Below are 72,089 nucleotides of genomic sequence, written 5' to 3' on the forward strand. Positions count from 1 at the left end.
TTCGAACGGCTCTCGTTGGTCTAACAAAAAATGTTTTATTGACTCCTAGTAAAATTAAGGAGATAATGAATATTTTACGGTTTTCAATGGTAGAACTACAAAGGTTTCTGGAATCTTATTGGATTCTAGAACAATGAAGGAAATAATCAGTTTGGAACGGCTCTCATTGGTCTAACAAAAAAGGTTGTATTGACTCCTAGTAAAATTAAGGAAATTGTGAATATTTTACGGTTTTCAATGGTGGAACTACAAATTTCTCTTAAATCTTATTGGCATCTAGAATAATGAAGGAAATAATCAGATTGGAACGGCTCTCATTGGTCGAACCAGAAAGGTTCCTTAAGTTTTTGGGCTCCTAGTAAAATGAAGAAAATAATCAGTTTGGAATGCCTCTCGGTGGTCGAACAAGAACGGTTTCTTTAATTTTATTGACTCCTAGTAAAATGAAGAAAATAATGAATATTTTACGGCTTTCAACGGTGTAACTACAAAGGTTCCTTGAATCTTATGGGCTCCTAGTGGAATGAAGGAAATAGTCAGTTTGGAACGGCTCTCATTGGTCTAACAAAAAAGGTTTTATTAACTCCTAGTAAAATGAAGGAAATAATGAATATTTTTCGGCTTTCAATGGTGGAACTACAAAGGTTTTTTGAATCTTATTAGCTTCTAGAACAATGAAGGAAAGAAACAGTTTCGAACGGCTCTCGTTGGTCTAACAAAAAAGGTTTTTGTAATGTACGGGTGTGCAGATTTTAAGAATTTCACGTAAAATAACATCTAAAACAACTTTATTGTTGAAATAAAATAACAAAAGGGAGGAAAGAATAAGTTAGACCACACTGGCCGTGCAAAGATCAATAATAATCCCAAAAAACAAGTTAGGTTAGGTATAAAACGCAATGTCTCTTTTCGCGAGCAGCGCGTTCCGAAATAAAAACGACACACACAGAAGCGTTCCGTATTTAGCACTATAAAAAGTAGATCTGTTCGCAACATATGCCGCCGGCCTTGAAAACCTACGGGTTTCAAGAGGTTAAATATTAAAATAGAAAATGTATGCCGCGCACTCATCCTGTCCTGATTGGGCATCGGTAAAACACAAACTTTTACCACTGGTCGTTTGATGTAACTTCCTGAAGTTCGAATAGTAACAGACCGAACTATGTTGTCGCTCCCTGGGTGAATTTCAGTAATTCTGCCTAGTTTCCACTTGAGAGGTGGCAAGCCGTCCTCTTTCACTATCACCAGTGCACCAGGATGTAACAGTTGTGGATGAGTTTCCTTCCACTTCACTCTTTGTTGAAGATGGGAAATATATTCCTTGGTCCATCTGGCCCAAAAGTGCTGCAGTAATTGTTGCAGTCGCTGAAATCTACTTAGATAGTTCTCCTTGACCAAAAGCAGGTTGGGTTCTGGTATTGTGGTGAGAGGTTCTCCAATCAACATGTGGCCAGGGGTCAAAGGAGTCAAAGGAGTGGATAAAGTGGTCTGGAGTTAAGACAAGCCTCGATTTGGCAAAGCACAGTATAAAAATCTTCAAAAGTAAGTGCGGCATTACCGATTACACGTTTAAGGTGAAATTTCACTGATTTGACGCCTGACTCCCAGAGCCCGCCAAAATGAGGAGCGCGTGGTACTATAAAATTCCATTTTATGCCGTCGTTAGAGAGGTTTTCAGAGATAGTCTTGTCATTACTTGAAATAAAGCGTTTAATTTCATTATCTGCGCCGACAAAGGTGGTTCCGTTGTCAGAAAATATTTCTGAACACTTGCCACGTCTGGACATAAAACGCCGCAAAGCCGCTAAGAAACATTCAGTGGTGAGTTCGCTGACAATTTCAATGTGAACTGCCTTGGTAGTAAAACACACAAAAAGCGCAATATAAGCCTTTGTGGTTTGATATTTTCGGGTTTTCCTATCTCGCAATAAAAAAGGTCCAGCGTAATCCACACCGGCTATTAAAAAAGGTCGACAGGGCATGACTCGAGAAGAAGGAAGGTCACCCATTTTGTGCTGTTGTAGGATAGGGTTTGCTCGAAAACATTTGACACAATTATGAACCACCCTTCGAACTAACATTCGTCCAGAAAGAGGCCAAAATCCTTCTCTGATGGAAGCTAAAAGCGCCTGAGGACCAGCATGCATCAAGCGTGAATGTTCCTGTTGTACAATTAATTGAGTAAGGTGATGTTTGGGTGGTAGGATGATTGGAAACTTTTTCTGAAAATCGTATGTAGAGTGTCGTAAGCGTCCTCCTTCCCTTATCAGATCATTTTCCTTATCAAAAAAAGGACTAAGAGAAAGTAATCTGCTTCGTTTGCTAACAGTCAAATTGTTGCTTAAAGATGAATATTCTTCAGGAAAACACTCAATTTGTACAATTTTGATAAGGTGAAAAAAAGCACATGACAATTCCTGAGTTGTTAAAGGACCGTATTGCCGAAATTCCTTGGCCTTAGAAGAATTGTTTTTAAATCGAAAAATGTAACCAAGTACTCTTTTTAATTTAGACAATGACGAATATTTGGAAATGTCAAAATGTACTACTTGGTCAATGTGAAATACTTGATGTTTGATGTTTAGTTCGGGAATGTCAGTTAGATTAAGCTGTTTGATCTTGATGTCATGAGGAGCCCAAAAGGTTTCAAGTTTAGTGAGCCAATCAGGTCCATAAACCCATAACTTGGAGTTCATTATTTCTGTCGGAGTCAAACCACGGGATACGAGATCAGCAGGATTTTCGTCTGTCTTAACGTAGTGCCAATTGTTAGGTTGGGTAAAAGATTGAATCTGTGACACACGGTTGGCGACAAAAGTCTTTAGAAGGTGGGGAGAAGTATTTATCCAAGACAAGGTAATAGTGGAATCACTCCACAATGAAATGGTGTCAAAGTCTATTCCACAAATTGAAAGTATTTTGCTGACAAGTTCAGCCAGTAAAAGAGCACCACATAACTCTAATCTTGGAATTGAAACCACTTTCAATGGTGCAACACGAGTCTTAGAACAAAGTAGATTTGACGATATTAAACCAGATGAATCAATACAACGAATGTAGATACAGGCGCCATAAGCTGCCCGTGAGGCATCACAAAATCCGTGAAGCTGTATGTTAGATGGATTTTTGGACAATACATGCCTAGAAAATTTAATATCATTTAATTTTGTTAATTGAAATTTGTAAGTGGACCAGACTGTGTGCAGATTTGCAGGTACAGACTCATCCCAAGAGAGTTTTAACTTCCACAGCTCCTGCATGATAATTTTTGAAGTAATCGTGACAGGTGAAAGTAATCCTAACGGATCGAAAATCTGGGAAGTATATGAAAGAATTTGCCGTTTAGTAATTCGAGTTGGTGATAAAGGCATATTTACTGAATATTGCAGAGTATCAGTGTGGCGGTTCCACAAAAGACCCAATGTTTTACTTTGTACATCAGCTGCAAATTCAAAATAACTGGTGTCGTTATCAGACACAGTAGGACAATTCGAAGACCACTTTCGCAAAGTAAAACCGTACCTTTGCAAAAGCTCAGTAATAGAGGACTTAATTTCGTTTAATTGCGCAATAGCATTGCAACCAGTCAATAAGTCGTCTACATAAAAATCGTCAAGTATTATGGAAGCTAATTTAGGGCAATCATTTACATGAAGATAAGCTACTTCATGTAAAGCCCGAGTGGCCAAAAAGGAGGCACAAGCTGTACCATAAGTAACAGTGTTAAGGTTATAAACAGATATTTTATCCTTCGGACTAAAACGCCAAAGAATTCTTTGTAATTGTCTCTGATTTTCCTTAATATAGACTTGCCGATACATTTTTGCAATGTCAGCACTTAATACATAGTTATGTTTCCTGAAACGAATTAAAATGGAAAATAAGTCGTGTTGAATGTTCGATCCAACCATCATGATATCATTGACTGAATATCCTGTGGAAGACTTGACTGAGCCATCAAACACTACTCTAAGTTTGGTGGTTGTCGAAGAGTCTTTAAGTACACAGTGATGTGGTAGGTAGAAAGTAGGTTCATTGTCAAGATCAGTATCAACCAGAGACATGTGACCCAGGTCTAAGTATTCTTGCAAAAAGTCATGGTATTGTTTCTGTAGATCAGTGTTATTCTATAGTTTCTTCTCAGTATTCAGAAGTCGTTTAATAGCCGTCTGTTTAGATTCACCCAAAACAGATGGAGAGTGCTTTAGAGGTAATGAAACAGTAAAATGTCCATTTTCACCAAGAAAGGTATTTTGTTTAAAATGTTCCTCGCAGAAATTCTCCTCTTGCGATAGAAACTTAGTTTTAGGACAGTCCTCTAGTTTCCAGAACTTTGAAAGTTGACGTAGTAAGGCGGTTTCAGTAGAGAAATGACACTGAGAAAAGTTACAATATGAATTGATAGGAATGGGGCCAGAAATAATCCATCCTAGTTTAGTTTTCTGCAAGATAGGATAAGATGTACCAAGTTGAATTTGACCGATGCATAAAAGGTCCCAAAATATATCTGCACCTATTAGAAGATCTACTGAAGCAGGTTGATCAAAATCTGGATCTGCTAGATGTATATTTCTAGGTATTAGTAACGAAGATCTACTGACAGGTAAGGAAGGAATTTGTCCAGTTATTTTTGGAACAATTAAGCAAACTAACTTATGTTGAAAGTTATTTACAAAAGACTTGAAGGTTATATTTGCAAGTGAATTAATGCTGTTTGTCATTCCAGTTACACCAGAAATAATGAGAGTTGTACTGTGTCTGTCTAGATGTAACCTGTTAGCAAACTGCTCTGTGATAAAGTTAGATTGACTACCACTATCTAGTAAGACCCGACAAGGATGATATGACCCATGCTTGTCCAAAACTTGGACTAATGCAGTGGAAAGTAAAGCTTGACAGCTTGTCTGATTTTCCAAACCAGTATTTATATGGCCTACTAGATTTGTAGGCTGTTCAAGAGGTGCACTCTTGTTTTGTTGTCAGTTGAACGATCTGAAGTTTCAAAATGTAATAAAGTGTGATGAATTTTACCACAACGTCTACAACCAGAAGATCTGCAACTTTTTGTGTTATGAGTGTTAGATAAGCAGTTATTGCACAAGCGAAGACGCTTTGCTGTGTTTAATCTATCAAAAGAACTTAATTTTAGAAAATCAGTGCAAGTATAAATACTGTGAGCCTTTTGACAATGAAGGCATTTAATGTCATTAGTAGAAACTAGAAATGTTTTAGGTTTATTAGCATGTTGAAAAGGCTTACTTGGTTGTCTTGTAGGTGGTGTGTCACTTGAAGTCATAGTTTCCAAAATTCTGCAACGTTCTTTCAAAAAGTCAAGTAAGTCATCCATAGTGTGTAGTGTGTTTGAACAGTTGCGTGACTCCCAGGCGCGTCTAGTAGTGTTGTCAAATTTATTAGATATTAAATAAACAACTAAGTCGGCCCAGTGCTCTGTTGGACATCCAAGTATATTTAAAGATCTAAGATGACGTTGACAGCCATCTAAAAGTTGGCGTAAACTGTCTTTAGACTCTTTTGTAATTGTAGGTAATGAAAAAAGTTCCTTTATGTGGTTGTGAACAAGCAAAGGCTTGTTTTCAAATCGTTCAGTAAGTAATTGCGAAGCAACATTGTAATTGTCAGCTGAAGTTTGTAAAGATTTAATCATTTCAGCAGCAGAACCCTCAAGAGACAAACGCAAATAATAAAACTTTTGGATGTCAGGAAGCTTGGTGTTTTCATGTATAATAGAAACAAAACTATCTCTAAAAAATAACCACTGATCAAATGATCCATTAAAGGTTGGTAAATTAAGTGGTGGTAATTGAACTTGAACTGAACTTGAGTTAAGAGAGTCAGCATTTTCAGCTGGTTTAACACCTTGTGTGCTGTTAGTTTCACAACCTTGAATGACAGTTTTATTGTCAAGAAATTGCTTAACATCAGATGTTATTTTAAAGTATTGATCTTCAAATAACTGTCTCTCATGGCTGTGGATAGTTTCATAATTTTCCTCAAGGTTCAGGTCAGCAATTTCGATCAGTGATTGAGCTTCCTCAAAAGTTTTAAATAACTCTTCAGCTTTTTCTAACCTAGAGTGTAAATCCAACAAGTTTATGTTTTCCTGGGTTTTAATGTTATTAAAATAGTTGGCAAATCTAGTCAAACCACTTTTTGCAGCAGTTCTTTTAGCTTTGTTGGGGTCAGACATCGTTCAGTATGTTTTATGTTTGCAAAATTAAGTAAATCAAAAATGTACAGAAAATACAGTAAAATAATGTGTGCAAACAGTAACAATGTAATTATGAAGGTAGTTGATCAGTCAGTACTGATGTTAGTGTGCAAAATGTTAGACAAAATTTGTATCGAGCAGTAAAAGCAACAAAATGTGGTAAAGTCTGTGTAGATAGTGCTTTACTCATCAAATGTGGCAATATTAGTAACAGAAGCAAAGAAATAACATAAAGGCTTGTTTCCTTGTGGATAAAATAAAGGAAAACTGGAAAGGACTGACCTGTTGTTTGTAGTATTTTGTCTCCAGATGTAGTATTTCTCCAAAAAGATGTTACAAGGCCTCAGTAGAGTGCAGCTTCAATCACAGAAGCACCTGTAGCTGCTCGTAAAACCAAAAAACCCTTGGTTAGATTGTAATTGTGTTGTTCCCTCCAAAACCAATGCACATGTCTTGATGGATAATTGTATTTAGTAGCGTAGTTTTAGCTGGAAAAATCCGTGTCGAAGGACCATGTAATGTACGGGTGTGTAGATTTTAAGAATTTCACGTAAAATAACATCTGAAACAACTTTATTGTTGAAAAAAAATAACAAAAGGGAGGAAAGAATAAGTTAGACCACACTGGCCGTGCAAAGATCAATAATAACCCCAAAAAACAAGTTAGGTTAGGTAAAAAATGCAATGTCTCTTTTCGCGAGCAGCGCGTTCCGAAATAAAAACGACACATACAGGAGCGTTCCGTATTTAGCATTATAAAAAACAGATCTGTTCGCAACAGTAACAGAAATAAAGCTTAATGTATTTACATAAATATTTACACGTTAAAAAAAATGTTTTACATAAAAAAGGTTAAAATTAACAGTTTCCGTTTTTGTCCGTTTTTTAGGTAAAATGCTCCAACAGAGTATATTGGGGAAAGGCGTAGCGAGATTGTCTAGTTGGTCTTGTGAGGGAGAGGGGGTTTATTATTGTCCAGTTGTGGGGAGTGCCTTTCCATTTTGCCTCTAGTTTCGTTAATCGTTCTGTTATTTTTGTCATTTGTGTCCGTTTGTAGAGTAATTCGTAATGTAGTCATGTTTGCATATGTAGTTTTTATCAAGTAGATTGTGGTTGTATATGTCATGGCAGTAGATATTGTAGAGGAAGTGTGATAAAGGCGACCCTTGTGGTAGTCCTTGTGTAACAATAGAGTTTGCTTGATAGAAAATACTATCTGAAAAATTTTATTTTACAAAAACAAGATTGGGTGGTCACGGGACCTCTTCAAGCCACTCGGTGAATGCCCCAGGCTAACTACTCACGGAGAGTGGTGTAGGTTAACAAGCTAAATTTCAATGGCGCCACCCACTTTGCACCGTCGTGTAGGGCTTGAGCAGTAAACGAACGCTAAAGCGGGAAATCCCCAAACGCTAGACCAAATATCAGTAATGCAAAATACAAATCCCAAATAATACTACCAAGTACCCCGTTTTATGGCAAAGACCTCTTCTTTAATTAAAAACAAAATTAACGACTGTCAAAAATCAAAAGTATACGGAAATTGACGTTAATGTACAGAACCTAACCTTAAAATGTCAAGTTTAAAAGCACAGCAATATGTACTATGTGTATGATATTTATAATCATATCATTTTACAAAAGGGGAGGGTAAGTGGTTATTTTAATGATGGGCTCAAAGTTGGGTTTTTGGGAATACGGAACCTTAACTACGGTACGAGTCTGGATGAGGTGAGTGTTAAATTGTGTCCACAGAAGGTTGGCAAAAAAAAGGTAACCTTCAATCAAATATTTTAGATCAAATTAGACAAACTTGTGCTTTCAAGCAGCACTGGACCCCAACTAAATGCGTTTAGTGTGCGCTTACATACCCAAAAATCTTAGTAAGCACACTCTCACTGGTAAGGGAAGATGTCAAAGTTCCATATTACTACTATATATCGATGGCTTGGGCTCGATGGTGAATCAGAGACCAGGAAACTGTATTTGCAGCCTGCAGATCTGCTTATGACTAGACTGACCTTATATCAAGATTGCTAATACTCCCTGGACACTTCAGTTAATGCTGCACAGGCAGGCCTAATGTGTCAATTAATCAGAGGGCGTATTCTTGAAGCGAGGAAAACAAATAATCAAGAGAAAGACCTGTAGAATGTGACAGAAACCCGCCATTGTCAGCTACTTTTGTCACATTCTACCAACAATTCTCTTGACAATTCTGTTCCCTGCTTTCAAGAATTGGGTCCCTGGACTCTCAGCAAGGGCTGATTGCAAGTGTATGTGCTGGTGTTGGTTGAGTTGGTGATCGATTGTTGTAATTGTGTCAAGTGCTGATTTCCTTGTGGAGCACCGGAGGTAAAAGTGGGAAAGAAAAAGCCTAGAAAACATGTTCTAGTTACAATGACTGTCAAGCACGCTAGGATTGACAATAGCAACCTACATTAAGTGAGCACTTATAAGCACAATTGCAACTTAAACGTACCCGAGTTGTTGATGGGCTTTTCCTGGCAATACAAAATAGGAATTTACCAAAGTCTTTTCTTTAAATCCCCAAGAAGGTATTTTAGAAACTTAATTCTATAATATTTTAAAGACTGACGAACCTATTTTGATTTGAAAAAAACCATCACGTCAATGTCAAACCAGAGAATGTTTACATGTATTTATTTATTGAAATTAAAGTTGTATGTTATTACTATCTTTAATGTTAGATTACCTTAGAAGAAGTGAAACATTTTGCTTACTTGCTCAGATAGTGTGTGAATTAGTTAAAAAAAGGTAATTTGTGACAACCGGCCTACTGTAAATTACAGTAGAATAGCAAAATGTAAGTACCCCCCCAAAATCAAAGAAAACAAACCTTTTGCCAAAAAAAAAACCGTAACACACCTCCCTTTCCTCAAAATACAAGTTTTCCTAAAACCTAGAGTGTATAGAACATTAAAAAAAAAACTATTCCAGAGACATAATAGCCTCTTTATCGAGTGCATCCGGTGGATGGAGCTTCAAGTCCTTAGCATACCAAATGCCGTGGACACGACCTTTGTGATCGGACAGCTGATATGTCCAAGGCGACATTACCTTAGAAATGACAAACGGGCCAACAAACTTAGGGGCAAACTTAGAAGTAAACTTTTCTGCCGCGTTGGACAAAACGTAGTTCTTATGCCACACTTCCTGGTTTATCTCAAACTTGTCACCACGTCGCCGAAGATTGTATCGAACACGTGTTTTGTCATACGCCTGTCTAAGCTTTTTCTGTACATCCACAAAAACTGTCTCCAGTACCCTCGATCGACCAACTGGGTCAAAAACAGAAGGCAGTGTCCCATGAGCTGGCCCATCCGTACTCACAAAGTTAAGCTCTCTTCCAAAAACCACAAAATTCGGGGTAAGTGCAGTCACTTCATGTTTAGCCGAGCGAATGGCACAACCTGCACGAGCTAACAACCTATCCCACGTCCTATGATTGTCGCCCACATAACTGCTAATAATTGATTTCAGAACTCGATGAACGCGTTCTACGGGGTTGGCTTGAGGATGATAATACGCAGTGAATCTAGGCTGAATACCGTAGTGGTTCATGAGTTCTTTAAACTGACGACTTCTAAACTGTGGACCATTATCTAGAATCAACTTCTGCGGAATCCCGTAAACCAAAATAACATGTTCCTCCAACCATTTTACAATACCTGGGGCGGTAGCGGATCTTAATGGGAAGAAAAGCACAAACTTGCTAAATACGTCGAGAACAGAAAGAACGTAACGATATCCTGAAGTTGAACGAGGAAGAGGTCCTACTAAGTCAACACTAATAATTTGGAACGGACGAGACGCAGCAGGTTGTTGACTTAACATTTGTCCAGCCGGTGCCTTTTGTACTGGTTTGGTTTTCAGACAAGTATCACATCTAGCTATGAACCGCGCAACATCAGACTTAATCTGTTGGTAGTCTTAAAAACACCCAAGTGTCCACAAGTAGGAGGACAATGATGATTCCGAATTACCGTTGTTGCGATCTTTCGGTGCAACAAAGCGAAAATTAATTTAAAAATAGCCACTTGCCCAGGCGCAATAAAAAACTGACCTTCTTCGAAGCGTTGTTGTAGGTGTTGTCCTCTCCGTCTAACTCAACGCAACCGATGTTGCATCGAAATTTCTCTCTCTCGTCGCCAAGCGTCTACCCGTTAAACTTTGTTTGGGAACGTGCCAGTGCCCCGAGAACTCTTAACAAGAAAGGTCGTTCTCATTTTTCTCTCTCTCGCATAAAAACACACGCTGTTAATTTGATTGTTGACTAGTATCATACTCTTGGTATCACTTTGTTTTTGGATTGTTACATCCAAACCCAGACCGTTTGTTTTGGCTGATAAAACGGCCACCCAGATTTGTGAAGTACTTCGGATTGCCAATCCGAACCCCAAGTGGTTTTATTTTAGGTCAAAGGACCCCCTGAGAGCCCTGGTTAAAATAAGTTAACCTATTAAACGCAATACAGGATTGTTGTACGGTAAAACAGTGGACCACAAACCCAGATTAAATCCAATTTGACAAATCAGGTTGGTTAAATGTTGGAAAGACAGGCCCGGACTAGTAAAATAAAAATTTCTCTGGTGGCTGACGGAAAGATCAGTAAAGCTGTGACTAAACTGTAAGTTTGTTTGACTATTATTTGTACTGTTTGTTTTGATGCAATCGCAGTGAAATTCCCGTGTCAGTGTTAGTGAAATAAAGGTGCAATATGCATCTCTCGCATTATTTTGTCACTTCAACTCAGAACAATTTTGGGTATTTTGCTCTTTATAATTGAACGTGGTGCTTAGCATTTTATTAAAGATTAATACTGCGTTATTGTGATAATTAACGTTGGTACTTATCTACTCTTATGACCGATGATGTAAATAATTTTGTGGAATATTTGATTGCCATATTTAGTTAAAAAATAAGACTTGTTTTTAGTTATAAGTTTTTTTGGTCGTGTTGTTGCTACGACATTTGTACAACTAAATAGTTGTACCCGTATTTGTGTTTTTTGCTACGTTAAGTTGTAAGATCAGTAACTTATTAATTTTTGTTTATTAATATAAAATTTATTGACTGGTAAATTAAAACTAGTGTATTATTTCTTGTCCCTGCAGACCATTTACTAGTACAGAACGGATGATAAAACAGATCACCCTATATTTTTTACAGTGACATACTTTATATTAATCTGCATAAGTAGTTTGTTTGCTTGTGCACCCTAGAAAGTCGTTGCACAATAATTTTGATTGTGCCGCGGATTTTTCAACCGTTATTCGGCTTCCTCGGGGTACAACAATCAACCATCTATTTTCTGGTTCTAATAACTCTTCATACTTGGTGTGAACTCGTTTTAAAAGAAAATGATCATCTACTCGCCAAAGAGGATAATTTACCGGACTTTTCTTGACCTTGTCAACCATTCCACTGTACCACTTATCCTGATTACAATCCTCTGCCGTAATTGGTAGCTGCAACTTGTCAGTTATTGTATCGACCACGGGGACTGACCTCGAAAGGGCATCGGGAACAACGTTTTCCTTGCCTTTACGGTGAATGATCTCGAAATCGTATTGCTGGAGCCTTACCGCCCATCTAGCAATACGCCCTACAGGGTCCTAAATACTGTTCAACCACTTAAGGCTGTAGTGATCGGTAATGACAGTGAAACGAGCTCCTTCGACATATGGACGAAACTTCTCTACGGCAAACAACACAGCGAGACATTCTTTCTCGGTAGTTGTGTATCGTCTTTCGTTCTTGTTTAAGCTTCGACTTAAGTAACATATTACATGCTCAACTCCGTCCTGGACTTGAGAAAGAACCGCTCCCAATCCAAAATCAGAAGGGTCACACTGTATACAAAACGGCTGGTCAAAATCAGGACAGGACAAAACTGGGGCTTTAATCAAATGTTCCTTTATCATATTAAAAGCAGTTTCACAATCCGAATCTGGCATTCTTACACGTCAGGCGAGTCAAAGGCGAGATAACCATCGAAAAATTTGGCACAAATCGCCGGTACCAAGAAGCAAGACCTACAATTCGGCGAATATCAGATACATTCTTAGGGGTCGGAATCTGCAAAATAGCATCAATCTTCGCCGGATCAACGAGCAATCCTGAAGCATCTACAATATATCCCAAATATTGAGCTCAGGTAAGGCCAGCTTTAGTTACACGAGAAATAACTTCCCGCAGAACTCTTATATGTTCATCAAAAGTGGACGTGCAAATAATAACATCGTCCAGATAAACAAAAACGTTCTTCTCCAAGTCTACTCCAACGACCCTATCAATCAACCGTTGCCACACTGCAGGTGCGTTGGTCAACCCAAAAGGCATACGCTTAAACTGGAAAAGACCGCGTGACGGGACGGTAAAAGCTGTAAGAGGACGGGATTCTTTAGACACTGGTATTTGCCAATAGGCGGATTTAATGTCCAGAGTGCTCAAATACCGAGCATCGCGCAACTTGTCAAGAGTGGCCGAGACATAAGGAATTGGATATGCGTCTGGCACGGTAACCTTGTTAAGTTGTCGGTAGTCTACACAAAAACGCCAACCACCAGTTTTCTTTTTTATCATCACGATTGGTGAAGACCATGGAGATTCTGTAGGTTCAATGATATCATCAGCAAGCATCTGCTCTAGTTCGGAATTTACTTCGGTTTGTAACGCTTTCGAAAGAAGATAGTAGCGTTGTTTAATCGGGGGAAAAATTTCCTCAATCAATGTCTCAAGAATCTCCCTCTGCAATACGGACAAGGAACTCGCAGACTGAATGGCAGCCAGCTCAACTCTATCATGCCCCGCTCGATCGGCAAAAGTCCACTCGCCGCTGAACATATCAGGAACGATTCGCATTTTAGTCCAGAAGTCAATTCCAAGAATTAACGTAAACGGCAACTCAGGAACCACTAGAACGTCCAGTAAAATGACACGATCCTGTAACGAAATGGGTAAAGGGACGGTACCCAAAACAACACAACTTTGACCATTAGCTACGGTACACTGAGGAATCTCACACGACTGAAGGGTACCAAGAGATTTCAAAATGGACCAACCCGCCGAACCAACAATAGTGCGCGACGCGCTACTGTCCAACAATCCCAACAGTGTCTTACCAAAAATATTCACATTTAGAAAGGGTCGCTGGTCACCTTGGGCGTGTGCTAAAACATAGTCCAATACAGCAAGTGATTGAGACTTCCCAGACTCACTAGTGACCGTTTTAGAAGAATCTGAACGAGGAAGACGGTCTACGACCTCGTCAGCCTGTCGTTTTTTTGACATCGACCACAAGACCTCAAGGTTGTCTGCTTCTCACCACAACGGTAACAAAATAGCATTCTAGGTGCGGGACATTGTCGAAATCTATGACCCGTCTGATCGCAATTCCAACACACTGATTGAGGCGGATCGCGCTGCTCCACTCCCCGTGACTGAGGAAGATCACTCACTGCGCTGATCTGTGCAGACGGTTTGTGATAAGCCAACGATGGTTCAAGCAAAGCTCGATAGTTAGTGGAGGGCGGTGTAAACCTCTGAACTCTCGACTCTGTTTCCTCAATAGCTCGACTCAGTGCCAGCAACTCATTCATAGATTGGATTTTATGGGTTGACAATTGAACTTGTATATACGGTAAGAGATTTCTTTTGACAATATTAACTTTGGCTTCTTCAGGCTGCGGTTCAAGAAGTTTTCGAAAAAGATTCTCCATTGCAACGATGTCAAGTCAAGACACGTTCCTAGACCCCCTGAGTTCGTTTACGAATCTCGTCCCATAAGCTATAGAAATAATCGTAAGGCTGAAAAGAATCTGGCAATTGGTGAACCAAGTCCTCCCAGTCGACAAATCTCCTGGTACGAAGCCACAACAAAGCATCACCAGTAAAAAGATCAAGTGCAGAACGCAATAAATGATCCTTCGAAACTCCTCGAGACAATCGTAACTCCTCGATTCTCTCCAGAAAATCATTGACGCTAGTATGCCCATTGTAGATTACATTCCAACAACTAATGTCATGTCGACCCGGAAACGTCTCAGAACCAGATGACAAATAAGACGGCCCAAAATTACGAACTGGAGTGTCGCCTATCCCAAGTACTCTACGAGCCAACTCAGCTACTGATAACGATCTAGTTAACTCGTCCTGCATGGTTGAATTTCCAGTAGGTAAATGATGAGGTTGATGAGGTGGTGATCTTGTGCCCTCGAAACGAACTTGCGCGTTTCTTTCCTCATGGTTGTCCAAATAATTTCTTGTTGACTGTCTGTCCCTCAATAAGTTAAGGTCATCAGCGACGACGAAAGTTTTACGACCAACACAGGTTGGCTACTTGACCTACCAAAGGCAGCTCGTCTGATCTCTGCCATATTACTCTCAACATTGACTCGTTGCCAAGGTTCAACTCCTGCTGTATCGTTGAGTGTTCGATAGTTCTGGAAACGACGATACGGATCCTGATGAGTGGCATTGTCAAAGGCATTGGTCTCGCTCCTCGAAACTCGACAACCACTGCGCGCTTCCATAGCGTCACCTACTTCGATTCCTGAAGCGGTATTGGTTGGCGGTAAACCTGATGTCAATCGAGACGAAGTGGCAGGATGAACGTCTAACTTTGAAGAAACGCCGGAAAAACCGACAGACAACCCATCGGGGACTCGTATAAGTCGTCGAGCTTCCCTAGAAACCTCTTGAGCTTCAGATGCCTCAGGCGTTTGATGTGGATGTGGATGCTCGTCCAAAACAATGAGATCATGACTGACCGGTACGTGAGTGTCATTACCTTGTTCCTCATTTACGCTCCTCTAATTGGATAAGTCCTCCATAGCTCTTTGCTCCAACCTTTCTAAGCAAATTTGCAAGTTTTTACAGCGATGGAAAGTGTCCTCTTTTATCCCTTCATCCTCTGGCGTGGTAGGATGTACTCTTGGCAACCTATGCAGCACATGAACCAGGATTGTATTCAGTCGTTTAACCTCATTAGCTTGATTGTCTGAAGAACACAGCCGTATATCCCTTATATTGCAAATACTTTTCCTCTACAGAGACATAGTTCACTCTCTACTCCAAAACTGGTACCAGACGGTGGCTGTAATTGATCCTGCTTCTCACTGCGCAATACCTCGCGTAAAGTTGCACGTTTCTGTACAAAGCTTTCAGTGGTAGGTAAGCCCCTAATACACAGTTCGTATTTAAGCTCTTCACTAGCAAGATGGTTTACATCCATGATGATCAGTTTTCCTCGCCAAATATACCAATATAGAGAACTTAATAGAACAAAAGAAAAAATAAAAATTTCACTTACGAGCAACTTAATGCCACAACCCAACTCCTCCTTACAAAACAAAAAAAAACAACCACCTGCAATAAATACAGAAATGAACAAAAAAAAAAGAGAGAAAAACAAAAACAAAATCTCTAAATCAGTCACTGATATAATAAAAGAACACCAGCAGGTAGAAGTCACTACCTTGACAATACTCCCTGTAAATGTCCTTATATACAGGGTAATTCAAATTCGACCCTCACCATTGGGATCTCGGAAACTATAAGAGATACGAGAAAGTTTAAATTCGGGCAAAGTTGCGCAATGTAAAGCTCAACCAAATGCCTTTTTAAAAATTTCGATTTTCCGAGTACTTCCGAAGATATCCGGAAAAAACTGAAAAATTGATTTTTTGTTTTTATTTATTTCTAACCTTATTTGAAAAGATATCCCAAAACTAAAAGCATCTTTTCATTGCCACTTTTTCCCAGCTATTCGATGATAGATTGAAATTTGCCACACGATGTTTCGTTTTTTGGCAGCCATCATCAACTTTCTTTTTTCTTATGGGCGCCATATTGGATTTTTAGCCCACCAAATAGTACGTTTTATTCTTATTTTAGTGATGTATTACAACTTATGATTTGCTTCATAAATGACAAAATAATTCAATAAAAACTAATTTTACCTTAGTTAGCTTTGAGTTAATGAGATGTTTTATGAAGATTACTTGGTAGTACTTGTCACCCGCAATTGGCCTGAACATACTTAGTCACAAAGGTGTACACGTGACTTAAACCGGTTTATTCACTCGAAGAGCTTAGGCCACTCGCTACGATCTGGACCTAGTTGTTCTTTTCGTGAATAAAAAATGGTTTAAGTCACTTGCTGTATAAATGACTATTAAATCACTCTGAATGACATTCGCCTATTTACAGATGTAAACAAATAAACATCAATGTCACATCTACGGGGCGCGGTGCAAATTTAATAGAACTGACATTTTAGTTTTTTTGTAATATAAGAAGTCGAAATTTAATAAAATACTGTATAAAACACGTGACTTTTAAACCGGTTTATTTACTCGAAAAAATTGCCACGGAATTTCTTTCGTAAAAGAAAATTGCTGGAGTTTAGAGCTAAGTGAATGTTAAGCACTGATGTCCTGGCGTATTGAACGTAAAATTTGCGGCAAATTAAGCTCGACTAATATGCTCAGTTGGTTAAGAGCGTTGGGGTGGTTCTATGCGCCACTGATTTTAACCAATAAATCAGAAAATGTCAAAGTTAGTATTTGGAGTTCAATAAACCAGTAATCAGGACAACAAAGAGGATTACAAAAAAAAAACAAAATGAAACCTGCCAAGTAATATCAATTAATTTACAAGAAAATAATTGTAGTAAGCCTTCAACACAGAACGATAGCTGAAAGAGAGGTTTGAGGTTGCAGCAACAATAAAACAGTCAAAATTCAGTTACCCTCAGATGGTTTTTTTATATTATCCGATTCTTAAACTAATCCTACTTTCTGTACAGAGCAAGTGTACTGCTATCCGCTATCGATCTAAGCGCTACAGCCCAGTGTCCAAGAGATGTAGTCGGACAACCTTGGTAAGCTAGCGAAACGAATAAGGCTATTCGTGGTGCCTTACCAGTGTAAAGATGAGCCTGCAGGAAGATACCCCGGCGGAAGGGCCCTTAGAATATACAGTACAAAATACAATGTGTTCGCTACAATCACTAAATATTAAGATTGATTATATTCATTAGTAATACTTCATTATCGAATTTACTACAAACAAATTAATTAAAAACGCAAAAGGTTGAGCACAATATTCAATAATTAGAAATCAAATCAATCAGTAAGCAACTGGATAATTTTATAACTAATCTACTACCAAAATTAATCAAATAAAGCACGAAATTTACCTTTTGTGATTGAGCAAAAGGGTCTTAGTTGATTCTCTCGAATACTCGGTCACCAGCTACCAAACTGTGTGTAGTCACAGATTGAAGACTCCGCTAACTGCTATTGAAATGAAGAAAACACGTGTTTTAGCCGGAGGCTAAATTGGAAATGGCCAAAATCAAACTTACTTGGGCGACACTGCCACCAAACAGATCGAAACAAAGGTACTACAAGACTGCCTCAGGTCTCTCAGGTCAATCTAATGGTCAAATTAATTTCCTAAGTGAAATAACCACATGGTAAAACTTAACCTCAAACTCACCACTCCACAAGAAAATCTCACCACTTTTAAGGCTTATAAATCCGCATACAGCGAGAAAAACGGAGTTCCCAACAAAACTTGATATATTCCTCCAAATAACTCCCGTTTTTATTAAAAAGAGGTCGCACTAAAATCCCGTAACTGGTACTACAAAATGGCGATTCCTCTTAAAGCCCACGTGATACGTGTAAGTTTCTCTGAAGGTCCAACAGGAAAGAAATTAAAAAGAAACCGATGAAGAGAAACCCTTCCAACAATAGCAAAAAAACTGACAGTCACGGCCAACCAATCAGAACACTCCACGTGGACACGTGTTTCCGTTAAACTAAAAATGAAAGCCGGCAACATCGGAAAACTCTACAATATGAAAGCTGTCACGGTTCAAGATGACATACAAATGACGAACGATAAGTCACTAACAGCTGATCGCCGTCAACGTTACGAAATAACCCCACAAAACAAATCAAAATAAACCGGTAAATTATTCGAAATAAACAAATCCTTTTATAGGGCTCCGGTGAATTATTAAGAATGTCTCGGTGCGGTGTAAAATAGTGCATTAATAACACTGAAGACTGGCAAACCGGAAATGGTTGCCAAAAATGCCAGCAGCACCTTGAGACTTTAGAAATCGCTTAAAACAGGTATGAATTTAAGAAAACATTTTACTAAAAATACCTTTAGAAACTGAAAATGCAACAAAATGAAATGTGTTTGCCCACACTATGGATAGAAAATAAAAATTATTACAGTTTAAATTAAACTAACCGCAAACGGTTACCTGTTGCTCGATAAGTCTCTATCTCATAAACGCAATTAAACTGGGTACCAATCTGTATCAGCTCGTAACGCCAAAAATCGAACGTGACATGATATACATTTTAAATTTTTCAAATACTATAACATATGACAAAGTGTGAATAATGGTCAATAAAAGATACAAAGTAACGCTTAACTTTTAAATACTTTGGACTAATAGGACCACATACGTCTGTCGAAACCTCATTCATTATAAACTTTGCTTTTCTATCTTCAGGTAGTTTTTGATAAGGAAGTTGAATCTGTTTTCCTTGAAGACAAACTTCACACAGATTTGTAGATGGAAAATTACAACTATGTCCCAATCTCCTGTGCCATAAATCAGGATCATTTTCTGTGATGTTTGCTGAATAGGAAAACTACGCACACAAATCACTAACATACAGACCAAACAGATTTCCTTGTAAAATGATTTTATTATTGTTGATTACTTATACTTCACCATTTTTAAATAAAACTGTTAATCCATTTTGTTCAATTTTCTTCAGTGAAAGCAAATTATGTGATAGATTTTCACACACCAGAACTTTTTCTAGGGTTACTTTTTGTCCACATTTGGGTTTAAAGCTAAGATTTCCTTCCCAATGTGCTTCAACCACTACTCCAAGTTTTCCATCTCTTATTTTATGATGCACTTGCTTTCTGTCAGTTATAAACTTTCCCAGATCACTAGTGTAACGAAGTTACTATTTTTTTGTTAATATGTAGAATTAGATTAAAGAAAACAATGCGCAGCCTCACACGCTTAAGTTACAATGCGTCTTCGCGACAGAATGGTGAACGCACCGCCGCGATCGATCAAGGTTCAGCGCGCAGCCGCGGTAGCGTAAACGAAGCAACATCGCGCCGTCGCGACTCGCGAGCTGGTAAACAGGTGATGCGCCGCGCGCTACATTGTGAAGTTCATCTGGGAGTTCGGTTCATCCCGGACCGCTACCGACCGACGCTTCAGCCAGCTGAACGGTAAATCTTATTATTGCTGGGGGCAAGTTTGAAGGTGTAGGTATTTCGGAATCGTTTCCTTCGGACCGCCAGTACAGGATGTTATAACACTGCTGGTTAACTTCGAGGGCCACGACTCCGAAAACCTCTCGGCGATTTGAGTTGTTTCCTCTGGACTGCCAGTACCGGATGTTATAACACTGCTGGTCAACTCCGGAGGCTACAATCTCACTATCGCCTAGGTATTTCCGAACCGTTTCCTTCGGACCGCCGGTACTGGATGTTATAACACTGCCGGTTAACTTCGAAGGCTACGGCTCCGAAATCCTGTAACCAGACCTGATCTCACGCAGGTCTTTCCGAACTGATTTCTTCGGACTGTCAGCTCCGGCCGTTTTAACCCCCAACTGGTCAACTCGGATGGCCGACCTCTTGATGCCGATTCTTTGACCCCGTCTGTACCCCCAGGGCACAGTTTTCATACCGTCCGAATCTGTCATGCATACCGTAACCGTCTGTTTACCCTTTCGAAACCGTCCTAGTTCTCCGTACCGTTCCCCGTTCTGAACACTGGGTTGTGTTGTCCGCTTGTTTTCCGTTTCAAAGTTACCGTATTAATTTAGTTGGGATCTCCAGGTCCTACTGTACCGTTTATTGATTTGAACACGAGGCTGTGTGTTCTCCGTTTGTTTGGTTCTGATAGAGTTTTTAAGTAAGATAGGATATGAATAACTGTTATTTTTCATGGTTAACACGACTTGTTTAGTTTTGCTGACAACCCTGTGTTTCCTTATTTTTGTCCCACTCCCTTCATCCATTCACAGATAAACGTGAACTCTGTCTTCGACTGTGTAAAAGCTCCCCAGGTATACGAAGCGAGTTCCTTAGTTACGCTTCTTCAAATAAAACTAAGGTGGCGCCCGAGTTTCAAAGCACCTACCCCTTGGTGTGGCAAAAACCGTACCAGGACCGGTACGTAAAGGCGGCGTTACAAATTGGCGCCCAAGAGCAGGGACCGTTTTTCTGATGTTAGTGTCAGACAGTTTTTCTGATTTTAGTGACAGACCGTTTTTCTGATTTTAATGAGTGACCGTTTTTATAATTTGAGTGAGGGACCGTTTTTCTGAATTTTCCGTTTTTCCGTTTTTACCGAAAGCCGATCTCTGTCTACGATGAATACCGAACAGGAATTGCCGACAACCCCTTCTCTTACGCTTCCTCCTACCACAACCGTGACATTTACAACCTCTTGTGGTATACCGTCAATTTGGTCCTATTTACCGAACTTATCCGTTAACCCTTCCACTACCGCTGCTTTCCAAACTACATTGCAACCCTCCGCTATTCAAACCGCATTCTATCCTGAAGTAAATCACACCGAAGTACCGAGGTATTCACCGCTACCGTTTCCAAATTGCAAGTCAGCCATAGAACCGAGTCAACACTCGTATAGCCCGGTGTATTTAAAAGTCGAGGACTGGCAAATTTTCTTTAGTGAACAAGATGATCCGGTTGCCTTCCTGGAACGACTTTTAGAGATATGTGATTCTCGAGGAATTAATCCTGATCTACTGTTGCCGCAACTGCCGATTTTATTACGAGGTAAACCTTCATTTTGGTTTCGTAACAACCGTCACCGTTGGAGTACATGGAAACAATTTGCATCCGATTTTCGCTCATTTTATTTTCCGTTGAATTATATCGACGACTTGGAAGCCCAGATTAGTCGCCGTTTGCATCGTTCTGAGGAAACCGTTAATGATTACATCACAGAACTTCAGACTTTGATCCGACGCCATGGAGACATAAGTCCAGAGCAAGAAGTGAGATGGTTATACCGAAATCTGTTACCGCAGTTCCGACAAATGATCCGACGTACGGATTTTTATGATGTCTTCACGTTGTCTCAACAAGCTCGAGAGACTGAAAGTTTATTGAATGAATTACAACATACTCAAGCTTGTAGTGTTCCGCCCCGTTCATCATTTTTGCAAAGAGAAGCCGAAACAGAGCGACCGATCAGACCGTTACCGCGACAACATCACCGAGAGTCCCGAGAACAAAGACTCTCAATGACCGAAAGAAATAACCATCAAGAAACAACCGAAGCAACCAGAAATTTTCCCGTTGAGAACCGTGTCACGACCTGTTGGCGCTGTGGAGGAATAGGTCATTACCGCACGGAATGTACACGACCACCTAGGTTATTCTGCTCCAGATGTGGGCGACAAGGTGTACAGACACGACAATGTACTTGTCACCAACAGGGAAACTAGATAGGCGTCGTTTTACCCCGAGGAGTAGACGACGAACCGACCAGCAATCCTCGAAGCTGACTACCGAAAGTTTACCGATTGTTTCTGTACCGTGTGTTACCGTACCATCCGTTTCCGTCCCTATTGTCACCGAAAATTCACCGTTCGTTTCTGTCCCGTCCTTTACCGAAAGTTTACTGACCAATGTAAAATGGATACGTCGATTTCTTGGCATAGCTTCCTGGTACCGCCGTTTTGTCAAGGATTTTTCGAAAATCGCCGCTCCCTTGAACCGACTGTTAAAGAAAGGTGTCAAATGGACATGGACTGTTGAACAGCAACAAGCATTTGATACGCTGAAGACTTGTCTAACCGAAGCCCCAGTTCTGGCTTGTCCAGATTTTTCTCGTCCGTTTGTGTTGCAAACAGATGCCTCAGATAATGGGTTAGGTGCTGCTTTGATTCAGCATAGTTCAGATGGTGACCACGTCATAGCTTATGCAAGCCGAAGTTTGACCGCTACCGAAAAGAAGTTTTCCGTTACCGAAAAAGAGTGTTTAGCAATTGTATGGGGCATTGAGAAAATGAGACCTTATTTGGAAGGATATCATTTTACCGTTGTTACTGACCATCAATCCCTATGTTGGCTACACTCTCTTAAAAGTCCTGCCGGCCGTTTAGCACGTTGGAGTATATACCTTCAGCAATATGATTTTGACATTAAGTACCGAAAAGGAGTGTTAAATAAAGTAGCTGTGTTTAATATTGAGGAGGTTGAAGGTTTAGATTGGGTGGGTAGAGTTATTGAGAGTCTTGAGTGCCATTTCAATACTGATTTAATCCTACGCATGTAACTAACAATCTTACTAAACTATTAAACATACCAGTGGCTCAGAAACAATTAAACTCTATGGTTTTGACATGGTTGTTACAGTCATCGTTTGTAAACAATTTATAAACAGTTTGGTGGCTGCTGAACTATAATTATTGCAACCACTGTTAAATAATATAGAACGCTATGTTACGCTGTTTTGAATATAGTTAAACAATTATCGTTTTGCTTACTAATTGTAATTATGAAATGTTAAAAGATCTATAAACTATGATTGTCCTTAATTACCCTGATTATTTATATAACATTAAGATATATGTTTAGCTGAAGACTAAACATCTTGCCGGGCTCGACTGAATTTGGCGAGCTGAATTAGAGGTTGATGATTTCATATCAGGCCTCATTGTTGAGACTGTGTCGTCTTAGCGATGCCAGTTCTATCATCTCTGAAGATGTCTTATGTTTGGTTGTTGGTTGAGATCTGGCAGTAGTTAGTGCCCGACGGCATTTGTTGACTGCTACTATGACCGCCATGATAATAAGTACTACCGCTGCTGATGTCAGTGCACCTGTGAACATAGAATGTTTAGTTATGGATTTCCAGTGATGTTGTCCTAGCTCGGTTTCAATGTCTTCCTCCATTTCTTTTAGCTTTCGAAAATCATCAGAGGGATGAATGATGTTTTCTTCGTATTGGCTTTGAGGTGGTTGCTTTATTGACGTGGTCAAGTTTACCGCCACCTGCTTGATAAAACCTGCTAGAACCGGAAATACGTCGCTGCGCCTAGCTGCTATAGATATTTTATTAGTCGATATAATGCAATTTGATGAAATCGAAATGATTCCTGTTTTATTTAAGACTAAATCTTCTCTATTACCGTTACACGTTATTGCAACTTTTGATGAATCAGGTGACACAAAAATCCACGAATTTTTGGTATAAAGTTGAATCCATTGCATTGCTTTAATTTTCACTCGCTTAACGGGACAGCTCGAATGTTCAGTTCGTTGATATATTTCATCTAAAATGCAATTCGGGCTGTTTTCAATGTTCCTTATTAAAGGCGGTGAGCATACGAATAAATGTTTTCTGATTCCTATGCAATTCTTAAATTCTTCTTCACTTATGTGAAAATATTTTTGTTCATTGTAATCACTAGCTAGCAGTTCTTGAGGTAGGTCAATTGTTAAATACGTGTCGCCTTCCACTGCAGACGGTATCGCACTGACCTTGACTACGGTAAAATTGCTGAACTCAGTTACTATAAAATACACATAAACGTGTAGTTGTTTTTCTGTTTCCTCAAGTTCAGTTTTCAATATGGGTTGAGGTAAGATTTCAATGCTTGGTGGCATTTTGCGCTCTGCAGTTTGGATTATTTCCCTTATCTGCCCCGGTGTTAACATTGAGTATATGTTGCCTGTGTTGTATAAGATGTCAGACAGACTTTTATAATAGTCATATACTTCATCTAAATAATTGTTCCCAACTTGATATGAGCTCAGAAGGTGAATGCTAAGTCTGTTTTCGTCCACCGCTTGAAACCAGCTTTGCTTCATCTCAGTTATAGCGGCTTGGCTTCTGATAACCTTTTCTTGAAACTGCTTAAGCTTGCTGTAAATTCTGTTTTCGGTGTCGTTAAACTGAGATAGTGCCTGCAGCATAAATTTAGTTTGATGACTAGATGCATGTATTAATTGTTGTTGATTCTTTTCTAGATTGTTAATGTCGGTGTATACTTCGTCATTTACGCCAAAAATTGAAGTCATCAGTTTTCCAAGTAATCCTCGCCGTTTCCTTGACCTTGTAACGTCGTATATTCCTTTTATAACCCACTCTAGTCTAGTTTCTTTTAATTGCATATCGGAAATTAATGTGTTGCATTCAGTTTTTTCTGATATTTCTGCCACATTTTGGCATACGTTCTGAATCTGGGCTGTAACATTTTTTATGTTTTTTATGTGGTAGCTGATATCAGATTTATTCAGCTTTATGTCAATTCGAAAGATTCCCCTTTCTATTTTTGCTTGTCCGATATGTTCAATGTACAATCCTGGTTTTGGATATTCTATCTTATATTGAGCCTTTGCTGAATTTACTAAGCTTAATATGAATAAAATCGCTACAACGGCTTTCTTCCACAAATTTGCTGACCTTGTTTTGCCTTTAAATTGATTTCTCTCATTTCCATATTCTACTGCCTTTTTTTCTGATTCTCCACGTAACGGTATAAGCTTATGAATCGGCCGTTTGGTAATTACTCCCCCTGGCTTCTTTATTGACACTACTCGAACAATTCCGTCCTTATCCGCGTGCGCTTCGGTTATTCGAGCTAATGGCCATTGACTTGGTTTTACGTTATCTTCTTTTAAGATTACTACTTCTCCCGTTTCTAAATTGTTTGATTTGGATGTCCATTTGTACCGCTGCTGAAGTTGATGTATGTACTCTTGCATCCATGTATTCCAAAATTCTTTACGCATTTTTTGTATCATTTTCCATCTTTGATTCATATTACTGATGATGTCTTCGCAGATTGGGGTAATCGGTGACAATAGTTCTCTTCCGATTAAAAAGTGACCTGGTGTGAGAACGGCAACATCGTTTATGTCTTCGGACAACGGACACAAAGGCCTTGAGTTCAATGATGCCTCAATAAGTGTTAACAACGTATATAACTCCTCGAAGGTCAATGTTGTATCTCCAATCACTCGTCTTAAATGATACTTTGTGGATTTGACGCCCGCTTCCCAAAGACCACCAAAATGAGGTGCTGAGGGAGGGATAAAGTGCCACTGTATGCCCAACGATGTGCTTCGATCCTCAATTTTCTCCTTTCTGAGTAACGCGATAACTTCTGACTCGATTAAGTTGTTTGCCCCTACAAAAGTTGTGCCATTGTCACTATAGATGTGTGCACATTTTCCTCGTCTAGATATGAACCGTTTTAACGCTGCTAAAAATGTTTCAGCTAGCATGTCACTTACTAGTTCAAGATGTTGTGCCTTAGTTGCTAAGCACACAAATACTACAATATAACCCTTATATGATTTATTTCCTCGTCCTTTTGTGGTTCGCACTTGAATTGGTCCTGCATAATCAATTCCAGTGTGTAAAAATGCCGCTGATTGAGTCACTCGAGGTGGTGGTAACTGTCCCATTAACTGTTGTGCTGTAGCAGCTTTATATCTGATACATTTTACACAATTGTTAATTATCTTTTTTACTGCCTTTTTTCCATTAATCAGCCAAAATTTTCTTCTAATGAAGGCTAAGGTATTCTGGTTACCTCCATGTAATGTTGTGTTATGCGCATCTCTTATAATCAAGTTTGTTAAATGACATCTTCCTGGTAAAATTATGGGATGTTTTTCTGTGTATTTTAATAGTGAATGTTTCAGTCTACCTCCTACTCGTAGAATATTGTTTTTGTCGATAAACGGACTTAAATTGACTATTTTACTTTGTTTATCTATTGTTTTATTTGATTTTAGAGCTTGAATTTCCGCGTGAAATGCTCCAGCTTGTTCTAACCGAACAATTTTTTCTTCAGCGTTGCTAATTTCCTGAATTGTTAATGTACCTTTCCTGATGCCTGTTTTTTTGCAATTGTTAATGAATCTATAACAATAGGCAATTATGCGATTCATTGACAGCAATGTTGAAATTTTTTCATGAATTTTGGGTTCACTTCTTTGTGCTACATTTACTTGTATGCTCTTTTTCCTTTCTTCTTCGGTCTCTGGAATTTTTGCGTTTACTGGGTATTTGTTTCCTTGCAGCCACGTTGGGCCTTGCCACCATGGAACAAAGTCCTTGATTTTAGAGGGATCAATGCCTCGTGATATTACATCTGCTACATTTTCTTCAGATTTCACATGATTCCAATGCTGAGATGGCACCAAGTTTTGTATCTCAGATACTCGATTTGCCACAAATGTTTTCCAATTATTGGGCGTTCCTTGGATCCATGATAATGCTATCATGGAGTCAATCCAAGCGTATGTGGGTGTTTTATTCAAACGTAGAGCCGTTTTAACTCTAGTTAGTAACCTTGCTAACAATACTGCTGCACATAACTCAAGTTTTGGTAGTGTTGTTTTTGTTTTTATTGGTGCTACTTTTGACTTTGCAGTCAATAGTGTGATTTTGATGCTTTCGTCGTTATTTATAATTTTTACGTAAACTACAGCTCCGTATGCCTTCTCTGAAGCATCGCTAAATCCGTGTAGTTCAATTTTGTTCTTGGTTGATTGATACGTCCAACGCGGAATGCTGATTTCTTCAATGGACTTTAACTGCTGCCGAAACTTATTCCAACAAGCTGCTATTTCTTGTGAGACTTCTTCATCCCAGCTAAGTTTTTCTAACCATAATGTTTGCATGATCAATTTTGCTTTGACTAATACTGGACTTAGCCATCCTAACGGATCGAATAGTTTCGCAATGTCCGCTAATATTGTTCTTTTCGAAAGCTTTTGTGACGGTGCTAACGCCACCTTAAATCTTATGGAATCGTCACTTGGTGACCATAATAATCCTAATGATCTTCTGGTGTCATCTTCTTGAATGTTGACTGCGCTTTCGTCTCGCAATTCTACTGGTATTGCTTTTATGACTTCCCTGTTATTACTAGACCATTTTCTTAGTGTTATCCCGCTGGCCTTGAACATGCTTATTAGTTCATTCACCGTTTCAATTGCCTCTCTTTCGTCTTCTGCACCTGACATTAGATCGTCCACATAGAAGTCCTGTAAGCTGATTTTTGATGCTGTTGGATATGACATTTTCTCGTCTTCCGCTAACCTTTGAATTGTTTTTACAGCCAAGTATGGTGCTGCAGCCGTTCCATACGTTACGGTCAATAACTTGAATTCTTGAATTGGGTCGTTTGTCGAGAATCTCCATAAGATTCTGTGATAGTCCTGATCTTCTTCGGAGATTCGAATTTGTCTATACATCTTCTCTATGTCGGCTGTAAATCCTATTCTGTGACTTCTCCAACGTAATAGAATATCTATAAGGTCATCTTGAATTTTAGGACCTACGTGCATGATGTCATTTAAACTTTTTCCATTTGTCGTTTTTGATGATGCGTCAAACACTACTCTCAACTTTGTAGTCGTACTGGTTTCTTTGATAACTGGTTGATGAGGTATGTAATATTTTCCTTGGATTTGGTTACTCCACTGCACCTGTTTCATGTGACCTAGCTTAATGTATTCACTCATAAATTTTTTATATTCCAAATTCAACTTGTAATCATTAGATAATCGTTTCTCCAAGGACAGTAAACGTGCCAACGCTCTTGGCCTTGACTCACCTAATTGCGATGACTCAATTTCGTTTTTAAACGGAATTTGAACAGTGTACGTACCGCTCGAATTACGCAATGTTGTTTTATCGTAAAATGCCTCGCATGCATTTTCATCGCTTGTTAATTGTCGTTTTTCCGAAATTTCCTCTAATTCCCAGAACCGTGATAATTCTTTCTCTTCAGACTGTGTTATCATGCTTACTACTGCAATGTTGGTTTGTTTTAAGGATTGATGAATGCTTCCCCAAATTATCCAGCCTAACTCTGTATTTTGGGCTACAAGGCCGTCGTTTGACTTGTCGATTCCTTCTAACAAAATTTCGTGAAATTCTTGGGCTCCAAGAATCACATCAATTGGACCCGGCTTTCCGAAGCCTGGGTCAGCAAGAATTTTATTTTGCCATAATTCGGTGTTTACTTCAATTGGGTGTTCTGGCATATCTTTTGCTAATTTTTGTAAAATCAGCAGTTCAGTATTTAACGTAAATTTGCTAGTAATGCGTGGTTTGCATTGTACAGATATTTTGTATTTGCAGCTCTCATTGGTTGATCCCCCTATACCAGAAATTTCTGCATGAATTTTCTGTTTGGGTAATTGTAGTAAATTGGCAGCTTCCATAGTGATAAAAGATGCTTGCGAACCTGAATCGATCAAGGCTCTCAAATTTTCGTTTTTTCCATCTGAATCTTGAATTCTAATGATTGCTGTCGCTAATAATGTTTTACCTCCTTCATGCGCGACATGTGTTCCTACCCTGTTTGATTGATTGAAATATGGTTTTGATTTCTGCTCGTTTGGCGTTTTCGTTTTGTTGTGGTTGTTTTCTTTGTGGATAAGCGTATGATGATTTTGAAAGCAAATTCTGCATTTTTGAAATGACAGGCATTTTGTAGTTAAATCGTGGTTTAAGCAATTTAAACATAACCGTTTTTCTTTAGCAGTATTAAACCGTTGATAAGCTGTTAATGCTTTGAATTTTAAACATTGATAAATGGTATGGTTAGATAAATTGCAGTACTTACAGCTTTGACTTTGCTGTTTTCTCTGATGTGGTTGATAACTGCCCATGCTGCTATTGTTTTCGCGTCCGTCATGTCGATCGGTAGATATGGATTCGATGGCTCGAAACCGCTTAAGGATGAAGTTCAACATCTCGTCGAGTTCTGGCACTTGTAGTGGATTGATCAAACTAGCTTCAAATAGCTCTTGTGTTCTCTTATCGATTTTCCGCAGTAGGACGCAACCGATGATCGGGTCCCATTGAGATGTATTCATGTTCAGAGCTTCAATGGCTTTCAAGCATTCTTTTGTTGTGTTGTAAATTTCTTTTAGCTGCTCTGATGATTCTTGTTTGCTGTCAGGTAGATCCAGTATTTTGTTAATAAGCTTGTTGGTGATTAGGCGTTCGTTACTGTATCTCTCTTTGAGATGACCCCATGCAATATGGTAGTTCGCTGAACTGATTTGAAAATGTTGAATTGCTCTGCCAGCTTCCCCTGTGACATGAGCTTTTAGATAGTTCATTTTTTCGATTTCGCTGAGTGCCTCGTTGTTATGGATCACATTCTTGAACATGTCTTCAAATGGCGTCCACTCTTCGTAGTTTCCAGTAAATATTGGTATCTTTATTTGAGGTAGGCTGATGTTATTGGTTCTATTCACTGACATTTGTGGTTGTTGGTTTTCTACCTCACTTTTCAGAGGTGATGATTTGCTGTTAGATTGTCCTTGAATTTTGGCAATCAAGGTACGAAGTTGCTTGAATTTGTTTTCTTCAAAATATTTTGAAACTTTGTCAACGTCCAATTTTGAAATTTCCCAGTGTAAGGATGTTACGATGTTCCAGTCTTTCAAAATTGTTGAACAAAGTCCACTTTTTACCTCGGGATCAAATGTTGCAGTGAATTCTTCAACCAGTTCATCCAAATCGCTCATTCGCAAGGTTTGTTCCTGCGTGAGTTGATTTAGAGTGGCACTTTTTTGATGCTTATCTTGTTGCTTTAATTCTTGTTTTCTCTCTTCGTCTAGTAGTTTTTCCTTGCAGTTGTTTAACTCTTGTAGAGCATCGTTATAAATGGTTCTGATTTGTTCAAAGTAATTGCTAGCAAAGTACGTAGCGTGTTGCGTTTCTAATGTTTTCAGCTCTTTGAGCTGGGTGTCATTTACTTTAACTTCGTTCCATAGCTTCTGAACTTGAGTTCTCCTTTCTTCAACGTATTGTAGGGTTTTTCTGTTTAATGGGTCTTTCTTTATATTGGTGTGAATGCGTTTGATCTCTTGTCCTAATACCTCTTGAGCTTTGCTTAATTTGTTAACGGTTTCCATTTTTGTGTTAAGATTAAACTCTTCACTTGCACTGAATGAATCACTTCACTTTACTTGTTATCTGCACTTGTATACGCGATCTGCACTGAGTTATCGATTTGTATACGCGACTCGCGGCCGAATATTACTTGATTAGATTTTTTGTTCTGTGGCTAACATAGGTTACCGATTAATTATTTTAGACTCGAAGGACCATGTTTAATATTGAGGAGGTTGAAGGTTTAGATTGGGTGGGTAGAGTTATTGAGAGTCTTGAGTGCCATTTCAATACTGATTTAATCCTACGCATGTAACTAACAATCTTACTAAACTATTAAACATACCAGTGGCTCAGAAACAATTAAACTCTATGATTTTGACATGGTTGTTACAGTCATCGTTTGTAAAAATACGCTGTCCCGAGAACCGTTACCGACAAATTTAGAGCAAAAATCTTGCGCAGAAGTAACCCTTCTGGAAGATTTTGAAGAATGCTCTTGGTACAAAGCTAAGAAAGCTGCCGTTGAAGCAAATCCTTCTGCTTTTCCTGATTATTGTGTGAAAGAGGGACGTTTATACCGACATTTCTGGGACCTGAATAATATGTCCGATACCGACTCGACTGATTCTTGGAAGTTATGTGTTCCGAAAGCCGCACGCCGTACCGTTTTAGAAGAGAATCATGATGCACCGACTGCTGGACATTTAGGAATAGCGAAAACAACCGTTAGAGTAGCCAAGCGATATTATTGGCCCGGCATGTTTAGGGAGATTGCCAAGTATATACGAAACTGTTCGTCATGTCAACGTTTCAAGAGTTCGCAACAAGCCGCTCCTGGATTTATGCAACCGTCCCGAAACAACCGCCCTTGGGAAACTGTCAGTACTGATTTAGTTGGACCGTTACCGCGGTCCGCCAAAGGTAATAATTACCTGGTAGTCTTTCAGGATCGTTTTACCAAGTGGGTGCAATGTAGGGCCATTAGGAAAGCAACCGCGCGAGCAGTAAGTCAATCTTTCTACGAGGAAATCGTCACTCGTTTTGGCTGTCCAAACATAGTCATTTCTGATAATGGTACCCAGTTCACTAGTCATGTTTTCAAAGATTTGCTCTCAGATCTAGGGGTAACACATCGTTTTACACCTCCGTATACACCCCAGGCTAATCCTGTCGAAAGAACAAATAAAACTTTAAAAACCATGATTGCTCAATTTTGTGAAACCGACCACCGAAAATGGGATGTCCGTTTGCCCGATTTGCTTTTTGCGGTTAATACCGCCAAACATGATTCCACAGGTTTTTCACCGGCTTTCTTAAATTTTGGTAGGGAGTTAGAGCCTCCAAAAGCTCTGTACCGTTTAAAACCGTCAATCGTTGCAACATCTTCTTCCCCGACACATAGTGATCCACAACCGACTGATTTTTCCGCTCATAATGAGCGCACAAAAGCTCTGTTTGATATTCACGAGCTTGTCCGTTTTCACTTAGGTAAAGCTTTTTCCGTGCAAAGTAAATTCTATAACCTGCGTCGTCGCCCATGGAAATGTCACGTGGGAGATAAAGTTTTCCGTCGTGAAGTAGTCTTATCGTCTGCTGAAAAAGGTTTCGCTGCCAAGTTGGCACCAAAATATTCCGGACCGTACACCGTTACTAAAGTTGTTTCTCCTGTTGTATATAATTTGAAAGACGTTTCTGGAAAAGTACTTCGACGAATCCACATTAAAGATCTGAAACCTGCCGATGTAGTTTCCTGACAATGAGATATGGAGGATATGCAGACTAAGAAGATATTAGAGACAAATCGTAGTTTAGTGTTTGTGTTAGGATAAGTAGTGTAGGTTTAAGGTTTAAGGTTTAAGGTTTTAAAAAAAAAATAAAACAAAGTTTTATTTTTTTTTGGTAAGAAAGGGGGAAATGTAACGAAGTTACTAATTTTTTGTTAATATGTAGAATTAGATTAAAGAAAACAATGCGCAGCCTCACACGCTTAAGTTACAATGCGTCTTCGCGACAGAATGGTGAACGCACCGCCGCGATCGATCAAGGTTCAGCGCGCAGCCGCGGTAGCGTAAACGAAGCAACATCGCGCCGTCGCGACTCGCGAGCTGGTAAACAGGTGATGCGCCGCGCGCTACATTGTGAAGTTCATCTGGGAGTTCGGTTCATCCCGGACCGCTACCGACCGACGCTTCAGCCAGCTGAACGGTAAATCTTATTATTGCTGGGGGCAAGTTTGAAGGTGTAGGTATTTCGGAATCGTTTCCTTCGGACCGCCAGTACAGGATGTTATAACACTGCTGGTTAACTTCGAGGGCCACGACTCCGAAAACCTCTCGGCGATTTGAGTTGTTTCCTCTGGACTGCCAGTACCGGATGTTATAACACTGCTGGTCAACTCCGGAGGCTACAATCTCACTATCGCCTAGGTATTTCCGAACCGTTTCCTTCGGACCGCCGGTACTGGATGTTATAACACTGCCGGTTAACTTCGAAGGCTACGGCTCCGAAATCCTGTAACCAGACCTGATCTCACGCAGGTCTTTCCGAACTGATTTCTTCGGACTGTCAGCTCCGGCCGTTTTAACCCCCAACTGGTCAACTCGGATGGCCGACCTCTTGATGCCGATTCTTTGACCCCGTCTGTACCCCCAGGGCACAGTTTTCATACCGTCCGAATCTGTCATGCATACCGTAACCGTCTGTTTACCCTTTCGAAACCGTCCTAGTTCTCCGTACCGTTCCCCGTTCTGAACACTGGGTTGTGTTGTCCGCTTGTTTTCCGTTTCAAAGTTACCGTATTAATTTAGTTGGGATCTCCAGGTCCTACTGTACCGTTTATTGATTTGAACACGAGGCTGTGTGTTCTCCGTTTGTTTGGTTCTGATAGAGTTTTTAAGTAAGATAGGATATGAATAACTGTTATTTTTCATGGTTAACACGACTTGTTTAGTTTTGCTGACAACCCTGTGTTTCCTTATTTTTGTCCCACTCCCTTCATCCATTCACAGATAAACGTGAACTCTGTCTTCGACTGTGTAAAAGCTCCCCAGGTATACGAAGCGAGTTCCTTAGTTACGCTTCTTCAAATAAAACTAAGGTGGCGCCCGAGTTTCAAAGCACCTACCCCTTGGTGTGGCAAAAACCGTACCAGGACCGGTACGTAAAGGCGGCGTTACACTAGTAACTAAGTAATTTGTAGCCTCACTATCCACTACAAACTTACAGTCAAGAACATTACTACAATTCACTAAATCTGAATGAGTTGTCCATGTTTGTGGTCATAAAAGCAAAGTGTTCTTCAGTAACATGACATTGTTCTCTCCTTTTTTGATGGTACCCACGATAGTTTCCAGCATTCTTTTGATTTGCCCTGGTTTTCATCCATCAGTTTGATTGGTGTCTACTTAGGAATGTTTGAGGCTATTATTCCTTGTCAAAACTCTGTTGTACATGTCGTGCCTCTTCCTGTAGAAGTTTACTTTTTACTAGGTTAAGTAAAACTTCATCACCCTTCTGTAAAAATAGCACATCAATTGCTGTTACTACTCCATGAAAAGATTCAGACATGGCTGACAACAGCTGCACAATGACTTCTGATTCTTCTAATGCTCCACCAGCATTGTTAATTTCCAAAATAATATTTTCAAAGTCAATGAGAAACTGACTCAATGCTTGCTTTTCTTGAAATTTCATATTACGCATTTTGTTTTGCAACACAACTAAATTTGCAATGCCTTTCTTTGTATATGTTTCTTTCAGTTAATCTATTATTGCTTATGCATAATCTTTATAATAATTAAGATGTGGTCTTACAAACATTGTACAATATTGTTTCTTGCTTTTATGTCCTTCTTCTTAAAATTACCCATTCTAGTTGGGTCTCTTGGAGGGCCCATTTCCAACACATCCAAAACTTCATTTTGTTCCAGAAGTAACTTCCATTTGAACTCCCAATTTGAATAGCCGGTTCCGTCGAATTGTTTTACTGATCCGCCAAGCGAGACAGTAGCGCATTAGCCACTGCCATTTTTGTAATCACGTTCCCTTAAAGTTTATTTACACTTTTTATGTTTTCCACTTATTCTTACTGCCCTGGGCCCATAACCTGTTGACAGTGTTAGAGTTTAGATTCAAACACTGGGTACATGGTTGTATTTAGCTTGCCTTTTCTTATCTGCTAAGGAATGCAGTTTTTATTGTCAAAACTTTCGATCGATAATAAAGTGAGTTAGTAGGGACTGGATGCCAGCATTAAACGTGTCTTATTTATGCGGATTATTAAACCTGCTAAATCAAAAAATTCTAATATTTGTAACAGACTAGTAGGCGTACATTTCGGCCTAACCGCACCTTTAGTAGTCCTGTGACGCTATTTATTCGGGAGTTCGAATTAAAGTGTGTTCTAGAACAAAAGTTAATGAGAATTGCCTCGGGCGCCACCTGGTTTTAAGAAAGTATTCAGAGTTTTCGAAATGTGAACCAGGAAACACAATTCGTATGCCTTGGTAGCTTTTATACAGCTGGAGACAAGGTTCCCGACAATCTGTGGTAACAGTGGTTCAGTTGGTGACAACGCTAATAAAAGCCAAAAGTACCAATCAACTAAAGTATATTCTAATTGCTTAACTTAAAATGCCAGCAAACTTAACTAAACCAAATAATTAGGCAAATAAGCGTATCTTAAATCCCCCCTCCCCTTAATTAAACAAGAACGAGAGTGAGAGTGTGCAACTTAGTTACGGTACGGGTCGGATGCGATGCAAAACAGGTCAACGGTATAATGCAGAAAGTTAAAAAGCCACGCAATGCAATGAATGTTACAGGTACAAGATGAATCAAAGTTAATTACAGGGACAATGCAGGTCTACGTTTACAACTAAGCAATTAACCGTCCCAGTGCAAATAAAGGTACGGTGTCACGGGTCGGTAAAAGAGTTGGAAAAGGGTATTACTGAACCACCCGGTCTATACGACCCTTGTAATGGTTCTTGTCGGCAACAGGATCTAGAAACTTGCCTCCTACGCCCGGTCTAGCGAACCATGTAGCGTTTGTGTTGAAGGTGGAACTATCGTGTAGCGCCCGGTCTAGCGAACCTCGACGCTACAGAGTGAACTAGGGCCGGAAATTGGCCTATCGGGGAAAAGTATACAAACACCCGGTCTAGCGAACCATGTAGTGTTTGTATAGAAACCTACAATGCCGGATCTATGGCGTAGCACCCGGTCTAGTGAGCCACGATGCTACTGAAGTAAAAGGGCCGGAAAAATGGCCGGGCTGGGACTAACGGTGCAAACGCCCGGTCTAGCGAACCATGTAGCGTTTGCAATGAAAACTAGTGACGTGAACGTTAAAGCAGCGCCCGGTCTAGCGAACCACGACGCTACAACAAACGGCGGTACAGGGTTGGAGTAAACAAGGAACGAACACCCGGTCTAGCGAGCCTCGGTGTTCAAATAACAGGTACACAGTGCACTAGGAGGGCTAGCCACTAAACAGGTATACTTACTGTGATGCGGCGGTGCTGCTGGGAGGTTGAGATGTTGCTCGGGGAGAGCTAGTGATCTCAACAGAGAACGAACTGGCGGCGCACGCCAGTTTTATAGACAGTCCGATTCCCCACTTTCGGGTAGTGGGAAACACGGCCCTACTCGAGTGACGCGTACAGAACCGCAGTACTGCAGGAAAACGGTACGCTTCGGCCAACCTAGCCGGCTACGTCAACTCGCGAATTATAATTACAAGGAAAGTCGTAAACCACTAATTTCCTATTACGCGCTATCATACTGCAGCGTTGTTGTAAACCCTGTAATTCTACCAATTGTTTCCAACAAGAATGGTAAAAATCGGACTGGCCAATCCTGAGAAAATATAATAACTTAAAAATATGGCTTATCGTATTTTGGCAAAGTACTAGCACTGGTTACTTTACTAAACGGCTTCTATTAATAGTTCCCTTATCTGCATATCGCCGCAAAACCAACGGTACTAACGGACGGCTTAGTAAACAAAGCAAAAAAATATTCGTAACTTCGTTACAGCCCGTACATACTCCCATCTTTGTTTGGTATCGCTATCGCGTAGTGCGACGGTGCGGGTGCAAGTCCGAGGTCAAGTCAGTCAGCGAGAAACCATAGGAGATTACGTTTACATGTATTCGTTTGGTGTTCGTATTACTTGTTAACCTAAAAACCTACGAAAAAAAATTATTTTTCAGTAGAAATTTAGTTATAGTCTATCTTATTTCTGTTGTAATAAGTGGCACTCGAACTTTTGGCAGTTTGCAAGTAATAATTAGGAATCAAGATCGAACAACAATTTGTGCAAAAGCTGAACATTTCGTGGCCGCAGCAGTGCATCGAAAATTCAGTTTGTGGTGAAAAAAAAAACTGTTCGTGCAATTAACGTTTGTTCGTGCACATCGCTTGTTATTCGTCAGATTTAAAAAGACTGTGTATATGCTCTTCAAATAAGAGTTTTTCGAGGTTCTCCCTACCAATTGCAGAGCATACTTATTGGCTTAGAAGTTCTAATACCGATAACAAAATAGCTGAAGGAACTGTAACATTGACGGAAGCCCAATTTGAACGCTTATTGTGTAGATTAGGCAGTACTAACATTACACAAACCCAATGTAGTTTTCCTTCTTGCTCCTCGCGTTATAATGGTGATAAAGACAGTGACGTACGGGCATTTATAGATGCTGTTTTTGTTTCATTTCTCCTTTTTTTATTTTGGTCGCACAAATCCACACTGCACCCTGTATAGTTATAATAAGTCATCTAATTAGAATCCATAAACATTTTACTTTATTTATCATAACATAACGTATGCAAGTAATTAGCCAAACAAAGAAGACAATTTGTTGCGTACACGTTTAGATATACGATCCCCTAACGAGCTTGGAATGCGACTCTTTTTCTGAATAGGTTTTTTGACGGTGGAATTGTTAAAGCGATATAGAATTGTGGGCATTTTGCTAGACAAAAGGTTGAGATGTTCGTAGGTCTTGATCATAGGTGCAACGAAACCTCCGTATCCATGTCCACCCTTGTAGAAGATGCCGGCCCCCTTTAAAGGCACCGCCGGTTTGCTGTACACTGACTGCATATCTATGAAGGGTATGGTGGTCTGGGCCGCGTCGCCACTCCAGGAGGTGTGCGTAAACTTCACGTAGTTGGTGTTCCATCCATGATACGAATATAACTGGCTAGTTCGAGTTGGCACGCCCAAATCAACCGGTTGCTCGATCCTGTAAACCAAATAATTTTGTGACATCATTTATTTTAAAAGGTATAACAAATAAACCATTGTTCGTGAAGTTTGTAAATCTCCTGGGTTTGACTGGTATACAAAGTGGCGTTGCGCCAATCAAAAGGGGTAACGTAGATTCTGAGGCGAACCTGCCAGCCGATGTAGTAGAAACTCAGCCCTAGAAGAGTAAAAAAACGTAAAGTAGTAGGTTTTACATGTTCCCATCTTACTTTTTAGAGGTCTAGGTTACAACGGTACATAATTTAAAAATTTTCAGAAAAAAAAAAATACTAAAAACTTGAAAATATCATTTTTCGACGACTGACTTTGAAAGTACCTCATGTACGCTTCCATTTCAAAGCAGAAAGTGGTCATTCGCCGCACGTGCGCAGAAAGTGAATCATTTTCTGCTCTAGAGCGTTTTCGCTTTCTACTAACAATCTAGTCACCAACTTTTTTCGGCGTTTCCATAACAACGCTTGACATACCTGTTTGAAATAACCACATTCCGTCAAAGTGATTTATCGGTGACAATGAGTTCGAGCGACGAAAATGATGTGAGTTGTCCTTCTAATCCACCCCACAGCAGTCGTCGAAAAAATATCGTCTATATTTCGAGCCAAAAGTACTTTTGCCGCTTTTACATGATTGCAGCGTTCGGCTTCGCCTCAAGCTGCAAATTTCATGTGCAAGCGGCAAATATATACTTTCCGCTCTTAATATAGAATATACTATTTAAGATAGATCATCTTACTCAAAAAAAGGAAGATGTAAACGGTTTTGCTCTATTTTCAACCGTTCACCTGTTATACTCTTACAAATATGGAAAATTCCAATGTTTAATAGTCAATATGTCAAAAACGACAAAATTTATACAGAAACTGATTAGAATTAAAATTGTCTAGATGAAGCAACAGATCAAGAAAAAGCAACAGTTACTAGAGATGTCGAACGAAAATTCGTTGTTGTCACTGATTTCATGTGAATCGGCAACGTTGATATCACGAACATATTTTAAATGACTATGAAGGCTTTCACGGCCGGTTAAAACTGAAATACAAAAGTTATCCGGGCTTATAAGCTGTGGTCCAATGGAATTTCTTCCTTAATATTTTAGATGTATTGTCACGTTTAAATTGTAAAGCCCTTTTGGCCCAACAAGTTAAACGAGACGTGCGTTTATTACTTTAATAAACGCCTTTACTGAGATCTTGTTTCAGAGGTAGAATCAAACCACTTGGTAGAAAAATATAATTTAATTCAAAAAACATTCAAACATAATTCCCAAAAGTAGCATTTTAAACAATATCTTTTACATGCACAAAATATTACAATAATAAATCCATACTTACATTTGTTAAACCATTATGAGGACAGCTTTCTGGAGGGTTTGGCAGTCGCGATTGGTCATAGAAATGGTTTACTAATTAATTTACGAACCCGGTGCGGAATGCAGAATTCGGGACGACTACATTTTGTGGCGCGAGCCGAGTCGTCAGCTGGGCTCTACCGTCTCCGACGTCGTGCACAGCTAATATGGGCTGACTGGAATGAACCCCTCTCTAGGGTATAACTTCCTTTTTATAGCATTCCAAACACTGGTTCCACCAATCAAAAAACTCTAAGACCTGGTCTCCTCTATCCGACAACTCGTCACGACCTTTCGACCCTTGGTACTTGGAAATATTTCGTATATTTTGCAACCCAGCATCCGGTCACACTCCGGTGCATAGTTTAGCTATTTCCTCATACGTGCAGTTGCGTTTAACCGCATTCCACAATTATAATGTTTCCGCTCAAGTAATATAAATTCCACATTTTTTAAAGTTTCCGTTGAAGTGAAATAAATTTGATTTATTTTCTTTGTGACAGTATTTCTTTAGACCATATTATACAATAAAATGTTTGTTTGTTTCAAACATGTATATTATGAGCAGTGTCAATACCAAGTAAAATACAAAACAAGCTAATTAATATACATGTAGAAATCTACTTTAGCTTTGCTCGACAACTGGCACTAATAAACGGCCATTACACCGAAAAACATGCCAAACATATCATTTATGGATTTCTAGATACAGTACCGCGCATTCTTAGTTGGCTACCCAGTACATACAATATAATTTTTATTTTCTTTGCTAATTGGATTTAATTTTGTCTCACCACAGAAAAAAGGTTTGTTGGGAAAATGGAAAAAAAAAACAAATTTTATGTGGTGAGACAGAAGACCCAATTAGCAAAGAAGAAATGAGTAACTCATCTCAACAAACATATAAAACATATCTCCATACAATTGTATACCTAGACAGTGAAATACCATTTTGTCAGGCAAAAGAATGTTTTTTGTCCGAGGTCGTCTTACGGCGGAGGACAACCACCTTGAGGACAACAAAAGAATTTCACAGTCGACGTGTACACAAAATTTGTTGTTCAAACGACATGTACTTCGAAGTTCTTAATTTTTTATCAATAAAAAGGTTTAACAATTACCGAAATAGTATATTACATACTCAGGTGGAAAGTGTTTGATTTCTGTCGAGAAATTAGGTAGTTAACTTTATCTCGAGACAGAAATTAAACTGTCTACCGTGGTTTGTATACTATTTTATTTTCAACCATTTATCAAAATCTCATCGAACTTCTAATAAATCATTCAGTTAAAATACTGATTGCTAATAGTCTCTCACAATAAGGTAGTATAGGTGTACGAGTAGTTATGACTTCAACCACAATAAACGACTGGTGATTTGTTTACAATCTGTTCAACGTCATTATTATGTTATTCTGTCTTTAATATTTTGAGTTAAAACGTTTCTTAAAGTGTTTTTAACTTGGAGATTTCTGAAGACGCATATGCTACTCATCATTACCAGAGCTGCGAGCTGTTGCAGAGAGAGCGGCACAGTCTCTTAACTATAACAAGTAAGCCCAGATAAAACAAAACGCATATTGACATTCACCCGGGTGGAAAGTAAAAGCAGGTAATTTTCATCTTTCCACCTGGTTTACACATAAGAAATAACGTTATTACATACCTGGTTGAAAATAAAAGTTTTTTCTTATGTTTGTTGGTTATGCATTGTTAATGGGACTTCAAATATTAAACTGATTCCTATCAGAAACAATTTCACTTGAAAAATGAAAGCGTGCAAACAAAATCCTGTACTCTTTTAGTTAAAATAAGCGGCACATTTTTCACAATGGTTACATCGAGAAATCATAACCAGCAACCATAACAATAGACGTCACAGTGATTATTAATTTACTTTTTTTTTATATTTTACATTTTCTGCCTTTACTATTGACACCGACCATAATTGTGAATTTCACGGCCGCTAGGCAACACGTGAAGTGAGTACTTCACGTCTATTTAAACAAAAAATATTTTAATCAAAATAATGCGGCGTTATCATATGTAGCAATCTATGAAAAACTCCCGAAACAAGCAGTAGGTTATTAGTGCTTCCATTACGACCATTAATGGTTATTAGATTTGCAGACACATGAGTAAAACCATTGTAAAGCTCACCTGTCACTACGTGAAAATTTAGCCCGTAGGCCGTTGGTTCATTAAGAGTCATTCGATTGTTTGTGCTATCCATTTCAAAATAATCTCTATTACGTGCCACTCCATAGTCAGTGATTTTAAAGTTGTCCACCGGCTTCCAACGCACACTGGCCTGGTCAATTTGCCCGTAGGGTATCAGTTTGCCTTCCTGGATTTGCAGGTGCAAAATACGATTGTATTTAACAAATCTGAGTCCCGTAACAACCCTAAAATTTTTACACTGATAAATAACAGCGCAAATTTGGCAATGCGATTCGTTTACATGTTATGTTTTACATCTGATTTCACAGATCTCAAACTGATATATCGGTCCGAATTCGGTCCTGATTCATCACACAGACATAGGCAATAGTCACATCGAAAGAATATCCACCAGCTCCAAAACCTCAAATAAGTTTTGTTATTGCAAGAGCCATATCGTCCTAAGACTTTACCAGTGTTTTCCGATCGTATATAGTCATATCTTCTACTCGCTGAACCCTGAAAAGAAACAGTAATAATAGTTTGTTCACCGATTTTTCTGTGAGAGCCATAATTCACGTAGGTAAGTCATCGAGGAGATTCTATTACAGGAATATTGGTTAATTTTTTAACAGTTTAGAGAATTCTTATTATTGAATTCCTATACAGGTGTGATAAACCGAAAATCGACTATAGAAAGCCGTCTATCGGACAGAGAAGCATAGATAATTGCATGCGCGGGATTGAAAACAAAAACGAAAAAAATATCAAGTGGGCCAAAATTTTCTACCAGTGTTGTGAATTCATCGACTGAATTATAACTAGTTACCTAACTTGGTATTAGAAAATTCCTATACAGGGTGTCCCACGACGAAAGACATCGATTGATATTGGAAAAAGTATAAATAGCAGAGTTTTGAAAATTTGGCAGGATACTGATGTCGGCATGCCCAATCTAACTAAAATATTTTCAAGATGGTTGCACTTCCGTTTATACCGGAAGTTGATCACAACTTTCTTATTTTAAATAGAACACCCTATAGTATTACATATTTGGATTCCTCACAAAATTTTGACCAACTTTTGTGTACAATGCCCTATGCCTATCTCTAGCCGTTTTCGAAATATTTGATGTTTTTCCAAAAAAGTGACAGTTGCAACGCTCAACATATTTTTGTATTCTGTCAAAACCGTATTTTATTTTGCTATAAAACTTTGGGTTATTGTAAATAAAGGATCGTTTTATCAAACTGAGGGTGCGTAGTGACTCATTTGTATACAGGGTCGTCAAAAAAAAAAATCATAATCTTGCCACTAAAAAAAAAATGAAAAATTTCAAGTTTTTTAAATAGAAACCCACATTTTTTATGACGGAATCATTTTGAGCATTAAAAATTACTATACGTTTCAATTTACTTGCCTATACCTAAATCCAACCCATTTCGTTTTATTTGAGAATAAAGATTTTTTATTATTAAAACTCCAGATTTCTTCAAAATTTCTCTCTCAAATTACGTGTGGATTTATGTCACACCAGTAGTGTGAATTATGTCTATTGAACATTTGGCATCGTCGCTCTAAATAATATTATTCAAAAACAATTCTTCTCCATAGTGACTAGTCAGCAAAAACTCACTAAAAACCACTCTCTTCGGAAAGTCAACCTCTTTTAAGTGTTGCACTAATTTAAATGAAAAAGGGTAAAATTTATGTTTTTTCAAGATCCTTTGAATTGAGCTTTTGGATTATTTGCTTGACAGCTTTTGGTGATGGCTTTCGTTTTTCTGGATAACTAGCGGCAAATACCTCATATGTTCTACTCACAACTTTATCACGATCTCCGTAAATAATAAACAGATTTAAGTAATCTTGGTTTGAATAACGTAACCGCGACGGCGTATTTTCAGTTGTCAAAACACTCAAAACTAGTGTTATTAACATGCCCTGCAGGTCTCCAACATCACCGTGTGTCAAAAGCATGACCAACTAGAGTACCAGCTAATCCCAACCATGTAGCCTAATAAAAAAATGTTTATTCTCAAATAAAACGAAATGGGTTGGATTTAGGTATAGGCAAGTAAATTGAAACGTATAGTAATTGTTAATGCTCAAAACGATTCCGTCATAAAAAATGTGGGTTTCTATTTAAAAAACTTGAAAATTTTCATTTTCTTTAGTGGCAAGTTTATGATTTTTTTTTGACGACCCTGTATACAAATGAGTCATTACGCACCCTCAGTTTGATAAAACGATCCTTTATTTACAATAACCCAAAGTTTCATTGCAAAATGAAATACGGTTTTGACAGAGTACAAGAATATGTTGAGCGTTGCAACTGTCACTTTTTTAGAAAAACATCAAATATTTCGAAAAAGGCTAGAGATAGGCATAGGGTATGGTACACAAAAGTTGGTCGGAATTTTGTGAGGAATCCAAATATGTAATAATAATAATAATAATAATAATAATAATAAATATCTTTATTTCACAATTATTAATATATAAGGTGTTCTATTTAAAATAAGAAAGTTGTGATCGACTTCCGGTATAAACGGAAGTGCAACCATCCTGAAAATATTTTAGTTAGATTGGGCATGCCCACATCAGTATCCTGCCAAATTTTCAAAACCTTCCTATGTGTACTATTACTTTTTCCAATATCAATCGATGTCTTTCGTCGTGGGACACCCTGTATATTTCCCCATTTACTTTTATAACATATTTATTCCGGTTTCTGTGTCATTAGTTTCAAAACTGGAATAATAATAATAACAATATATGTTATAATTATAAATGTTTTTCGTTTATTATTCGAACTCACGAACTGCTACTAAGTTGCAATATCTCTCTAACGTGGTAATCTTTAACTGTCAAATGCATTACAACCTAACCTAAATAAAATCTGTGTCCTACCAAATGTTTAAAAACAATAACACACAGCCATAGCAGTGACTACCACATAATAAGCAAGTATTCTAGCTCTATATTATAACATTTTGGTAAAACAACAAAGAATGATCCTTTTTACGTCATATTAAAAGGTCACTGAAGGAAGCGGCAAAGCTAACATGTACTACTTACATTACATTCACATTGAGACTTGAAGTAACTGAATTGAATTGAAAACGAAAAGTAATGAAGGCAAACAACACCATAACTTATTCCGTCCAGCAACCAAAGTGAGATTTAACAATCCAATCCATAAAGGATTTTTTTTTAAATAATAAAGCAACCGTATCATCAACAATGACCTGTTTATCCGCTGCTCGACAACCGCTTATAGAGTGCAGGCTAAAAGTTTAAATTTCCTCATTTTTGTTCGTGTTTTACGACAAAAAAATACAAAAAACTAGTCCGTGATAGGTACTACAACTTTCATTAATACGATTTTTCAATCAAATCAACCGTACAGGCGTAAAAAAATCAAAACCGTTTTCCCATGTTAATCTCCTATGTCCAGGGTGTTTTTGGACACCTGGTATATAAACCGACCGAGCCGACGGACAGTCAGTTGTGAAATAACAGTGGCGCGATAAGCAAAGATCGAAGTAGTGAAGTGGTAAAAGTGACTTTAGTGGTTTAACAACTGATCTCTAGTGTTGTAAATTGTTGTGTAATTGGTAAATAAAGTTTGTTGAGTTGATTCAAAGTCTCACTTATCAAAAAAGAAACCAGTAAGTGTAACAGTATGTAATATGAAAAAAGTGAACGCAAACTTTTAGGGAGATTTCTGACTTCCCCTCTGAAACTATCATTATTTCATTATTACTTCAATTTCTCCTTTTGTAATAGGACGTTACTTATTGTATGTAATTTATTATTACAATTGAGAGTGAATGTTTAAATCAGTTTAACGTAAAGGCTACTAATTACTCACCGATAAGCATCCTTCCAAATACGTATCATAGAAAAAGCAATTATAAAGTTTGCCACCGGGACAAGAAGGACGATGATATAGTTCGTCTGAAGAATAAGCATTGCAGTCTTCATGGCAGAACCCTTTCGGGTGCAACTCATTTTCCTGTTCGATACGGCCTTGCACCAATCTGGTAAACTCGTCGTAGTTTGTACCTTTGATTTAGAAATACAGTATTAACGGTAATTTTGTTAAAAAATTATTCATTTAACCTTTGATAAAAGTACTAGGATTGCTCGTAATGAGTTGATACGAGTGCCACTCGGTCTTAATCAATTGCTGGTAAACATTTAAGGTGTTCTGTTCAAACATTTTGCGGGCATTTTCTGACTGTTGCACAAAGTGTCCTAGAATTTTAGTTCTTATAATAATCAGGATAAAAAAAAAGTGAAAAATGAGCAAATCGAGAAAGATAATACCACACTAGTACTTTCCTAGGTTGTACAGGATGATTGTATATATTTTTCACAATAGCTCAATCCGTTAGTTTTGATCTGACAGCATAGTGTAAATTAGCAAAGTTGCAGTGTTTTTCCTGAATCGCCAAAATCTGATGTCAAAATTGACATATCTTAATCACTGGTCACTTTTTTGATATATGTTTTGATTATTTTAAATGAAATACCTCATATTTGAATTGCTCAATAAGAAGATCTCTTTTTTTTTAATTTATATAATTTATTGAGATTATGTTGGTCACTTCCCAAAAAATATAAATTCTTTAAAAAAAAAACTGAAAACAAAGAACAATTAAACTTTTACTGGTAATAGATAGATTTGAACTTTAAACGTCAATGTCGCACACTAGATGCTTAACGATTATGTTATTACAATTGTCAGAGCTAACAATATTGATTCCATGTATACTACTCGTAAAATAATTAAATTATTTTATTGATATTAGCATTATTATTTTATTCAAAGTTTAGAGGTTTAAACCTTAAGGAAAAAATTAAATTAACAATCACTATGCCACCGTCTACGCTTATGGTTGCTGGGTATGATTTCTTCTATGTTACCACTGTGTGCACCGTTCACAGTAGTACACCCACCCATAGTACATCAATCTTTGTCTCCCGATTTCATTTCCGCGTATATGAAAAACAAACGGAAAATATTTCTGTCAAGAGTGAGTTTATTTTTTAACGTGCCATGCCCGGCAATAAACGTCACCGTGATTGCTTGCTAAGTGGATATCGTTTGATCAAAAAATTTTGTGTTCACCTCGGCCGTGAAATAATTTTTTCGCCCTCAAGATTGTTGTCCTCGGCCGTAAGACGCCCTCGGACTTCAAACTTTCTTTCATTCGAAAAAAATACCACTTCACGGCCGAGGTATACAAATAAAATATCGATTTATCTATCGTGGTGTGAACACTGCAGTTCTCTATCTCTTCTGTAACACGAGATATCAGGAAAAGTCGGTAAAAAAACTAAAAAGCTTTGTTACAGTTCTAAACATTACATTACTGATAATAAATAAGATAATTACTGATAATAAATAAGATAATAATTAAAATTTTAAAGAAGATTACTATATGTTCCAAATGCGGTGGTTATAATGGCAGTAATTAGTATACACAACTCCGTTTCATATCGAAGCATTTTTTGTTTTCCATCCCGATCACTTTATATGAAGAGCTAGAAAGAAAAGTTAAATAGCAAAATTGTTTGTCGAGAACAGGCAATTACGTTTATCGTATTTTTGATATACTATTCCATTTAACTTTTCATTTTTTGGGTATTTTTCATTTTAGTGGTATCAAAACGCACCCTAGTGATGGATTTGGAAAACTGAAAATTATTTCCAGCATTTTTCGTCTTCACATTTACTAGACATATTTATTTTCCCGAAGCCCTACTATGTATAGTTTTCGAGAAACAGCCGCGTGTACAGCTTATTCGAACACCCTGCACAAGCAGTGTACAATTCACTTTACATAAAGCAGCGGTCGAGATTTTGTGGTTACAATGTTTATTTTGCCCCTAACTTTTTCTTCTACTGTTAAAACATTTTCTATAATCGTTTTATGCACTTTAGGAATTTTAATCTCTCAGTGATATAATAGATATTTAACCAACAAGTGTATTAATGAAAGCGATTAATAATCGAAATGGTTTAATTAGTAGTACAATTGAAATTATTAATCACTTAATAATATAAGAGTTGGTTACAAAATTTTTACCGTCGACTGTAGTCTATAATAAACGTTTATTATCTTAAAAAGTTTGAATAAAAACTAATTGTCAATTGTATACGCGACACTGCAAACCAAAATCATAGGCACCCTTGACATTGACAGTTAGTTCTGTCGGTAATGGTGGATGTCAACTAAATAATGTGCGTCTATTTCTCTCTGTTTAATACAAATAAAGAAGGATGGAACTATACGATGAGCGTATTAGGTTGCCTATGGTAAAATCGCGCATTAAAGTAAAACAATTGAAAAATCATGCATTAATGGGACTCATTTATAAACGATTTTGCATTCATTATCGTCCATTAAAAAAGGCGTCCATAGATGAACTTTTTGCATTTGTTGCATAATAGTTATTTATATTCTATAAACAATGGTTTAAGTCACTTGTATAAATAACTATTACCGCACTAGTGTCGTAAAGCACCCTAAGAGTATAAGAAAACAATTATTGTCGCACTAGTGCGGGAAAAACTCTCACTATGAAACTCAGATTTAAAAATGACCAATTTCTGTGTTATTCGTGGATAAAGTATTGATACAAAGGCCTCATAACCAGATTAAGATTAGCTGAAATTTAGGGAAAAACGAGGGGTCACAATATAGAATTTCCATAAATTTAGGGAAAAAGTGCACAACTTGGCAACACCTCATCCCAGGGGTGTCCCCAACTTACCCCCCTTACGAAGTCTCAACCCTCTAGACCTTAAAATAAGAGTAACCCATTTAACCTCATGTAAAATGCAAATCTAAAAAACAACTACTTTTGGACATGTCCCGGTATCATTAAACTTGGATAGGCGCATCGGATGGAAGGTTCGCGATACAATAAACGTCTACTAGACGTATAGGAAGAACATTCTGTGCATACAGGAAAGTTCGAGAATCGATCACCCACACATATATACCTATAAACCGACCGAGCCTCCGGACAGTAATAGCTGCCATCAAAAAGACGCCCGACAGACAAGCCAAGCAAACCGACGAGGACGAGTTTACCACGGTTAAAAGAAGACGAAAGGACTAAAAGGCGGATTAAAAGACCGCAAAACCTCTGGAGGAGATGGAGATTAGTGAGGAAACTAACAACAATCCATCAACTTCGGAAACTGTGACAGACCCTCCGAAGGAAACGGAGAAAATCGAAAAAGTAGAGGAGATACCGCCAGTAGTTCTAAGAAACGCAAAAGACTGGACAACCATCTGCAATAAGCTTAAAGCCAAGAAGGTCTAATACTAAACGGCCAAGATGTCAATGAATGGAGTGGCAATTACACCGTCCCCCAGCAAGGATTATAGGAGCTTGACTAAGCTCCTAAACGACATCAAGAAGGAATACCACACGTATGCACTTCCCGAAGACAAAACTACCAGGGCCGTCATCAAGGGCGTCCCGACCAACATCATCGTTGATGACGTCACTAAGGATCTCGAAAGTCAGGGATTGAAAGCTATCCGTTCATACGATGACCTGCAGACAGGGCAAGAGGCCATTACCACTAGTGTTCGTCAAAACTAGAAAAGAAGACAAAAGGATCCTATTCCAAATCATTCGATGCTGCCACCTAGTAGTAAAGGTGGAGCATCAAAGACAACACCTCGGTGAAACCCAATGTCACCGTTGCCAAAGATTTGGACATACGCAAAGCTACTGCACCGCAGAAGCCAAATGCGTCAAGTGCGGAGAAAACCACTACACAGCGGAGTGTAAGAAAGCACGAGAAGAACCGCACAAGTGCGTAAACTGCGGGGGTTCACACCCTCCAAATTACCGCGGCTGCAAGAAAACCCTGACCAAACAACAAGCACGAAAAGGACCCAAGCCAGCCAGCTATGCAGCGGCGGCAGCACCAACCAAGACAGAGGACATTGTGTCCCCCAACCCGGACATGACTTCAACTTTGAACACGGTTTTGAAACAAATGCAAACAATGTGCTGATTAATGAACACAATGTTTGCACATCTGGCAAAACACGCCATTTAAAAAACTAATCATGTTTTTTCTTTTACAGGTAAAGCCAGCGAAGACCAAACCACTCAAAAGAAGATGAGACTTGACTAAACCAACTCCGACAGACGTTTTCCCCCCGGATGGCGAGAAATTATTTTCAAAATCTGGGTAAAACCTCTCCGCAGCTAACTTAGTGCTGACTAAGCTCTGGTTTCAATCCGGCACCCCCAAGAAATTGGGGGGCACCTCCTTTCTACCCGACTAACTCCTTCCAAGGTTTGTAAATGAAATGGTAACGACCTGAAGGTCTACTCTTTAATTTGCAAACCTTCCCCGACATTGACCAAGCCGATGAAGAAAGAAGCGTCCAGGAGGACAGAAGAGCGCAGAAGAGCTCCTAGTCTGCGGGGGTACTCTCAGCCAGGACAGCAGTTGCACTTTTAACCAGCGAATGTCGACTTCGAACCAGCGCGCGAGATAAAATTCGCTTTTGTAGGGGTGCAACTGCTGATACTGGCCTAATGGTCTACACCGATGGGGAGGTAAAAAGCAGTAATCTTGCTTGACCCCCTTATCTGAGGCCGCATTCCTACCATGAATAATGGCGCGGACAGTGAGTTGTGAAATAACAGTGGCGCGATAAAGCAAAGAACGAAGTAGAAAAAAGTGGTAAAAGTGACTTTAGTGGTTTAAAAGTGAGTTCAGAGTTGTAGTGTTGTAAATTATTGTGTAATTCTTAAATAATATCTGTTGAGTTTATTCAAAGTCTCAATTATCAAAAGAACCCAGTAAAGTGTAACAGTATTGTACCGTACTATTGTTTTTTTGAGTGGGTACTGAAAGGCTTTGAAAATAGTACATTATGCGTGTAGTGTCGTAAATTAATGGACTGGGGTGGTCACCACAACTCGGTCTACAACCTTGTCGTGCCAATACTTCCCACTCGTGACCATAAAAATGCTCATATCACACTAGTACCGTAAATAACTATTAATTTCATTAAAAAAAGGATAAGCTTTTCTTCGTCAAAAACAAAAAAAGATGAACTGCTCAGCTCTTCTTGACGTTTCTTGAATCTGTTTTACAAAACCTTTATTTAAGTTCCTCGCCAAGTAAGCAAACTGTTCCAGAATGTAGGCCTTAAGTGCATTCAGCGATATCAAGTTATACAGATGATAATACGCTTGTCTCGGTGACAGGGCGAACCATATGTCCCAGCCCCTCCGCTACAACAACAATTGAGTTTAGTATACAGGGTGTCTAAAAAGTCTGGAATATTGCAAATATCTCGAAAACTGCTGATTTTATTTTTCTCAAAATTTGCGTCTTGTTATAGTAAATAACAGCGCATGACGTGAGGGTGAAATGAGGTTCGCAAGTATACAGGGTCAGTCACAAAGTATACCAACTTTCTTAATTCAAACCTAACACACTGTATATTACTTCAGATTTTAAGAGTACTTATAAAGGCCAATTCAACGATATACGATTTTTATTTTTTTTTTGATTTTTTTTTTGTACCTGCCTATAACAATGATAGGTGTAACAATGACAGCTAACGTCAATATAATGTTAAATTAATTGGCAAATTTTCCTATTACTTAAAATGGTGTTTTTGAGTGAGAAGGAAAAGACTGACATCTTAAGTATCCTTCTTCACTCCTTCTCTCATCTCACTGAAAAACACCATTTTAAGTAATAGGAAAATTTGCCAATTAATTTAACATTATATTGACGTTAGCTGTCATTGTTACACCTATCATTGTTATAGGCAGGTACAAAAAAAAAAATCAAAAAAAAAAATCCAAAAAAAAAAATCAAAAAAAAAATAAAAATCGTATATCGTTGAATTGGCCTTTATAAGTACTCTTAAAATCTGAAGTAATATACAGTGTGTTAGGTTTGAATTAAGAAAGTTGGTATACTTTGTGACTGACCCTGTATACTTGCGAACCTCATTTCACCCTCACGTCATGCGCTGTTATTTACTTTAACAAAACGCAAATTTTGAGAAAAATAAAATCAGCAGTTTTCGAGATATTTGCAATATTCCAGACTTTTTAGACACCCTGTATATGTATAGTGTAGCATCCATTTGTTTTAAAACTTGCTTCAATTAGGTCATCGAACAGGCTGTTGTGTGGACCATAAGCGAGCTTGTAGATTGCTGACATATAAATGTTTATTCCAGTCTCATTATTGAGAACGTCATAAATTATATCTTCTTTGTAGATTTTGTACTGTGAATCTAGCTTTCGTTGTTGGAGGTAGTGTCTAAACTTGGTGTATTTAAGGTTAATGTTGCCTAGGTTATTATAGAGGAATAGAAAATTGGGTCGTCGTTTTAGAGGATCCATCCCTAAAAGCAGGTCCGAAGGTAACTGAAAAGAAGTTTATTTATATGCATAACGTTTTTAATTGTGAAACATACAACTTACAAATACAGTCATTGTTTACAGTTATAATAAACCATTTAAACAAAAAAAGCGGTAGTCGACTGCTTTTTTTGTTTTAATGGAAGCGTGTTTAAGTCATAGGTGACAAGATAATAAGCCGTTAGCTTTAATACACGATGGTCCATCATGAATAGCCGTGATTCCTTCTGTAAAAACCGTATTAACTATAATTCTGAAAATTTGGTAGTATACCAATGTCTATGGCGGCAGTTTGCACTTCCGGTTTTTAAGAATGAAATACCCTGTTTACAGGGTTAGCCACTCAAACCGCTCATTAAAGGTTTAATTTGAAATTTTAGTATTAATAAATAAACTTGTTTTTTTTTGGAATTAAAATAAATTCAATGCTTTCTGTACAGTTTAACCAGAAATGCATGCCTACTAGCTTATTTTAAATAAAACACCCTGTATGTTGAGAGTGTTGTGCAACATCTGGTGACATCTGTACTCAACTCTATGAGTTAGAAAGTACAGAAGGCGTTCCCAAATCTAGCAACAGCCCCATTAATCCCACATCGTTCGGTTTTGTTTATCAATCCCAATCCTCTGACCGGTTTCGCCGTATTACGGCTGATCAGAGAGGTTATAGGGCTTGATAACCAAAGAACAGAACAAATGTTACCAAATGACAGATCTTAAAAAGTTAAGATAAGAACATGCAAGCCGTGTTGTCCTATCTCATTCTTACTAGGAGCAATTACAGAACAATGAAAATACTTAAAATACTTATTAATTAATTAAGAAGTATTTTAATTAATATGTTATCATCAAATTTTTTTTAAACATCTAGTGAATAAACAATTTTTTAAATTGTTGCTAAGCGTTAAATAATAGACTAATAATAGGACGAAATTTAATAAAAAATTTTGAATCACTCCGACATTTGCTTATTTACAGATGTAAACAAACAAACATCAATGTCAAATACAACAAAAGTACAAATTAATAGAACTGTAATTTTCGTTAGTTTTAATATAAAACTTCTAAATTCAATAAAATATTGTATAAAACACGTGATGTAAACCTGTTTATTCACTCGAAGAACTTAATGTGTCTCTTAAATTGTTCTTTTTGTGAATAAAAAATGGTTGTCACTTGCTGTATAAATAACTATTAATTCTAATAAACTTTTAATGAACGGCTTGGGTGGCTAACCCTGTAGTGTACAGGGTGATTGATTGAATTTTGACCACCCTCTTAACTTTCTTAATTTTGATTTTAGCAAAAAACGTTAAATACAAAACTAGTAGATATTTAGGTCTACTTTATTTTTAGATAAACAGTTATTATACCAAACTTATGTATTTTAAATACGATGACTAACTTTTTATCCGATATTTGCAGTCTACGTCAAATTTTAGGAATTGATGTAAAATTTCTGTATCGATATTCAACTGTTTCCTCAGCATCTGTTACTTTAACAATGTTTCCTCGACTATGTGATTAAGGGTTAATTTAGTTACTCAAATTTGGGGCAGCCTGTATAATAACTATTGTGTGTATTAGTAATAATATAACATGTGTATATCTAAGAGTAAAAGTAGACCCAAATATCTATAACTGTTGCTACAACTAGTTTTTTTACTAAAATCAAAAATACGGAAGTTAAGGGGGTGGTTAAAATTCAATCAATCAAGGACGCTGCTGCGGAAACATTTGAATATCGATACAGACATTTTACATCAATTAGGCCTAGAATTTGACGTTGAATTAAAATATCGATTAAAAAGTTAGTCATTGTTTTTAAAAAAAACATGTTTGGTTTGCTACTTAAATTTGGGACACCCTGTATAATAACTCTTTATCTAAGAGTAAAGTAGACCTAAATATCTACTAGTTTTGTTTTTGACGTTTTTTGCTAAAATCAAAATTAAAGAAGTTAAGAGGGTGGTCAAAATTCAATCAATCAAGGACGCTGCTGCGGAAACAGTTGAATATCGATACAGACATTTTACATCAATTAGGCCTAGAATTTGACGTAGAATTCAAATATCGGATAAAAAGTTGGTCATTCTATTTAAAAAAACATAAGTTTGGTTTGTTACTCAAATTTGGAACACCCTGTAGAATAACTGTTTATCTAAAAATAAAGTAGACCTAAATATCTTCTAGTTTTGTATTTAACGTTTTTTGCTAAAATCAAAATTATGGAAGTTAAGGGGGTGGTCAAAATTCAATCAATCACCCTGTACTACTTGGTGCAGTTTGTCCCCCACCTGGGACTCGGCTTTATCGATATTTATGGCCTCGGCATTAAATTGATTACCGGCATGTGGTCGTTATTAAGAGTTCTGCGTGTGGTCGGCTTTAAATCAGACCACGGTAGGGATAATTTGCATGGATTGTTTTAGTGACATGTCAGGGTTGTACTGGCATTTTAGGTAACGTTTCCCAAGCTGAACGGGTTTTAAAATAAAAGAGGTCGTGGGCGCCTTCTTGGATCGATAGAGTCTGGGGGGGTGGGAACGAATCTGTCCCTACAGTTCCATATATCAATTAGGGGCAACTGCTTTTCGGGCAAAAATACCTGGGACAACAAACACGAAACAGTGGACGCTGTTCGTTTTCGTTTCCTAGGTGATTTACGAAGTGTACGTTAAGTGATGGGCGGGCAGCAAATTTCTCCTAGTCCACCCATCCTTTTCGAGGGTTGTTTTTAAGGCTTTTAAGCTTTTAAAGGCGGTTTACGTTCGTTTCAACCCTTCAAGACGAAAAAATACAGGGCTTTTAAAACAACCTTGGCCAGAACTTCACCGTATAATGCAAGCCATTATTTCTCGGTCATAATTCCATAAAGCGGGAATAAATTCCCAACATAATGCTACCTGGGGGTAAGTTAGTATCCTTATTAAACCCCTTTCGGGGCTTCTCAGCTGTCCTGGATTTATTAGCGCTAATAAATCGTTTCGGAAAAAGATTTAATCCGCATTCATCTTCACACACAGTTAAGCCACTTTTGGCATAAAAATATACTTTTTTAAAAAACTACCCCAGTGTGGAAAATCCAGTCTTCTTTGAATCCTACAACAAATTCTAGACATATTTCATTCATTGTCATTTACCCATCTGTATCCCTTTCTGAGATATTTATTATTATTTACATTTTATGTAAAATTGTACATTTGTAATACCTAAAACCATTGTAATTTTCACATTTCAGAAAACGTTTTTTTCTCGGGTATTATGTTTTGTGTTGTTAAACGAAGTTGGATGCATAAAAACGTTAAAAATACGTGGTGGTCAAAAATTGACCTTAAAAAATGAATTTTAATAAGCTACTAAAGTCAAGATCTCTAAATGGTAAACACCTGTATTTTTAAAATTTAGTCTGATTCCCGTGTGGAATTAGGACAAGTTTGTATTATGGTGCCTATTTGAAAAATGTATACTTTTTGAAATAAACACAAATAAAAGAATTTCGATGACACATAAGCGTTCTTCGCTATTTCAGTTTTGCTTGAATAACATCAAAGTAGGCGGTGCATATGTTTGACATGTTAAAGACGGCAAATTTTACGTCACAATGACGTAATTGAACAAAGTAATATTGTAACCAATGGTCAAATTCGCTTGATAGAAAGTCAAAGTGATATTGTAACGCGATATGAAATGTACAGCTTACTTTACCATTAATAATCACGAAACGGTATATTAGGCGTTTGAGGGATAAAAATCGTTTATTTGTGATTATTTCAGAAAGTATCAGTTTTCTAAAGAAGTAACATAATACAAACTTGCCCTAATTTTAGACAGAATAACAAGATAAATTTTTTAATTAGGAACTTGAATTCTCGCACTTTTTAAAGTCTACCCCGTATCATTATTTGTGTCAATTGATTGATTTTGTATAAAGCAGTGACAGAGATTTTGGGTTGATAATGTTTTGTTGCCTTTAACTTCTACGCCACTGGAAAATGGATGCTTTATAAATGTTTTCTAAAGCGTTGGAGCGTTCTACGTTAAAACTTAATAATAATTTTTCAAAAAACCGATCGTTTTTGAAGAAAATGGCATTTTATAAGGGTAACTGTTAATAATATATTATCAAGTTCAATCTTTATAAAACGTATCAAAATCTAACTTTTGGGTTTTGTGAAGAATAGCTAACCACGAATTTTGAGTCAATTTTTTTTTTTGGGTTAGGTTACGTCCTATATAGTACAGATAAAAAAGAAAAAATGCAAACGATCCACAATTTTTGTCACAAAATCGTTCAAAAAATCGATAATTTTACATGCATTTTGTGGAATTTGATCAGCTGATTTGGAAAGTTCGTCTGCGCTGTTGCCAAATCGCACGCGTAGTCTGAAATCAAATATTACATCATTCTTAAAAATTGTAGAAGTGTTTTGAAAAAAGAATGAATATGAGAATATGTGAACCTATGCTAACCTAGTGGCCGATCACATAGAGTAATCAAAAACATGGTTATGCTGTAATGGTTATTTTTTAAATATTATTAAAAAAAAATGCTAGGTGAACCTATGCTAACCAAGTGACTGATCACTTAGATGGCAACAGCGGACAAAGCATCTCGTCGTAGTAAATTCGTGGTTAGTTATTGTTCACAAGACCCCTAACTTTTTTTATGATATAAATGTTTCCAATTCATTAAACTGTTTTTCTTTAAGTTTCATGTTTTTTAGTCATAAAATGTCGTTTTGTTAAAAACCAATTTTGTTGTTGGTTTTTTGCAAAGTTACGGAAAATATTTTTTGACGTAGAAAACTCCAAAGCTTGAGAGAACGTTTCTAAAGCACTAATTTTTATTGTGATGTAGGGGCAAAAAACCTCTTAAACCACAAAATCTCCGCCCCTGCGTTATGTAAAATCAATCGTTTTTGATCATAACCTTCAATTTACTTCAAAAATGGTCAGTTTTTTGAAAAATTATCAAAAGCAGTTTTTCATAAAGTATGGAATAAATTCGATTAAAATTTAGGGAGTTAACTTTAAAAAAATGCTCGGATACGCATGTTATCATTTTTAATTGCACATTTTTTGAAAAAAAAAATTAGATATACAGGGTGTCCAAAAATTGAGATACGACCTTCCAATTGACATTTTCAAATACGAACCCCCATTTTTTATTGCATACTACGTCAATTTCTTGCTACTTTTCATGTAGCATATCCTATGTCGATATACATTTGTTTTCTAAAATGTTGAAAAAAAACTTCCACCGTACCCATCGGACTGGTGTTTAGTTTATTGTCACAAGGTTTGTTTTTTTTTAAATTTTTATAGCAATGCCATTCTCATTCATTTTGAAGTTCCTAATTTGTCTGATTGCTTTGTCGGTGACTTTATTTCAAACAAATAATAATATTACAATGCGTTTATCAACAACACAAAGAATTGAAATTCTGATGATAATTGGGCATGGCGATAGAGTGCGAACTCAACATGAGGTGTGTGTTTTATAACAAATATCCAGAAGAAAAGCCAGAATAAACCAGTCAGTAGTTAGTAAAATTGAAAGGAAGTTTTGAGATACACGTTCTGTAGAAAATAAGTAAAAAAATAAACTTTCTGCGATAAACGAAGACGAAAAACGAACTGTTTTATTATCTGTGGAAGTAAATCCACATATTAGTATTCTTCAAGTTTCCCGCGACTATTATATCCCTCGTTACCTCATTACAGCAGGATGGTGCATCCCCACATTATGCAATACAAGTCAGACAATATCTTAACGATGTAGCATTTCCCAACAGATGGATTGAATGGCGTGGATCAATTGAATGGACTTCAAGATCCCTTGATCTCAATCCTTGGGATTTTTTTTGTGAGGCCATCTCAAAAATCTTGTTTATTAAACTAAACCTGAATCAATTGACGACTTAAAAATTAGAATTAGAAGAGAGTGGGGCAACATTAGTCAAGAAACCATAAATTGGGTCCAGCGTGATTTTATCGATCGTTTGGGATAATTCCAGGCACAAGAGGGGTTTCAGTTTGAACATTTAATTAACTAATTTATTGTTTTTTGTTATTAAACAATATTTTCATTAAAACATGTTATATTTTTCAACTGTTATTTTCTCGAAAACAGCTGAATATCGACATAGGATATGCTACATGAAAAATACCCAGAACTTGAAAAAAATGGGGTTTCCCATTTGCAAATGCCAACTCGAAGGTCATATCTCAATTTTGGGACACCCTGTATATTTAATTTTTTTCTCAAAAAATGCCCATTTAAAAATAATAACATATTTGTCCGAGCATTTTTCTGAATGATGGGTGGCTGAATTGTAACCGAATTTATTCCATACTTTATCGACACACTGTATATAACACTCCCATGCTTTAGAAAAGTAGCATCTATTTGCTCAGTGACTTAAAAGTGGCAAACAAAACATTGTCAACATCAATATCTCCGCCACTGCTTTATGCAAAATTAATCGACTTACACCAAAATCGACTCCCTGTATCTTGAAGAAAGGGCATTTAAGAAGATATGTTTAGATAAACTTTTTGTCATATTGTTGGATATACCACCTCTCCTTACAGTTTGTGACAAATTTAGAAACCCCGTGTATAAGAAAAAAAGTGATAAGTCTACAAATACAAAATTAAAGATTTTAGACAAAAATTGACTACGCCAATGAAATTTATGTAACAAACCCTTTAAGTGGCCGTTCTCAGTTTTCTGCTAACATAAATGACAGCTGAGATATCTGAAATAATCGAATATAGCCAATTCCCAAAAATCCTTTGTATTTCCGAAACAAATGACGACAGGCCAATTTTGATTGGACCAGCAAACTAAACTCGAAATTCGAGATCGCAACACCTCGCATCTCACTTTTTGTTCTATTACCATCTGCTCTGTACCCCCGAAAAACCAACCGAAAAGTGACCACCCTCTACATTGTGTCTACAATAATCTGGACAGATTTGAACCCAATCGAAAAGTTTGACAGCTTCAAATTTCTTTAGGCTGTAATTTTAATGCATTTTGAGGTGGCACATGTGACAACCGATACTTTTTCCTAAGAAAAGTTTGTCCGGACATTTATTTTAATTTTGCATAGGTTATTTTAAAAATTTTAAAAAATTTTCAAACAACTATTTCAAAATGGTGAACAGGCAAGTATTCTACAATCAATTTAGACCACCTTGTATGTAAGTTAACGTATATTTCTTGTCAAATTTTAATGGTAAATCGAGCACAGTGGGTAGTTTGTGATTGGTTACAAAAAGCAGCTCGGACCAGACACAAACTACGAACAGATCTGCGATTTAGAGAAATACGAAAAGTGTTTTATATTAAAACCACTAACCTTCTGTAATTGATGGTCAATCTCGCCGAATTTCTTTATCAGATACATTTCTCCTTTCTCCTTTCTCTTCCTCAGCAAACCGTTTACCGTTAAGTTCCATAGAGAATTCTCTACTTCCAAAAAGTTGTATCTTATCTCGTCGACTTGCAACCATGTTGCATTTTTATACGCGCAACTCAAAGATAATAACTGTGATAACACTAGCGAAATAACAAGGAAATATAGGCAATACATTTTGCGCGACGCTGCCCGTTTGGACGAATTTAAAATTGCGCTTAATTTATATTACACCGGAGGCTACCCCTCTACAATAATATTTGAAATAAACAAGATAAGCGTTAATTTAGTAAGTAATAAAATTGGCTAAACTTATCGTAAAAATGATAAAATAACCAAGTTTTATGATTCAGTAAAAAAATTCACTTTTCTGCTGCAGTGCAACAAAGTTACTTTTCCACAATAGTGCAGAAAACTATATTGATCAAAAATTAATATCTTGGTTCTTTAAACTTTTAAATTATAAGGGTAATACCCCGACCCATATTTAAATTAAAGGTATTTAGTAGTAGATAATTAAGTGAATTAGCATGTAGTTTAGTATCATCTTTTTTCTCCAAAATAAAATTTATTCAGCTTGGTTAAGTGATGGGTTAGTTGTAATATAGTGAGCGGCAATACTATGGGTTACTTCCTTTATTGTTCTAGCAACCAACAAAATTCAATGAACTTGTCTAGTTTGACCAATGAGAGCCGTTTTATACTGATGATTTCCCTCATTGTACTAGCAGCCAATAAAATTCAATAAACCTTTCTAGTTCGACCAATGAGAGCAGTTTTATACTGATTAAATCCCTAGCTGCAAAAATTTAACAGTGATTAAACACCAACTACCTTTTTCGAATACGTTTTTTGAAGAACATTTGATATTAAACGAAACGGGATTAAGACACAAAAAATTTAAGTTATTTTCTTCAATATTAACAATTAATAAATCACTATAACGTAGTTTACATTAAATAATTACATAAATTAAAATATGTTGACCTATGATTGTCAATCTGAAATGTAAACAAAATTATACATGGCTGAACGAAGTTTAATATTATCATTAATTCCATCAGGTTTAGTTTAGTATTTGTGTTCTAACTATGGTGTTTTCTTGTTAATAAACTAAAATGTGGGTAATAATCTTGACATATACCCCTCGGCGTTCACGTTTTTTCACGTAAAATGTGCATTGGTACTTTTTTGCTAAATTTTTCTTTTAGGAAAATGGTTTCGACTAAATAATTCTTTGGAAAAAATCCTTCGACCTGCGGTCTCAGGATTTTATCGTCGATTATTTAGTCTCAATCATTTTCCAAGCAAGTTTTTTCAAAAAACCACCTATGCACAGTTTACCCGATAAAACCTGAACGTCTCGGGATATAACCTATGAATAAATGTGTTTCAAAGTCAAGAAATATTTTTTTAACATTTTGCAAGCACATGTTATGTATTATTTTCTGTTGCTCATTGATTGACGTAGAAGCGGCATATACATCAACGTAATAGTTATGATGCCAAACTTGACTTTTTCAAATAAATGTGAATTCCTCTCAAAAAGCAAATTATTAAAAAATATATTTCCCGATTTTTAAACGAATTTATTCCATTGGATTGCTGTGCACTATAGTGTGTCCGTAAAGTCGCGCATAAATTTTATTAAAAATCAGGGATTTGTTTTCTGAGAAAACGCTCGGACACGTCAATATTTATTTTTTATTGCGATTTTTTTGATAATAAATTTATGTATACAGGATGACCCAAAAACAAGTTACGACTGTCAACTTTATTTTTTCAAATGGAAACCTCTATTTTTTATTTAATTTTTGGATTCTGCATCGAATTTCAAGTATAACCTAACTTAACCTAACCTAACCTAACCTAACTTAATCTAAATATTAATTGAGTTATTTTAACTTATTTTTGGTTCACCCTGTATACATTAATTTATCATCAAAAAAATTGTAATCAGAAATAAATATTGACATGTCCGAGCATTTTCCCAGAAAAGAAATCCTTGATTTTTAATAAAATTTATGCGTGACTTTACGGACACAGTGTATAATATTTAACATGTGTTTTGCTGTCTCCCCTATATAGAAAGACAGTCGGCGCATTTTCGGTCTGATAAGCTCATGATGGGCACTGAGGCCTCGAAACATGTTGAGCGCTTCTTTTAATTAGAGGCTTAATAATCTTATTGTGAAGAAAGCTGTGTGTTTCTTCATCTTTTTTCGTATGCATACATCTCTACTGTGAGAATATGGGCTAGTGTCTCACTTTAGAAACAGAAATGTTTTGAATGTAAGGCTCGATGTAAGGTTTGTCACTTGCCACAAGTCCGTAATGTGTTATTTTTCCTCTGTTCAATAAAATCTAACCTAAAAATAAAAAGTTATGTATCTGTGTGTCAGTGTGAGTAAAGATTTTCATTAAAAAATTCAATTTTATTCAAAGTGTGTGTACCCAATAATGGCGTTTGACAAGTACTGTCAAGTAATGTTCATAAAACTTCTCACTAACTCAAAGCCAACTAACGTAAAATTAGTTTTTATTGAATTATTTGGTCATTTTTGAAACAAAGTGATCACACATAATGAAAAGTGCCATTTTGTTGTTGAAAAATCCAATATGGCCATAAAAAAAAGAAAAGTTGATGATAACATAAAGAAATATCCGACGAAAACGTTTTCTTCGGTGCTCTTTACTTGTTCTTCTTTCCTGTAAAGTGTTAATTTGGAGGTTACTTTAAACCTGGGTACTTGGTCCTTTCTATTGCCTTCCCTTTATCCTTCTGCATCCCTGTCCACTTGTCCATATTTAGATTAGTATGATTACGATTTTATGCGCACTTTAAGGAAAAATTGTTAATAAGTCAGAAATGATTGAAGTTAGGTATAGGCAGAATATAATGTTCTTTTATTACAAACTATAATACATTGGTGGATCCATTAAAAAATGTTTTTTTTTCTGTCCGACTTAACGGTAAATATTATTGACCAACCTGTTGTTTTTTTTCAACGAATTCAAAAATGAGATTAGTAACAGGGTGTTCTATTTGAAAATCAAAAGTTAATGTTCTTTCCAACTGATCTGGCAACACCGAAACGTCCAAGATATTTTAAAAACAGAGTTTGAACTAAACCTAGGCTACACTCCAAATTTCAACGAAAAATATCGAGCCGTTTTCTAGTTATTTTTAATATACCATCAGCGTGATTTACCCTGTATATTTTAACGAAATTTTGTTGGTGACCTGTTATGAAGCGGCATGAAATGAAAAAAGTGTTTTTCAATTTTACCAGTGTCGTCCATGCAGGCATGTTACAGGATATTTTTAGAGAAAAAACGGTACGGCACTGCTTTTTCAGGAGAAGAAAATCAGTCCTGAATTGCTCATTCAAATTAGAAAGAAGATGCTCTCTTGTTATTTCTTGTTTTTGTTTTCGAATTTTCGAGTAAAAAGCATCATCATATACAGTGTGTTCAGGATAAGGAGGGCCACTATGGGGATCTTTTTGTAAGTGTAGTTATTGTTTTTTAATGTCAGATTCTCAAAACCCACTTTATTCCGAATTTAATGATGTATGTCATTTTATGCTTTAAATGTGTTTTACTCTGTTTTTGACCTTAATAATGTTCTATTAGGGATCTAAAAATTACTTTAAATTTTTTCTTAAATAAAAATTGCCTTTTGCAAACGTTTTTTTAATCCTAAAATAAAAAAAAGTTAAGTTACTTACATTATTGAATTCGAAATAAAAATGGCTTTCAGAAACTAACATAAAAACATCAGTACCGCATTTAAAAAAAATAAAGTTGATGATGGTTCCGCAAAGACGAAACGTCGGAATAAAATAATGAAAATGCAACTTAAAACAGCTTTAAAAGTTGCTGTGGAGAAGTTGTTACGTACGAAATAGAGTTATCCGTAACTCGTTTGGTTTGTGTTTTTAATGTCCGTGGGCCTAGTTACACTAGTAGACCGATTCCGATCGTTTAATAGCTCCATTTGAACTTTGTGCACATTTTGTGGTTAATGTGGGTGCGTGACCTGATGAGTTATCAGGTGCCGTAGTCACGTGATTTGTTTCGATTTTTGTCGGGGAAGCGTCGGTTTGTGGTCGTGTTTCTTTGTGTCAGGTGCCATGTGGCCTATTTAATCACCCCACTTTGTGATATCGGTCCTTTTACCACTACAGCACCCGAACTGCCGACATCTGACCTAGGTTCTGAGCGTTGTGGCACGTGTGTGACTTCATCTGTGGATCATCTGGCCGAATTACAGTATTGTGTTCGGCCCGACCGGAGATTCAAGGGCTTTCCGACCAGAGATCTGAGGGTTTTCTGACCAGAGATCTAAGGGTTTTCCCGACCAAAGAACTTTCCTCTCGGGGATTGAATAAACCTAACCGGGACTGCTCCGTCCACAGTTTTCCGGACCAACCCACATGTTGGAAAAGCCGACCAGCAGCCACAGAGTTTCAGAAAGTCAGAGTTGAACCACCAGGTCAATTCCTTACTTGATTTAGATTTATTTATTTTTTTTTAGTTTATATTAGTTTGCTTTAAACAACTTCAACACTTGTCATTACCTCTGGTCACCTTTTTGGTTGCCGGAACAAGTGTTGAAGCTGTTTGTTCGTTTTCCCTGGTGTTCTGCTGTTTTCTGCCTTAGGTACCTGTCACCAGTCTCTGGACCCCATTTCCTACCTGGAAATCAGCGGTGGCCACTACTGACTACTGGGGAGAGGATACTGGAGGTTCCAGGACCCAAACATCGTCCTTAAAAACTGGTAAGGGCATTTAGAGACAGTTTGGCACTGGGAAAACTTTTCCGGTTTTTTTCTATTTTTAACTACAATTCTGTTTTTTTAATTTTCTTTAAAATTTCTTGGCAATTGTAATTATTTGTAAATTGTAAATATTGTTTTTTTTTGTAATATACACTTGTACATAACATAAAGGTCAGTTTTTTTGATTTCCTGCAGAATATCCAAGTGTGTTCATTTATAGCTAATTATGAACTCATGCAATTAATCCACGACCTTGAGCAATCTAATGAAAATGTTTTTTTGAAAATCTCATTAACGTGAGGTTTCATCATAACAAAGTATCATCAGTTTTGTTTTAGGTCCAATATTAACGTCACAATAAAATGAAACGTAAAATCAAAAAATTCACTTTTTGCAAAATATCTCAAAAACCAAAAAATAAGTCGATGTTTTCTAAATGTCATTTTATTAAGGCCATGATTATGCATCATTCCTCCCATTAAACCATATTTGTAAATCTAACTTCTCCCAAGATTTCCATAGTGGCCCTCCTTATCCTGAACAAACTGTATAGGTCTCGGTATAGGTACTTAAAACTTAATAATAAAATATCAAATCCGTTTATTATTAAAACAATTATTGAAAAAAAAACGGTACGGCACTGCTTGTTTCTTACAATTTCAGAATATTTTTGATTATTAAAACAAATTTGAGCTGTAAAATTGCATTTTATTTATTCAAATTTGAACACCCTGTATATCCGTAACGAAACCACTTTGGACCGTAGTTTATATATCAAACTTGGGTTATTTTTTGTTGCACTATCAAACCCTGAAATATGACGCATTTATCGTGAAACAGCCTGTACTAAAAATTAAATAGACTTGCCATTAACTAGATATTATACATTACAGCAGCAATTAACATAAATTTAAATTTTTTATGACTTAATGTCGCAAAACAACTCGCAATTGTTTTAGTTCGTGATGTGAATAAAATGCAACTATAGATTTACATATTTGTTTCAAAAAACGATTGGTTTTGCCATAAAACCACGGTTTTAACTACTGAGATTAAATCTATTTATCACAAATTAACACTATTACAGATTACACATTAATAAAATTATTACAGTAACAAAAGCAGCTATGTTACTAAATTAGGTTTCATCATAATAATAATAATAATAATAGTAATAATTATATTACTTATCAAACGTATAAAAAATGTATTTCTTTTTTCACGAGAAACCTATACTTTCCCGTTGCAATACTTATTTAGACAACGTGTATGTGTGTGTGTATGCGTCAGAGCATCCGCTGTGACGTCACTAGCGGCTTTGCTTGCAGGAAACGAATTCTGTCTATTGTTATAAAACTTCGCGATAATGAAATTCCAATATTTTAATTGCTCTGCTTGGTCGTGGATTTGTAGCATGTGTCAGGGGTCGGATGGCGTTTAGTGAAAATCAAACAATAATGCACAATGTCAGGAATATAATTGAAAAAATTCATAAAAACTTAACTCAGGTCCATGAAACCGCAATTCTCAGAAAAATTGTATTTCTAATTGTCAAATTGTCGTAACCCCCCTTTCTACTCTAACTTAACCTCACTCTTCTTTACACATAGTTGGGCTACTAACATAACAATGAAACTATTAATAGTGGTAACAATATTCACTAGTGTCAATATTTGCGTTTACACATATAGGCTTGTGCTACGACTGTACCGACCACCGTCCGTGTCTCCATCAGTCGGCGTCTGAGTCGAAATCAAACCGGTCTACACGCAAAGTGTATGTCAATTTATATCAAACCCGCATGGCATAAAAAATCCAATCAAGTCGCAACAATCATAGCACAACATGTACATGGTTGTGGCATAGACCTGCATGTGAAAACCGGCCTTAAATCGTCGAAGTAACAGGCCACTCAGTTTCGTGTTTTAGGAGCCAGTCTGGACAGTGCCACCATAAATTTGAGCTCAAAAATTTGTTGGGTAACAATCCCCTCGATATAAGATCAGCGGAATTGTCATAACTTGGAATGTGTCGCCAGTTGTACTGCTCTATTAACCATTGAATTTCGGCTACACGATTACCAACAAATATTTTTAAAACGTTTGGGCTAGCTTTCAACCAGGCTAAACCAATTGTCGAATCGCTCCAATATAACACTGTTCAAGATCACATTATTTGATATAGAGACTCAACCATCCTGCCTACCAGTCTCGCCAACAAGTGGGCTCTATATAACTCTAGATTAGGGATAGTTATTAATTTTACTCGAGAAACTGTAGATTGTGTACATAAAAGTGATATCTTTACATTGCCCAAATATCAATAGATCGCAGATACACACACACACACCATGTAGGTTTTCTCGGACGCATCGGAAAACCCGTGAAACAAAACATTAACCGAGTTATGAAATACAGCATGTCGTTTGACCTTTAACGAATTTAGTAACGACAACTTATTACAAAATTCATTCCACTCTTAGGGATCCATTCCTTAGGCTGCTCTACAGGGTGTCCCACGACGAAAGACATCGATTGATATTGGAAAAAGTATAAATGGGAGAGTTTTGAAAATTTGACAGGATACTGATGTGGGCATGCCCAATCCAACTAAAATATTTTCAAGATGGTTGCACTTCCGCTTATACCGGAAGTCGATCACAACTTTCTTATTTTAAATAGAACACCCTATATATTATTACATATTTGGATTCCTCACAAAATTCTGACCAACTTTTGTATAGAATGCCCTATGCCTATCTCTAGCCGTTTTCGAAATATTTGATGTTTTTCCAAAAAAGTGACAGTTGCAACGCTCAACATATTTTTGTACTATGTTAAAACCGTATTTCATTTTGCAATGAAACTTTGGGTTATTGTAAATAAAGGATCGTTTTATTAAACTGAGGGTGCGTAATGACTCATTTGTATACAGGGTCGTCAAAAAAAAATCATAAACTTGCCACTAAAAAAAATGAAAAATCTCAAGTTTTTTAAATAGAAACCCACATTTTTTATGACGGAATCATTTTGAGCATTAAAAATTACTATAAGTTTCAATTTACTTGCCTATACCTAAATCCAACCCATTTCGTTTTATTTGAGAATAAACATTTTTTTATTATGCTGCACGGTTGGGAATATGTGGTGTTCTAGTTCGTCATGCTTTTGACACACGGTGATATTGGAGACCTGCAGGGCGTGTTAATAACACTAGTTTTGAGTGTTTTGACAACTGCAAATATGCCGTTGCGGTTACGTTATTCAAACCAAGATTACTTAAATCTGTTTATTATTTACGGAGAATGTGATAAAATTGTGAGTAGAACATGTGAGGTATTTGCCGCTCGTTATCCAGAAAAACCAAAGCCATCACCAAAAGCTGTCAAGCAAAGAATTGAAAATTTTAAGAATACGGGATATGTGAAGATAAAAGCTATTAAAACAAAACCAATCCTTAATAATACAAATGTAGAAATTGTTATTTTGTTGCAAATCCAACTTTGTCAATAAGACAAGTTTCCGTAGAATCAGGCATATCCAAAAGCTCAATTCAGAGGATCCTGAAGAAACATAAATTTCACCCTTTTTCATTTAAATTAGTGCAACACTTAAAAGAGGTTGACTTTCCGAAGAGAGTTGTTTTTGGTGAGTTTTTGCTGACTAGTCACTATGGAGATGAATTGTTTTTGAATAATATTATTTGGAGCGACGAGGCCAAATTCACTAAAAATGGAATGTTCAATAAACATAATTCACACTACTGGTGTGACATAAATCCACACGTAATTAGAGAGAGAAATTTTCAAGAAATCTGGAATTTTTATAATAAAAAATGTTTATTCTCAAATAAAACGAAATGGGTTGGATTTAGGTATAGGCAAGTAAATTGAAACTTATAATAATTTTTAATGCTCAAAATGATTCCGTCGTAAAAAATGTGGGTTTCTATTTAAAAAACTTGAGATTTTTCATTTTTTTTTAGTGGCAAGTTTATGATTTTCTTTTGACGACCCTGTATACAAATGAGTCATTACGCACCCTCAGTTTAATAAAACGATCCTTTATTTAAAATAACCCAAAGTTTCATTGCAAAATGAAATACGGTTTTAACATAGTACAAAAATATGTTGAGCGTTGCAACTGTCACTTTTTTGGAAAAACATCAAATATTTCGAAAACGGCTAGAGATAGGCATAGGGCATTCTACACAAAAGTTGGTCAGAATTTTGTGAGGAATCCAAATATGTATTAATATATATTTAAAATAAGAAAGTTGTGATCGACTTCCGGTATAAACGGAAGTGCAACCATCTTGAAAATATTTTAGTTGGATTGGGTATGCCCACATCAGTATCCTGCCAAATTTTCAAAACTCTCCTATTTATACTTTTTCCAATATCAATCGATGTCTTTCGTCGTGGGACACCCTGTATAGCATCGTCCCAGGACTGCTTGCATGTCCATAATCGTTACAAAAATATTTTGCTGAGCACAATACAAAGGCTGAGAAGTCCTAAAGGGTTGAAGATGCTGGCTATAAGTGAAAGAACATTTATTTTAATGTATCTTTGCTGCTTGGGTGGATTCCTAATTTTATAAAGTAAATTATTATATTTAAAAAATAAAACCTAGTATTTTAGAAGTATCGACAGAAGCAAACTGAAATACTTCACTAGAAATACGCACATCGTTGCTGCGTGGCCTATTTCAGTGCCATTTTCTGAGCTCAAAATAGCCACGTTTAGTACCTGAACACACTACCATAGATATGTGTAATTCTTCTACAGAATCTAACCCTGTCAAAAGATCATCGACGTGAAAATCATGGCAAATAACATCTAGCTCAGTCAACGGAAAGATATAGAGGGAAATGTTTGGAACACAATTTTTGACTTCGTAACTTTGTTTGGACTAATTACGAGGTAAACATATCAAAAGTCCCTGGCCGTAACCCTTGAGCCTGAGGGGAGGGGCGGGTCAAAAATAATGGCAAATAAATCTTCCTGTTGTTACGTACGAAATACAGTTTTCGTCCGCAACTCGTTTAGTTACACTTTCAATGTCCATGGGCCTAGTTACACTGGCAGGCCGATTCCGATCGCTTAATAGGTCCGTTTGCGCTTTGTTCGCATTTTGTTGTTAGTGTGAGTGCCTGACCTGATAAGTTATCAGGTACCGTAGTCACGTAATTGGTTTTCGATTTTCGTCGGGAAAGCGTCGGTTTGTGGTCGTGTTTCTTTGTGTCAGGTGCCATGTGGCCTATTTAATCACCCCCACTTGTTGAGATCTTCCGTTTACAACTTGCAGCACTCAAAGTAACCTGACCTGACCTGACCATAAATATCAACCTGTGTGGCACGTGTGTGCGATCTGATTATAATTAATCTGTAATTATCTGGCCGAATCACAGGTAAATTGGTTTGATTTTGGGTTATTTATGATTTATTATATATCGGCCATGTTTTCCAACAGAGATTTTGTGTTCGGCTCGACCCGGAGTCCCTGGAATTTTTCTAACTGGAGATCTTGACCGAAATCTAAGTTCCAACCCGGACTTTCCGGTGAAACTTTACACCTGTAGCACCCCAAGACCGTGCTAGGCACTCTAAGGGCACTTTTAACTGCCGACTACCGTTGTAGGTGGAAAGCCGACTGCAACAGCCAGGGGGTTATTTTAACTTAAAAAAAAGGTCAGAGTTGAACTTTGAACCATCAAGTCTTAATTACTTAATTTAGTTTTTTTAATTAGTAGAAGCTTTTCCCAACTTGTGCTTATTTTGTAAGTTTTTTTCTTAAATTTTTATTACTTCACTTAAAACGGCTTTAGCACTTGTCAATACCTCTGGATACCTTTTTGGTTACCAGAACAAGTGTTGAGGTCATTTATCCGTTTTTCCTGTGTTCTGCTGTTTTCTGTCATAGGTAACCTGTCACCAGCTTCTGGGCTCCATTTCCTACCTAGAAATCAGCCGTGGCCACTCCTGACTACTGGGGAGAGGATACTGGAGGTTCCAGGACCCAACTACCGATTTTAAACTGGTAAGGACAGTTTAAGACGGTTTGGCACGGGAAAACTTTTTCTGATTCTTTGTTTTAAATTTTAATATTATTAATTTCTTTTCGTTTGTTTCCATAATTTGCCTACCAAGTGTTGCAAACCAACTTGTAATTTTTGTAAATTTGTTAATATTGTAAATTGTAAAGCTTGTAGATCTTTGTAATATACACGTGTTTTCCTTAATTCATCTTCCGTATATTAAATCCAGATATCTCAAAAAAGGCTGCTCAAATCAACTCTTCTGTCTACGTGGTTGACCTTTTTTAAGTAGGTAGAAGTAGACGTTGGGAATAAAGATCTTTATTAAAAAATGAAATACAGGATTACTCAAAAAAGTTATTTGGTTTTAAATGTGTACAAGGTATTGTAGGTGGCGCCCTCTACATTTTACAAGGAAAATAGCCTTTTAGCCAAATTTTCTGAAAATACACCAATTATTAAAAAAATATGTCGGAAAAGCTAAAACCAAATTCAACTTTTGACACCCTGTATCTCCGAAATTATCAACTTTTGGACTGAGGTAAAGTTGATAGCACGGCCGGATGTAAATTTTCCTTAACAACCTTTTGGCGAGACATTTTACATTTTCGGATTTTAGAGCCGTTTTGCGTCTTAATGGTCAAACCTACGGTATTGAAAAAAATACAAGTTGATAGCTGAAAATGTGCTCTACAACTTTTATCTAAAGCGTTTTTCCATTAAATAAACCGTACAAGGAAAAAAAAAATAAAAAAACTGATTTACCACGTTAATCGCCTATGTCCAGGGTTTTATTCTACTGGACAAGCTATACAGGGTGTTTACGAAATTTGGTGCCAAATTTTGAGTAATAAAGTAGTGTCTGCAAATCAATACTTTTTAAGATACAGGGCATTAAAGTTATATTAATAAAATTTAAATTGAACCATGACCTTTACTCTCTGATAATGAAGTTTGCTGCGCGACACAAAGTGGAGCGCAGCAATTATTTATTTTTATAGCATAAAAGTCACATTGTGCGCGTAATACATACAATATTTTTTCTACAAACATCGCTAAATATCTAATACAACTAAACTTACTGCGTAGTTACTCAAAAACAGGATCAAAACTATACACAATCGAATACTGACATCAAACTGGTGACACTGACTGAAAAAGCAGAATGTTGGTTTTAAACCTAAAAAGGCAAAAATTTTTACAAAAGAAGAAATATTCAGTCTTATGAACTCCGCACCAGATGAAATTTACCTGTTCATTAAAGTTGCCACTATATTCGGACTTGCTGGTGCATGTCGAAGGATATATATGAAATTATACAGCAAGAAACTTTATAATATCAGAAGAAGTTCATAACGGAACCTACCTGCAACTGTACAGAAGATACACCGGCCTACGTCCAAAAAAGTCACACAATCGTTTTTTCCTAGTTTACAGAAAGGGTAAATGTTTTTCGCAAAGTGTTGGAGTAAACAGTTTTGGAAAAATGCCTTCTGAAATAGCTATTTTTTTGAAGTTGCCAAATCCAGAACTCTACACAGGGCACAGTTATCGTCGATCATCGGCAACGTTCCTGGCCGATTCTGGAGAAGGAATCACTGACATAAAACGCTTGGGGGGTTGGAAATCGACTACGGTAGCTGAAGAATACATTGATGAATCCACAAGTTATAAAAAAGGATTAAGTAACAAAATTCTGACCTTCAATCCTAAAGAAAGTGAAGCAGTTCCAAGTACCAGTATTTTACCTTCAGTTGCTCAATCTGCGATCAATTTAAAAAACGCGACCAACTGTACATTTAACATAATGTTGTTAATAACAATAAATAGTTATAAGTTGTTGTTTTTAATATCAATAAAAATTAAAAACAAAATGTATAATTATTTCTTTCGTAGAAAAAATATTGTTCCTATCACGTGTGCAAAGTAGTTTTCCCGCACTTGAAGCTTATCCGAACTCCGCTTCGCGTCGTTCGTCTAACTGCTTTCGCGTGTGGGAAAACATAACTTTGCACACTGAATAGGAAAACTACTATTATCGCTCGCTACCCTTGGCGACGCGCGATAAAGTCAACTCCTCAGTAAAGAGTAACTTTTCGTTAAGATTTGGAAGCGAAAAATGCATCATTATTGAATGTTTGTCGAAAAAAAAAACTTCAGAACCGCTTGTAAGATATTTGTGAAACCGCATGGGTATTAACGGTTATTAAAGGTGCTTTGTTAGCAGTCCGAATTTTATTTGTAATTTCACCAGTGGCGTACTCAGGAATACCAATCTAGGTATTTTAAAGAAAAAATGCGTACTCCAGTGCTCCTCTTCAAAACAAACATTATTCGCATAATCCCTGGTTGATTTGGAAAAAAAAAACGCTTTCTTGAATTTTCCTG

The 72,089-nt window shown here is 37.2% G+C and overlaps 3 protein-coding genes and 2 long non-coding RNA genes across 5 annotated transcripts; 1 reads left to right on the forward strand and 4 right to left on the reverse strand.

Annotated features, from left to right (window-relative positions):
- Positions 1-17,178: 17,178 nt before the first annotated feature.
- On the reverse strand, positions 17,179-17,782 carry LOC145734166 (uncharacterized). Its single transcript, XR_014179355.1, has 3 exons — positions 17,625-17,782; positions 17,457-17,556; positions 17,179-17,224 (listed from the first exon to the last, which is right to left on the reverse strand). It is a non-coding gene; the product is annotated as an uncharacterized LOC145734166 (long non-coding RNA).
- A 4,810-nt stretch (positions 17,783-22,592) lies between these two features.
- LOC145733694 (uncharacterized) lies at positions 22,593-24,634 on the reverse strand. Its single transcript, XM_081986639.1, has 2 exons — positions 23,684-24,634; positions 22,593-23,628 (listed from the first exon to the last, which is right to left on the reverse strand). The coding sequence occupies exons 1-2, from the start codon at positions 24,467-24,469 to the stop codon at positions 23,578-23,580; spliced, it is 837 nt and encodes a 278-aa protein (XP_081842765.1). The 5' UTR covers positions 24,470-24,634; the 3' UTR covers positions 22,593-23,577.
- A 46-nt stretch (positions 24,635-24,680) lies between these two features.
- LOC145733921 (uncharacterized) lies at positions 24,681-30,250 on the reverse strand. Its single transcript, XM_081986953.1, has 4 exons — positions 29,807-30,250; positions 28,948-29,683; positions 24,762-28,605; positions 24,681-24,696 (listed from the first exon to the last, which is right to left on the reverse strand). The coding sequence occupies exons 1-4, from the start codon at positions 30,248-30,250 to the stop codon at positions 24,681-24,683; spliced, it is 5,040 nt and encodes a 1,679-aa protein (XP_081843079.1).
- Positions 30,251-37,014: 6,764 nt separating this feature from the next.
- Positions 37,015-59,089, reverse strand: LOC145733532 (uncharacterized). Its single transcript, XM_081986394.1, has 9 exons — positions 58,822-59,089; positions 51,188-51,457; positions 50,167-50,302; positions 45,140-45,274; positions 44,889-45,082; positions 41,313-41,530; positions 41,012-41,256; positions 37,537-37,660; positions 37,015-37,480 (listed from the first exon to the last, which is right to left on the reverse strand). The coding sequence occupies exons 1-9, from the start codon at positions 59,053-59,055 to the stop codon at positions 37,069-37,071; spliced, it is 1,968 nt and encodes a 655-aa protein (XP_081842520.1). The 5' UTR covers positions 59,056-59,089; the 3' UTR covers positions 37,015-37,068.
- An 8,212-nt stretch (positions 59,090-67,301) lies between these two features.
- LOC145733599 (uncharacterized) lies at positions 67,302-69,905 on the forward strand. Its single transcript, XR_014179237.1, has 2 exons — positions 67,302-69,074; positions 69,137-69,905. It is a non-coding gene; the product is annotated as an uncharacterized LOC145733599 (long non-coding RNA).
- Positions 69,906-72,089: the final 2,184 nt, after the last annotated feature.

The sequence above is a fragment of the Ips typographus genome, linkage group LG9 (assembly GCF_016097725.1).
Source record: "Ips typographus isolate SLU linkage group LG9, UJ_Ityp_2.0, whole genome shotgun sequence".
Lineage (NCBI taxonomy): Eukaryota > Metazoa > Arthropoda > Insecta > Coleoptera > Curculionidae > Ips > Ips typographus.

Excerpts from the sequence above, each read along its gene's own strand:
- LOC145733921 (XM_081986953.1), bottom strand. The coding sequence starts at position 30,250 with ATGGAAACCGTTAACAAATTAAGCAAAGCTCAAGAGGTATTAGGACAA. Across the intron at positions 29,684-29,806 it reads CTGCAACATTTGATCCCGAG|CAACTTCGTACCTTGATTGC; the intron begins GTAAAAAGTGGA and ends AACAAATTCAAG. Across the intron at positions 28,606-28,947 it reads AAAACAGCAAAGTCAAAGCT|ATGGAAAAAACGAAAATTTG; the intron begins GTAAGTACTGCA and ends TTCAAGATTCAG.
- LOC145733694 (XM_081986639.1), bottom strand. The coding sequence starts at position 24,469 with ATGCAATTAAAAGAAACTAGACTAGAGTGGGTTATAAAAGGAATATAC. Across the intron at positions 23,629-23,683 it reads GAATCAGAAAACATTTATTC|ATGAAATATATCAACGAACT; the intron begins GTATGCTCACCG and ends ATTGCATTTTAG.
- LOC145733532 (XM_081986394.1), bottom strand. The coding sequence starts at position 59,055 with ATGTATTGCCTATATTTCCTTGTTATTTCGCTAGTGTTATCACAGTTA. Across the intron at positions 45,083-45,139 it reads TCCTAGTACTTTTATCAAAG|GTACAAACTACGACGAGTTT; the intron begins GTTAAATGAATA and ends TCTAAATCAAAG. Across the intron at positions 41,531-44,888 it reads ATTTGGAAGGATGCTTATCG|GGTTCAGCGAGTAGAAGATA; the intron begins GTGAGTAATTAG and ends GTTTCTTTTCAG.